The sequence below is a fragment of the Sabethes cyaneus genome, chromosome 3 (assembly GCF_943734655.1).
Source record: "Sabethes cyaneus chromosome 3, idSabCyanKW18_F2, whole genome shotgun sequence".
NCBI lineage: Eukaryota > Metazoa > Arthropoda > Insecta > Diptera > Culicidae > Sabethes > Sabethes cyaneus.
Window position 1 is genome coordinate 236,733,348 of NC_071355.1, and position 60,780 is coordinate 236,794,127.

Genomic DNA, 60,780 nt, shown 5'->3' on the forward strand with positions numbered 1-60,780 from the left:
ATGACTCGTAAAAAGCTGGATATGTTGTTGACAACGATGACAACCCAATTTTCCCAACATTCCAGTTGCAAAAATTTATATCTCAGGAATGAACCATCACATCTCCGTTTTCATGAAAAAGTAAGTAAATTTTCTTATTGTCAATTGTAAGGAAAATTGTACCATCCAAAGTGCGATATCGCTCATAAAAGTGCTATTTTGCATTAAATCGTTTCGGTCTCTTCGGCGTACTTATTGCTTGGAATATAACGAAAAAGTGCGCCGAAGATACCGATACAATTTAATGCAAAATAACACTTTTATGAGCGATATCGCACTTTGGATGGTACAATTTTCCTTGCAATCAGCAATAGTAATCCTGAAATAAGTAATTTTCGTTCCGAGGAACAAATATATTCGTGCAAATATTTTTTAATTTCGATTAAGCATTATATTGGCGATGTTTCGACCAACCAGTCCAAGCCCGATTGACAACTCAACCGCGAACGATCATCGTTGCACAGAATTTGACAGCTCCAAACGTCAAACTCTTCAGTGGTGGTGCGCAATGATTACGCATTCACCTTCGGAACGGGAAAAAGTAGTCGTCATATTAACACGTACGGGCGAAGATTGGATATTACGATAAAGAAGTGAAAATTTTCTTTTTATTCTAGACAATTTTAGACAAAAATTGTACTACTTACATGTTACTTAGTGTATTTGTCGAGGTGTTGTTTGTGTAGAGGCCTACTTCTAGTTGTAATATAGGATGAAAGCCCGCGTTCCGGACGTTGTGTAATATTTTCGCGAATTTTCATTTTTCCAATTGTGGTCAAACAAAAGTCACCACAATAGCTGTGAACAGCAACAAAAGATTCTATTGTAGGTAGTAACATTTGCTACATTGCTTGTGTCGATCGGTGACCCCGAGGAAAAATCAAAGAAAAATCGATTTTCGATTGGTATATAGCACTTAACACCAATCAGCCAGCGCCAGCGGTGAAGCAAGCGAGCAAGCAAGAAAAGCTATAGAAGTTGACGGTAAACTACCTTTCCATTTTTGTGTTTAAGTGAAACTTGTAATGGTGCCGCCGCGCCGTCGTGTTCGATAGAGTGCAAGCAAGGTCTTTCGAAATATAGCTGCTTGTTTCGGTAGAAAAGCTGCGGCGGCAAGTTTGCGTGTGAGAATGTCACGGCGATCGTAAAAATCAGGCCCAAAATGTTTGGCCAATAAAAATGAAGCTGGTGTTGTCCCTGGGCATGCTGCCCTAGTTATCGTACCGTGCGAGGCTGTTAAATTTTCCACTGCTTTTGTGAACTGCGCGTGCATTTTGGGCCGTTATTTAGAAGAATAAAAAACGGTAGAAAGAGGGAAAGAGTGTGAAAATACGGTTAAAAACAAACATCGGTTGTCGTCGGTTGTGGTGTATGTTTGGGAATCGTGCTAAGAAAAAGAAGAAGAAAAAAAGATCCACTAACCTACCGACCCCTGTGACCTCCTAAGGAAATGGCCCTTTCTTCGGATCCACACGAGCAGCGTTTGTTTCAGATGTTTCAAGCACATGACGTCAACTCTCGTGGTAGTCTGGATCGGGAGGCCCTAGGGAAACTTTGCCGTACTTTGGAGCTGAAGGAGCGAGGTCAGCAGCTGGTGAAGTGCCTGCTTAGAGACGAGAAGTCTCGTGTAACGTTCCAGGAGTTCCGTGAAGGTTTGCTGCACATTCTCGGTGTAGAGGAACCGGAGGATCAAGCGGAGCCAAAATCGCTAACTTTAGGAGATCGTCTAGGTGAGTGTGATAGTGATAAGATATCAAAGCTATTATCTAAACGGTGCATAAATCAACAATATGACAGCACCAGATAACGTTATTCCAAATACAGCCAATACAGTCGGAAAATATTTCTCAGAATTGACAAATTGTCTTAATCAGAATCTAAGATAGCATTAAATAACGAAACTGCCGAGACTGCATGTTGCAATTCGAGGCTGGGTGTACTGCGACAGGCGTTGCACCGGCACGGTGTATCTAAAACTAAAATAGCCTGTCGTCAGCAACCAACGGTGGCACGGCGGCGGCACACCGAAGAGATCCACTTTTCTTTATTGACTCACGCGCGAAAAGCATCACTGAACTGAACTCTATAATTAACATTTTGCCACATGTAAAAACCTGACAGCGAACAAAAGTCGGTCGACGGAGCAGTCGGAGCAAATGGAGTCATTGAACTTGGGGGATTTCTTTTGGGAGTCACCGAGGCGGCTCTGTTCCTGTTTTGTTCACTCTGGAACTCTGGAACGTGTCTGGTTTGGAAAGCGCTGGACCCGAATCGGTGTGAAGTTCCTTGTTGCCCCAATGGCAATCAAAGAATGGATGTATTCCTATGTTGATAGGCTATGGAATGTAAATTATGCTGACCCGTTTTCAGAGAAACCATCAGTATCCAGTAACACAATGGGTAATTGACATAATTTTATCCCACATTTGATGCATCTTGGTTTTGAACACCTGGTTTTTTAGGTAGGTTTATAAACTCAATACCCAAGCAATGCGAAAGGTTGGAATTTTATCATAGGAGCGACTGTGAAATCGTCTGTGATCTAAACATACCTAACAGGCTTTATGCGAAATGAAATTGAAAATGCCATTAAACAGTCATTATCATTAGCGTCTCTGGGGCTATATGCTATACTCTAGCAACAGAGCGATTCTGGTTTTGTGTCAGTAAAACAAAATACGACAGCCATGAAACGTGCTCACGGATATCAACGAGTTATAGCTTTATCTGAGGCTTATATACTAGTTCCATTCAAATGGTAAATCGTTTACTTTTATAATTTTTAAGCTTTGTAAATGAAACACAGCTTGAGAAAAAAATAAAAAAACAAGTAAAAACATCAGAATGGTTGTGTTCCAGACATGAGAAGAACTTGGCGTTCGAACTAAGGATTTTGTCATGCCTACTTCCCGGTTAGACTATCCATTGGACTCCCCAGAGAGGGGGCCATAGTTAGCCTACTACTGTACCAACAACAATCTACTGTTGGGTTGGGTAATCTATAGATAGGTCCGTATACGGACCATGTTCAGTTGCAAAACAACCGATGACTGTGAAAGAGAAAGCGTATACATAGCTTAGCTATCGAATCTGGGAGTGTGATGTCCTCTGGTTGGTTGTCAAGAATTATTTCTCTCTTGGATAGTCATGGAATTAAACTCTAATTGAAAAGACGTTGAAATCGAAAGAAGATTAACGTGCTATAAACCTGCTGCAGTCCAATCAACGGAATGTTGAGGGACAAGAAATACGAAACATGCCTTCTATGGCGATACGACAATGGTAGGTTGCCGGCGAGTGAGGCAATGGCTTTGTAACGTCATAATTGTCTAGACAAACGCATGAAACGTGAACCGGAATTAGCAAGACCGTTTCAAGAGAAAATCCTTGACTACAAATCTAAGGAATATATCAGTGAACTTTCAGCACATGGGAAGGAAATGGAGATCCCAACAAACCCGCAGAAAAGGTAGGCGCAGTATCGCTGAATGTTTTTCTATTGAAAAGGCCAGATCCAGTTACACCGCTTCCGAATATACTTCATAGGTTTCGTAAGCATCAGCATTGCCGAAAGTTTCTCCGGTAGGTCTCCTATGATGATGATGATGATGATGTTTGGTGCAAGCTGGTCGTCATGTAGTTAAAAATCTAAATACAGAAAGTTTCGGAAACCACTTTTTGGAAAAATGGGAATGAAGGTTTATTTTACAAGCTAGTTTTTGTTATTGATTATGTTACTAAGACTACTTATTTTACGTCGCCTCCTTGATTATATCGCCATCACTCCTCCTCGACGGAAGAATTCGTGCAGCTTCTCGGAATCTTGTCTGCTTTACCCGTTGAAGTGGTTTTGTCAGCATATCAGCGATCATTTCATTAGTGCATAGATACCGTGATTCGAAGATACCATCTTTCTTCAAATGACGTATAAAATGAAACCTTGTGTCAGCGTGTTTTGTGCGACGTCCACTTGAATTGGCTTCGAGTAACTTGATAGCACTTTGGTTGTCTTCATTAATAATGATTGGTATGTTGATTTTAATCCCCAAATCTTCAAACAGTCGTAGTATCTAAATCAGTTCCTTGCAGATCAATTTTTGAAACCATTATGAAATCCAAGATGGCGGACTATTGATTAGCATTTTGCATGAAAACCCTTGCAATATATGCTTTTTTGGAATGCGGTTGACGGCTAGGAGTCGAAAATCGATGTTTGACGCCATTTTGAAATCCAAGATGGCGGACTATTGATTAGCATTTTGCATGAAAACCCTTGCAATATATACTTTTTTGGAATGCGGTTGACGACTAGAAGTCGAAAATCGATGTTTTAGGCCATTTTGAAATCCAAGATGGCGGACTATTGATTAGCATTTTGCATGAAAATCTTGGCAATATCTACTTTTTTAGAATCCGCGTCACGGGTAGAAATCGAAAATCGATGTTTGACGCCATTTTGAAATGTAAGATAGCGGCCTATTATTTAGCATTTTGCATGAAACCCTTGCAATGTATACTTTGTTGAAAAACGAGTGACGGTTAGAAGTGAAAAACTATGTTTGACTCGACTTGAATGCTCGATTGGAATTTTCGATTGGACTGCTCGATGACTACTCGACTAGACTGTGACTCGACTGCTCGACTTGACTACTCGAGTTGACTGCTCGAGTCGAGTGTTCGACTGGACTGCTCGACTTCATTACTGGACTTTACTGCTTATCTGGACTGCTCGAGCTCGGCAGTTTAAATTTTGCTTACCTCGAACAATATCAAGTTTTTATCTTGAAAATATGTATCTATACATATACAGTCGGATTTAGAATTTAGCAATAAATGCGTGTCACCCATGTTGCCAAAATCGAATATAGGGCAACAACGTCATCAAAAATATTGTTCGAAATGTACCATACCCACACATTTTTTGACGTAGGACTACGTCTTTCAGAAAGGTAGCTGTGATAAGGGTCGTTCCAAAAAATCTATTTCTTAAAGTCGTCAGGTTTCGAACGTTTATAACTTGGTGATTTTCTAATTAAATCGTATGGTCAAGCCGAGTAGTTAAATAGAGCAGTTTAGTCTAGCAGTCGTGTCGAGTAGTTGAATCGAACAGTCCAGTCGAGTCGAATAATCGAGTCGAGCAGCCCAGTCGAGCAGTCGAGTCGAGTCAAACATCGATTTTCCACTTCTAGCTATCACTCGGATTCTAAAAAAGTATATACAGTGGGATTTCGAATTTGGCATGATTCGATTTTGGCAACAAAAGTATCCGTTGTTGGCAATATAAAATATTTTACTTCCAAAAATACCCAGGTAACCAATAAGCATTAAAATAAGCAGTAGATCAGTCGTTTATTAGCATCCCTGGCGTTTTATACTGCAGGTTGTTGTTTTTCAGCTTTTTGACTGCATAACTGTTGTAAATTGGCATGCTGCAAAAAAGCATTGTCAGCACTATAAGAGGGCTAGCAGTAAAGTAGCCGCATATTTTGCCAAAATAGCATTTAAGTAGCATTTAAAGCAACTTAAATGCTTATCGGCTTGCTTTCAAATTGCATTGGAAATGCTGATTGGTTACCTGGGTATGCTTAAATATCAGTAAATTTCCGCATACATACTTTAAATGACGAAAAAGTTTTCGTATAAAGTTCGAAAACAGACACTGAGGAAGCCTGAAAGTCGTAGGCGAAATACATATCTGTCGTGAATAAAATATACATAGTAGAATTAAATTGGATGTTTTCTTCTTTTTTAATTTTAGAAAAAGTATTGCTCAAAGTGTGTTCATGAACAAAAGTTTGCGGTTATAGAATGTTTCAAACAATGATATTTTTATTGCCGTAAGATTACGTCTTACCGCAGGTCGCCAAAAACTTACTTGCGCCGCATGGATAAAAAGTTGCAATCGTTGATTAATAACATATAGTCAATTTCTAACTTTTTTCTTTTTTATTTTCATTTTTCAAAATGCTAAACAATAGTTCGTCATCTTTCGACACATCGATTTTTGACTTCTAGCCGTCAACCGCATTCCAAAAAACTGTATATTGCAAGGGTTTTCATGCAAAACGCTAATCAATAGTCCACCATCTTGGATTTCAAAATGGCGTCAAACATCGATTTTCGACTCCTAGCCGTCAACCGCATTCCAAAAAAGTATATATTGCAAGGGTTTTCATGCAAAATGCTAATCAATAGTCCGCCATCTTGGATTTCAAAATGGCGTCAAACATCGATTTTCGACTTCTAGTCGTCACCCGCATTCTAAAAAAGTATATATTGCAAGGGTTTTCATGCAAAATGCTAATCAATAGTCCGCCATCTTGGATTTCAAAATGGCGTCAAACATCGATTTTCGACTCCTAGCCGTCAACCGCATTCCAAAAAAGTATATATTGCAAGGGTTTTCATGCAAAATGCTCATCAATAGTCCGCCATCTTGGATTTCAAAATGGCGTCAAACATAGATTTTCGACTCCTAGCCGTCAACCGCATTCCAAAAAAGTATATATTGCAAGGGTTTTCATGCAAAATGCTAATCAATAGTCCGCCATCTTGGATTTCAAAATGGCGTCAAACATCGATTTTCGACTTCTAGTCGTCACCCGCATTCTAAAGAAGTATATATTGCAAGGGTTTTCATGCAAAACGCTAATAAATAGTCCGCCATCTTGGATTTCAAAATGGCGTCAAACATCGATTTTCGACTCCTAGCCGTCAACCGCATTCCAAAAAAGTATATATTGCAAGGGTTATCACCCCATTCTAAAAATATACATATTTACTAAATTTAATCGCAGGTAAAAAATTGTCCGACTATAAATAATTTTTCTTAGTCATTAACCATATTACGCGCGACGTTGACTAAATTATGCAGGTTTTGATCATTGACGGCCGACTAACCGACTTATCAAGAGAAAGTACGGTCAAAATATTTTTCGTCACTGCTTTGATAGAAGGTGACTATTTTTCTCCAGAAATAGTCAGTCGGTTTTTTGTCGTTGATGGAGACGGCAGTACTTTGGTTTTCGTCGCTGACTATGGTGTTTTGACGGTGATGCTAGACAGCCCTGTTTATGACCGACTTTAGATGAATTATATTTTATAATCAGGTCTTTTTTTTCAAGTTTAGGCCTCAACATTTTAATTGTACGATTCAAAAAATGCGTTTAAATTTTCAATTAATTTGTTGATTTAATTGTTGATATATAAAAAGGGCCACCGTGCTAAATCTTCGATAAATTCCAATTTCGAGAATTCAACTTGCAGACTCACCATTTATTTGACTTCAAGGCGGCGTACGATTTAGTTGAACGAAATGAGATTTAGTTGAACGAAATACGTGCTACCCTTGATGGTTCAAAATCAAGCATCAGAATAGCGGGTGCGAATCCAACTCGTTTTTGACGTCATTTTTCACGTATCAAATGTTTAAATGTTCATTGCGAATCATTGAAACGAAAATTGTTTCAAATTTGTCTTTGGTAGGTACCTACAATTGAGACGCATCACATAAACCAAATTGGTTTTAATCTCGAAAGGGGTTCATATTTTCCCACCCGTCCAGTGCTGTGGGTTGAATTGTCCGGTTTGATACAATGCAATAGTTTTCACGTTTCATTGGCTGTGTACTATACAAATTACCATGTCACGTGCTCATCTACCTTTGTTGGGTCAAGTATATGCAACGGTTTGGTCGTCCATTATGATATACATCGCACTCGAAGTATTATTGCGTGTTTTCTAGTTGTGTTCTGTTGATTGTCGTTGTGTTAGGAACAAACGAGAACCGAAGGGAAAAATCGATTGCCCGCCCAACTGGCGGCCCAAAAGGTAACGTCAGTTTCTACCTACCTATTGAATGCGAATGATGACCTTCCTCAAAGGAGCTTTATTCGCCGTTACCTGCCAGGGGAGCGTATAGCTCTAAATTCAGTGATGACGTAATTTATCGTTATAAAATTTCCAATTTTATCGCGGTTCGAATGACAGTCTTAAGCTCGAAAGAGTCACCATTATGCGAGTTGTTTGATAGGCGACCGTGAATTCCAACTGCACGTACCATAGCTGCAATGTGCACACCCATTAAATCATAATGGATTATGGGTTGAGTGTTGTTGTTGACTCACCTGTGTGTCAGATCATAGAATGACATAAACCGTTATACGTAGGGTTTTATTTAGCACAAGCCGAGAATCCTTTAGTGATGCCGCATTTGTGTGGCAATTTGCTGCATCCTGTACCTACGTGTAAAAAAACTAGGTGAAGCGATAGTAAACCTAGGAATGTAAATAGCCATCATTCATTAGTAGGTAGTCATCTTCGACAAAATATTGTTATGGGCAGTGAACTGTAGTTTTGACATCATTACCTATACAGTTATCCCCGAGCAAAAACTACAAGTTACTTGGTTTCTTTGATTCGTATAAAAATTGCGATGGACTCAAACGAACAGAACAGCTTCAGAGACGTTCATTTTGTGTCAGAGCCTTATATACAGCGGCAAATATTAAAATTTCATTTCAGTTCTGTGTTTGGAATTCATCAAAGAGCACTAGGTAAGGTGGGCATAAATTGCGGTCTTCTCCTCTTCTAACCTTATCCACAATTCTCCATCCTGTTTCTTGCAAACAGCGCTGGTATTCTCGAGCTTCGTCGTCATCGTCATCGGTAATCAAATTCCACCTCCTTCCTTTCTGCAGGCTGCCTCCTCAAGAGGTATTCGCCTTTGATTTGTCGATATTGTCTCACCCGGGTGGTTCTTGCCTGGTTTTGATAGCTCTCCGTGTTGTGCGGTGGCCTAAAACAAGCGCAAAAATAAACTCAAACCGCGTAATAAAACCGTGGAGTTGTTACCTAACCTCAACAAATGAACGGCGAGACAGTGACGTAACAACAATAGCGCCCATGAAAAGGACGGCTGAAGGCCGTCTTGGATCGTATCAGGTACTGCTGATACTATAAAAAATTACATATTTTTCTTATCAAATTAAATGTTGTACCAATTAGAGCGCTACATAATCGTTATATGTAAAACGAAGGAAAATTACTACTGCACTACTCATAATTAGGTACTCAACAAAGACATGCAATGATCCAATGATTTTTTAATTACAACATTAACAGGATGGCTCAACCCTCTAATGGGTATTGCAGAATGACGATCTTAACGATAAACAAACGTTGTTACATTTTTTTTCGTTGCAAAATGTAAAAGAAGTCAACCACACCTATTAAAGAACCGCCATAATATATCCAATTAAAAAACCAACTGTTCACAAAAGTGCAACATTTTGATCAACTTTTATAACTCTAGAAATTTTCGCAGGTAAAACAAGCAGGTTGAATAATTGCTAAAAAGGACCTTCGTTTAATGGTTGTTAGTTGCCAAGAGCAACCTAGCAAATAGTTTCGGATGACGTCTGCTAGGAGCTTGCTATGATTCAATTTGTCGCTGTCTGCTCGAGCTCGTTATACTGCTGCAGCTGCACTCCGGCAAATCATGCGGACCGCAATTGGTGGTGCGCGTGCTGCACGACGAAAGGCTTTGTTGTTAACGACCAACCGATCAATCCGACCAACGAGCATGATGGCGGCGGCTTCATTGATGCGGAAATTTCGCGCTATTGAATTACCGATATGCGCGCCACGCCGCGCCGGCCATCCGATCGAACTCGAACGGATGTTACGATCGAGCGAACAGCCGCTGGCTGTGCTGATGTCTCACGAGCCGAGCAGGAGGAACACGTAACCCTTCGTTCTTGTGGCACTGCCAAGTGCCAGTTACAAGCTGATATCGCCGTTATAATTAGAACTGCAACAGCAGCACGGGGCTATGAACGTGTTGATTGTAGGTATTTGCTTTAAGCATGAATCATAATAGAATTGACAGTAATATTGCGTACTTTTGCTGTACAAATAATACGACAGTGATATATATTTTAATTAAATCTTGCACCGGTTTACTACACGTCTATTTATGTAACACTTTTTAATGACTCAATCAACAGATCATCTTAAAAGGTTTCCCCCGTTTACGACCTTTAATTGTAAAGAAAATCGGTTGAGCTAGAAAAGCTCGCGGTGCTTTTTTCAGTGTTGATTTTGATTATCATCATCAACTACAATAGCAGACAGAAGAAGCAACGCAGCATCCTTCTCTCTTCGCGTTGTCAGCGTCAGCTCAGCTCATCGCTTGATTATGCCGAAACTCTTTTTTGGCCAACGAATTTGGTTTTAGGCAATCAGCTAGCTGCTTTTGGCAGAGCGCATAGATTATCACCATTATATCACCAGGCAATGGCGGAGGTGCCGGCAGTTGGTTCGCTTGATTGATAATTGGCACCTTCTTACTTCATGTGCATGTTTCGAACTGGATGGAATATGAAATGCAGGCTGCCAATTTAGCAGTAGTAGAAGCTCTCGTCGTCGAAAACGTCCACTAGCTGCTCTGGGTTGGTGGCGTGGCAAACTTCTGACGCCTACACCAAGACGTCCCAGCTCTCGGTTGGTTGGTTAGTTGGTTGGTGCAAAATCAACAGCTCGGTACCCGCATCTCCATCGTTGGACCGAAGTGTATAATCGCGAGCGGTGAAGTGAGCAAAGCACAATCCAATGTGGGCTTGAAAATTATCACTTTTTAGGTTGGGAAAATATCACTACCTACTATTTTGAAATTGGAATTATAGTTTCGAATCGAAAGTTTCCTTAATTTCATCCTCTGATTATAATTAACCTTCTGTGATTAGTTTTGGATCCCTTACAAAGGATATCCAATTGCTATTTATTACGCTTTCACTGTTTCTGTTTTACTTTTACTTTTAGTGCAGTTTTCGGAGCGCTTGATAATTCTTATGGGCCCATAAAACTTGTAGACAATCCTTATACCAAGTTAAAAGGTCGGTTTTTCCATTATCTTTCAGCCTGCACCGACCCGGATCTCAATACGTGTAAATTGACCTGATTTCTGATACTACCTGTTTGGGATTTGTTTTATTATTGTACGGGGAGTTTTTCTGAAAACTGTTTTAGTTGAAGTTTTTTAACAAAATTAACGTTTCACAGTTGAAAAACAAATCATAAAGTTCTGAAATCTATCGATATTTAAAATTTGCGAAAATCTTCGGGAACGGCTGTCTACATCCCTTTCGTGTTTAATAAACTATTCTGAGCCGCTAATTACCCTACCTGATGAAGTGGTAAAGGATGCAAAATGGCATTTAGGGCTTGCAACGCAGGATTATTGTTGAAGTAATTGACCTACATACCAACTATGCTTGAAAGAACTTGTTTTGTGTTTATCTTTCTTTTTCATTGAACCACAATACTTACGAGACAAGTTGTTTTTGGTATGGATGTGGACAGGTACGATTTATGGTATTTAGCCTTTATCTTACACCACATCTTTTGCTACACACGTCAATATTTGTGACTTTATGGATGATGATTTGTTGAGTTATACATTAATGGTCATACATTTATGTCGCAGCTTTCATTTATTATGACACGAGGATAGTACTTGTTGCTATGTTGATTAACTGCTATGTGCGAAAATAACTTTTGTGGTGCAATATCTATATCTCCACCAGGCAGTCCTGATTTAAAACCCTAATTTCTGAGTTCAGAAGATAAGAATTGACTAACATTACCATTGGATCTAAAGAGTCTTATAGGGTCTAAACATAAAGACTACATTTCTCTCTATGGTCTACTTTATTGCTTAACGGACTAACAAGATTTTTGCATCAATGGATCAGAAATTCTTCTACCGGTTGAATTGCATGGGGGAAACTGCTCGTTGGCTAAGCTGCGTCGCCATGAGGCTCAAGGTCTGCCTTTTCTACGTTGTCCTTGCGGATTCCAGTCGAGTGCTTCTCGGCAGATCTCTGCGGCTTTCCTCAAGGTGTGTCCGATCCACCCACCCACACGGTTGATGACATTGACGATGAAGTTCCTCGTTGGATATCCATTTGTCAGGCCAGCAGGCACGCCGCTGAGTTAGACCCATAAAATGCTTTTGTAAGGTTTCCAAGTATGCGGTACTTGTTTAGGCTTCACGGCACGCGTATGTTACTAGCGGTTTTTGCAAAACAAAAGGCATTTTATCCTAGTTTTCTTGATATGAAGAGATAGAAAAGTCCATATCTCCGGATTCTGTTCACCAGAAATAAGCTATTTTCACGTGAGATCCGATGGCAAGGTTTCTATTTACGGTACATGATTGCTTTTAGATGTTTTGGTCAAATTAAAATCATTTTACTCTACTCTTATTAATGTAATAGTAAATATTTCTAGATTCCCGGGCTGAGCTAGAAACAGATGCATGCCGTAATGAAGGATGACACAGTTGGAAGCGCTATGAAACTACTTTATTTTGACACTCTTGAATGTAGCCCAGCGGCTGCAGTTAATTTGCAGTATCCAACAGACGGAAACAGTCAATCAACTACGCTCGATGCTTTGTTCGTACAGCCAACAATACACCGGAGCGATGAAGTTGGACATGGTCGGGTACTTCGTGTCTGCTAGACATTTACAGTACTCTTCTGGAGAATGGCTATAGTGTCGAACCGGAAGGCTGGTTCAGCAACCTAGGGCTGGGAGGTCGGATCAATCGAATCAAAGTACCTGGCCAGGAGGGACACTTTTATATGGAAGCGTTAGTCGAGGCAGCCGACAATCACTTAAGAAGAGCGAATGAAGGCTGGTGAAAAACATTTTTCCACCAAAGTGCGACGTTCTGGTAATAATGGATGACGAGATCAGCTACGTCTATGGACTAGGTATCACTATTGCCATTGGTGCAGTGTATATAGCCCCTGAGCTTGCAACTGAGACTGGTTCCTTTGAAAAATATATAGCTAAAGAACTCCAATTATACGATTTGGAAGTTCAAGGCGGAGATGTTGCTGACCAAGAAGAGAAGGACCTGTGACAGTACCAGCAGCATTTGCAAATTCGGAACACGAAGAACGCCAAAGATGCTTGGAAAAATCTCAAAAATCATCATGAAAAAACGTGTCTTTGCTGCAAGGTTGCGCTGCTGAAACGGATTTGCAACAAATCGTTTAACGATGGGAACGACATGCAGAATCATCTTTTCAACAATAAACAAAATGGATTGGACTTGGGTGAACAGTTGATGGTTGCCCGCGTTCTTAGCAGCCTACCCGATTCATTCGATACGTTGACGATGGCGTTGAAGTTCCGTCCCGATGATGAGCTGAAACTGGAGCTGGTGAAGAGTAAGCTGTTTGATGAAATGGCAAACAGACGAAATTCAGAATTCAGTCAGAGTGCCAGCAGTATGTTAAGGAATCTGACGACGGTAAGCAAAAAGCAAAGCAAAGCCTAGGTGCTACATTCCGTTATCGAAACTTGACCTTCTGTTTTTACGACAAACTTCGCAGCCAGCTGTTAGAGTGCAGGACAATTGCAGGGCCAGTTGCTTGGGTCCTATTGACTCTAACCGTCTCTCGACGGTATGCAAAGATCTCCAAAAGCAAAAACCGTGAAGAGCGAAAACCAAACTGTTATGTTTGCTTTGATGGCGAGTGGACTTAGAAGCCATGCTGAATAGATCGTTCATCCGCTCACATGTGTCGTGATCGCGAATTCTTCGAAAAAGTCCAGAAACCGTCCCTTTGTCCAAAGAAAAATCGCGAAGGTGGAAGGTGCTGGCCCTGGAAAAAATCGTGTTACCATGGAGACGAGAAAACAACTGAAATGTCGCTAAGCAACGTGTTGTTTGTTTCAAGTCTGAAAATGAACCTCTGTTGTCAGTCCCAAAACTCATGAAAAGGAGAGCTGCTGTGACGTTCGACGACGAAGGATTATCGGCGATAAGGTGACGGCTGTTGCATTAAAAACTAGTGGCCTTTACAAGCAAACCAAGCACCATGACGTCGATTGCCAGCAATTAGGGCATAGAAGCAGGGTTGCCACATGCACAGATTATTCTGTGTTTAACAGATATTTGAAAGAAATCGTCTGTACAGAATCTGTATGAACAGAATACAGATTTTCGCCAATTACACAGATTAAACAGATTTTTGAGCTTTTACATGAGAACGAAAGAGACGGAAATAGTCAGCAAAATGACTCCATTTCTTTCACTCTAATTGCTTTGCATTGGACAGATTTTTGCACAGATATTTTTCCTCGCTGTACAGATGGCCAGATTTTTCCAACAAAAAACACAGAATTTTATGTGGCATCCCTGCATAGAAGATTTGAACATCGTGTCGTGATCCTGAAGCTCTAGGTGTAATGCTGAATAAAAATCTTGTCACCGGATTAAAAGTGTACGATTGCGGCGTTTGTTAAGGGGACATGAACGACTAAAATTTTTGAAGAAATCATTATTTTTTTTATTTCAGATTTGGATTTTGCAGCCTTTTCCGCTTATTTTGATACTAAATTTGTAATAATCCGACCACGGGAAGTGGCCGAAAAACGATCATACACATAAGCATTCCAGTGCGGCGTGGAACAACCTCGGCGGAATAAAACGCCGCTCCTGGAAAACCACGATTTGCAAATTTTATGTACCTTTTTCTCAGAAACTACACAACGTATTGGAACAAACTTTTTTTTATTTTGTTGGTAGTAGCTTGGCAAAGACTTTTATAACTTTTGAGGTTTATAAACGAAACACAGCCGGAGAAATAAGAAAAAGAAGACAAAATTTTATTTTTTCAGGTATCTATTTTTCTTCATTTTCGTTTTTCTCAAGCTGTGTTTTGTTAACGAAACAGAAAAGTTATAAAATCTTTGCCAAGCTACTACCAACAAAACAAAAAAAAGTTTGTTCCAATACGTTGTGTAGTTTCTGAGAAATAGGTACATAAAATTTGCAAATCGTGGTTTTCCAGGAGGCGTTTTATTCCGCCGAGGTTATTCCACGCCGCACTGGAATGCTTATGTGTATGATCGTTTTTCGGCCACTTCCCGTGGTCGGATCATTACAAATTTAGTATCAAAATAAGCGGAAAAGACTGCAAAATCAAAATCTGAAATTAAAAAATAATGTTTTCAAAAATTTTAGTGGTTCATGCCCCCTTAAGCAATGCTGCGAATGCTGTCAAACTGTGCAGAAACCCGTTTCCAAAATCAGTTAAATGAAAATCATGTGACATCCTGGACTTGGTACACATACGGACGTATGTAAACCGAAAGCCATCCGATCGGATCAGGGTGATGACTGTCACCAGAAACGAGTAAAGCCGTTTCAGGCAGTATGGCGTACGTCCAAACAAGCGACTTTTACCAAAGCCTGGTAGGAGGTTTGCTGCATATCGGGGTAGAATTCACGTCCAGACATTTCCATTAGTTCTTCAAACTTGGGGCGTTTATTTATTTATTTATCAAATAATGTAACGTAAGACATGTTGTCTTTTTTAATGTTACAATCTGGTGGACCTTAGGCAATGCAAAAATGTCTACTTCTATTTCTAATCAAAACTATATATTGTCAATTGCAAGGAAAATTGTACCATCCAAAGTGCGATATCGCTCATAAAAGTGTTATTTTGCATTACATCGTGTCGGTATCTTCGGCGCAGTTATTGCTATTAAAAGTGCGCCGAAGATACCGAAACGATTTAATGCAAAATAGCACTTTTATGAGCGATATCGCACTTTGGATGGTACAATTTTCCTTGCAATTGACAATACTATGCTGTAGGGTAACCAACGTATTTTGGACCCCCTCAACAGCTGTTCATAATTTGGACACTTACAGCAAAATCAAATGGAAGTGTCCAAATTATGTACAGCTGCTGATAGGGTCCAAACTAGGTTGGTTACCCTATATCTCATTTTCAATTTTCAATTGCTATGTGCTAATCCGTGCGACTGAGCCTTGACAAAAGATTCTTTCTAAAAATAGACGTAGATAAACTGGATTTCAAAGCCTGTGGGAGAGAGTTCCAATAGGAAATACCTCTAATAAGCAAGGATTGGCCATAATAGGCAGAACTATGGTGAGGAATGCGGAAGTTTATAGTACGAGTGGTGCGTAGTGGTTGATTTTCGAATATATAATCCGGTTTTCCAGTACGTACAATTTTGATGATAGTGACACTTGACCGAAACTCATAGAATTTTGTAAATGGACACCCTATTAAGTTGTTTAAGTAGTGGGATACTCTGTCAAATCTCGAAATGTTGAAAACATATCTCGCACATGCATTTGCCGCGACCCGTAATTTGTTCAAAGAACTAGCTGAAGCGTTGGTATAAAGAAAATCCGCATATATTAAGTGTGGGAAGAATAGGCTTTTAAATATTTTAATTTTCGTATTAACATCTCTAAGTATCTAGCTTCAACGTTGAGCTGTTTTAATGTACCGTAGCGTAAGCAAACCATCGGCTAAGGATTTGATCGAGGCCAAAAGGGTACTACGGTACCTTGTACCTTGGATCATCCAACCCTGCATTGGAGGTCTACTGTGTCACAGACTGGGCTGGGGACACCCGGGACAGAAAATCCCGACTTTCTCATTTTCCTCGGTGGCGGTGTCGTGAGTTGGGTCTTAATCGTGCGTGGCTTTATCATGCACAGAAGCGGAATAAAATTGGAAACTCCAATTTTGGAATTTTGTCAACTCCAAACGAAAATCCTCTTCGATTCCTTTGAACTTTTGCTACGATGGTGTTGTGTTGAGTCCAACTCAACTACTTCTGACTCTTGTGAGCTGCTTGCGAGATTCTTCGCTTCCGTCTTTGCTGAAGAAACCACTTCTAACTGTGATGCTGAAATTGCGGCTGCGCATGTTCCAGCTAATTTGGTGGATTTGGATCTTTTCAGCATAACTACCGATATCGTTATAACCGCCACTAAAAAACTAAAGCGTTCGTTCTCTGCGGGCCCTGATGGGATTGCAACCGTAGTTTTAAGTCGTTACATAGGCTAATCCTTTATGCTCTATATTCAAAAAGCCGTTCGCACAAGGGAAATTTCCCGAAATTTGGAAGTAATCGTTTATGTTTCCAGTATTTAAATCCGGTGACCGGCTTAACGTAAGGAATAATCGAGAAATCACTAGCCTTTCCGCAGCTTTTAAACTGTTCGAGATAATTGTGAGTGGTGTAATACTGTCCCGCACTAAGAACTATATTTCAACGGTGCAGCATGGTTTCATGCCCGGTAGATCTGGTTACACTAATTTGCTGGAGTTTACACCGATGTGTATCTCGCGTATGGAGGACAAGAAGCAAGTTGATGTTATCCATACTGACTTGAAAGCAGCTTTCGATCGAATTGACCATGAGGAAACTTTCTTGACTTGGTGCCTCCCAACAACAAATGGTTGAATGGCTGAACTCTTACCTCAGTCGTAGGATGTGCCTTGTGTGAAACTGGGTAGCAGTGTTTCATCGGTGTTTACCAATAAGTCTGGAGTCCCTCAAGGAAGCAACATGGGACCACTGCTTTTCTTACTATTCTTTAACGATGCTGCGTTGCTGCTGGCGGTTGGCTGCAAGTTAGTATATGGCGATGACCTGGAGGAGAACTACTTCACAATCAGAAACAACTATTACAAACAGTTGAAAGGTGCACCGATGGGCAATCCACTATCACCGTTCCTGTGTGAGCAGTTCATGGTTAACATTGAAAGTAAGCTGGAACAAAACAAAGTGCTCCCAAAAAGATGGTGGCGATACGTCGATGACGTTTTCAGCATTTTCAAAAAGGGAGAATTGGTAATCATTCTAGTAGCCATGAATGACACACACACAGAAACATACACTTCACACACGAAATAGAAAAAAGACGGAAAACTTCCTTTTTTGGATATCGTTGTAATCAGACAAATCAAAAGCACAGAAACAGAAATTGAAATTGAATCTAACCACTCCCACCAACACAAAATGGCAGCTTTCCATCACATGTTACATAGAATGGAAACATTACCGTTAAGTGAGCTAGAGAAACAAAAAGAATTGACACACATTTTGGAAATTGCAAAACTAAACGGATACAAAGAAAAGACAATCCAGAACATTATTGCCAAAAAAAGAAGAGAAGCATACAAAAAATCACTCACAACTCTTACACCAATAACGCCAGAACTTAAGATAGTGGGAGTAGAATATGACGAAAATATAACACACCCTCTCCGTAGACAAATGAGAAAATTTGGAATTGACCTAGTCTACTCCAGCCGAAATAACCAGCTCAAAAATAAGTTAGGATCAGCTAAAGACCCGATTGAAGAACACAGAATATCCGGGATTTATGAAATCAGTTATCCACATTGCAAAAAGGTTTACATCGACCAGACTAGAAGGAATCTGGAAACACGTACTAAAGAACACTTGGCAGATGTAACAGAGAATGTCGAAAGAGATGTCGAGAAGGGTCAAACACACCATTTTAGATCAAAAGTGGCTGAGCACGCCTTCAACGACAACCATCCGCTGACCATTGACAACGCAAAAGTAATTAACAACTGCTCTGCGTGGATGATGGATGTAACGGAAAGCTTAGAGATTTACAAGAGGTGCTCCTCCACTTTACTAAGCAAAGACCCTGGAAACGTTTACTCCTGGGTTTTTAAATATGAGCCAAAACACAGACATACAGAGACGCACACAGACGAAACAACTGCTGGTTAAAAAAAACTTCGCTCTCTCTCCTTTATCGGATTCTGGATTCACATTATTCGCATAATCCCATTAGGGTTTTTCGAGTTTTCCTTAATTTAATTAATTTTTAGATTTTAGACTCTTGCAATAGAATTAGTTCACCAATAGAATGTAGTTTACAATAGTATTAGTCTCTGTGGTATTAGTTTACCTACACCAACTGTGTATACCTACATAGGTAGTCTTAAGTAAACATTGTATCCGTTCACTTATGCTAATTTTGTATACCCACACATAAATCACGTAACCTTAAGCTCCTATAAAAACTGTAATTTTTTTGTTAGATTATAGTCACTTTAACAGCTTGGGTCATTCGTGACTTCTGCGGGGTTGGGATTTGAGCCCAGGTCATCGGCGTGAGAGGAGTGAATGCTAACCACTACGCCGGGACTGACCCCGAGAACTGTAAAATTGCTTTGGCTAATTCAGTTCGCAAACAGACACTGAGGAAGCATGCAAGTCGTAGACGAAATACGTATCTGTCTGAAGACAGAGGGGCCCTGTAGCCGCAAGGTTACCGAGTCTGCCTTGACAAGCGAGTGGTCGTGGGTTCGAATCTTAGTAGAGTAAGGCCATTCGATGTTAAGTGACTTTAGCATGGGTTTTTCCCAGGGCCCTCCTCATACTTCCTTCTGCATTCTGCATTTACTAACAATCAAAGCCTCTTGCCAGGGCAAGTTGTAAGAGTGGTACTTGCTTGAGGTGCGAATGAAGCCTCTTGTTCAAGGGCAAATTATAGCTTGTTCCGCTTCCTGGTTCTAGGAACGAGATTGGTGATGCATAAGTAGTAAGGAACACATACATACACACATACACACCCTCACTCTGTGCTGAACTCTGCTTTACCGACCATGAAGCCTTTAGCCGGGGCTGGTTATAAGAATGATACTTGCTCGAGGTGCGAATGAAGCCTCTTGTCCAAGGACAAATTATAACTAGTCTCCGCACTTCCTGGCTTTAGAGCTAGATTGGTTGAAAAGTAGTAAGAAAGCGTAGAGGGAAAAAGGGGGTGAAAACACACCGACACTTTAAGCACGGATAATAAGCAGTTCGCTCACTCTATAACGATACTGCAATAACAACGAAGTGCGGAATAACATCTGGATAAGATCACAATAGATCAAAATGCTGGTCGTAGTGATAATATCCACATAAGCAAAAAAAATCTGTCTGGATTAAAATATACATAGTAGAATTAAATTGGACAAGTTTTCTTTTTATTTATTTCCAGGTTTCGAATTCTACTAAGACGCTCCCAAAAACTTCAGTTAAGGGGGCATAGTACCTTTTACACCATATTTTTTTGGCTTATTTCAAATATTTTTTTCTCGAAAGGCAAATCGAATCGGTTTTTTGTGTTCAAAACATTGCATTTCATACTAATATTTACAATTTTGTTTTCATATGAGAACTTCTTCCCCTTTCAACTTCGGCTCCTTGAAGATAGTCGTTCAAAAAAAACATGAATTGCGGTACCAAGGATTGGTGCTAGGGAGCTTATCCGAATTGAAAAATTCCAAAACGACATGACACGACATATTAAATTATCTCGTATTTGACCCATCCTTTTTTGAAATTCGAACCCATAACAAAAAAAAGTAAAGCAAAGCCTGGGTGCTAATTCCGTTATCGAAATTTGACCTTCTGTTTTTATACAACAGACTTCGCAACCAGCTGTTAGAATACAGGACAGTGCGCGGTCAGCGCTACGATCCTATTGACTAACAGCCTCTCCCAGCCGAGATTCGAACATACGACGACTGGATTATTAGACCAGCGTCTTACCTCGAGGCCAACTGGGAGGCGACTCATAACCAAATGGCGGACATTTGAACATAAAAGTAAGGGTTTTAGTTGAAAAAAATGACCTTAAACATTTCTAAATATACAAAAATTGCAATATCGAAAAATGTATGTGTCAAACACTAGAAAATTTTGCTGGCTTCGAAACAAAAAAAAAACATGAGAGTAGCCTGGGTTGATTTTAATAGAAATTGTGTATTTGAATGAAAATGAAATGCAAAATTGAAAATCAAAATTTGTAAGTAACTATTTTCACAATCCTTTTTTTTTTGACCAAAAAGAGGTTGCAATGTAGTCTCTATCGTGAAAGCAAATAATAATATCTCTAGATTTTCAAAAGTGCTGTAAAGTCAGCTTTGTGAGCGGCCTCAAAATGTAATCTAATGAAGACGTCTATTTTTAGGTATACATTAGAAATTCAAACCATTATGTTCTCCCATTAAACTGAAAGCAAAGGGTATCATATTTTTAACTAATTTAATCTGTCCTTAGTCAATATAGTTAATGGTGTCAGTGGTGTTTGCTAGCGTAATTTATTACCAAGCCAACTGAACAACGTTTGCCGCTGAGATGATTCTTTTAAAAATGTCATGATTTAAGATTCCGTCTTCAGTGACAAATTTTTGAATCATCAGGGTATAAGTAAACAAAGAAAATGTTATCTACATTACAGCCGAAAGGTTCTAAAAATTTTGACTCAAGATTGTGATAGATAAGCAAAAAATTTTCCCAGCCTATAACTCCACATACGCGTCACGCGTTCGGTTGCGAACTATTTCGCTGCGGTGTACCCCTGGCCCGTATGCCGCCGCGCCTTGCACGTTGCCGTTCGCCAGGAAGGTGCGAAAAAGGCTTCCGCGAGCACCACCGAGCGCGCCAGTACTGTGGCTTTGGGTTCGGGCTAGTTAAATTATGTGTGCCTGCGCGCACCGTTCGATTGCTTGTCGATTTTGTTTGCTGTTTAAGTTTAGCTTGGTTTTCGCTGCATCGCTCGATTTGCTGCTACGATTTGCTCATTGCCACCAACATCGCCTCGCGGTAGACTGGCGGGTGTTTGTCGGTTAGTCGGTCGGTCGGGCGGTCGGTTGAACGTCGGTTTTTCGTATACCTGCTTTTTCCCCATCAATCCTCTGCAGCGCCACAGTCACGAACAGTGTTTAGCACTTGACAGTAGCCGTGCAGGGTACCACCCGCCATCGATCGTTGCCAACCTAGTCATGATAATCATATTTTGTAAGCTTCTTCGCCGTGCCGTGGTTGCTTCATTCCGCCACCCCCGCACAGCACTAGATCGATATCTTCCTCATTAGAGACTTTTAACATCTTTTTTTTTGCCGTTTCTTGTTTTGCTTACAGATTCAGCGGACAGTCATAATGTGTCAACAGGTTCTCCCACGGCTGTATCCTCGAGCCCCGCCTCTTCCTGCAGTAGTAGCGGCAACAACAGTAACAACAACAGAAGCAATCTAAATGCGACGGCGGGCAGCATAATTTCCAACACATCCAAACAACAGCACCATCAACGTTCCCATCCACATTCCTACCAGCAGCGGCAGACAGTAGACAGAGATGCTCAGCATAGGGCAGAGTATAGCGAATCAGTCGCAAAAGTTGTCCCCAAGAGTGCAGTGCCATTGTGTGTCGAGGAAGATCGTCTACTAACGTCCGCCACAGATAATCCCTCCAATCCGATAACGACCACCTCCGATAACGAGAATGAGTCATCCGACCGGGAAGTGTCGCCCAAGTTCGTAGTCGGTACGAAAAAATACGGCCGCAGATCGCGGCCTCGAGACGAATCCGCCGGACTGGACACGTCGTCAGATTTCAGCAACTCGGACAACGAATCCGTTCCTCCCAACCAGCAGAAGCAGGAAGCTGGCAGCAAAAACTCCTCCTCCTCGAAGGTGCAACGATCAGCGTCGCAGAGTGACATTCACGGCACGAAACGTCGCCGGCCCATGAGCGGTGCTAGACTCAAACGGTGCGTGTCGTTACCAACACACCGTCAGCGACCGGATCTGGCGCAGAGCAAGCTAAACGCCAAAGCCGTTCGCGATCAGCTGAACATGGACGAACAAATGGATAGGAAAATCTATCTTCTTAAGTTGTACGAAAAGCTACGGGATATCTGGGATTCGCTGCTCGTCGATGGCCACGGGACGTTGCTGAACCAATCGCAACTGGAGGTGGTCTGCGAGCGGGCCGGTTTGCAGGAACTTCCGGCCAAGCTGGCCGCCCGGGAAGTGTTTGCAAAGCTGCGGCTCGAACCGATCGAGGGGATCGGCTTCGATGAATTCATGTCGCTGCTGCAAAGTGATTCGGACATCCTTCCAATCGGCGGTGGCGGTGGCGGCGGCGGCGGCTGCGAGAAGAAAACGGTAGCCGACGGTGATTGTGTCGTCACGGCACGAATGTTCGGCGAGAGCGACACTTTCAAGGCTCAGGAACTGGACCGCGATAGTGTGGAAGAGACGGTCGGCTTTAGCGTACAGATGCCAGGTATGTGATAGTGTGTGAGTGCGTGCGTGATAGTGTGTGGGGGGAGAAGAAACCGATGGTACACCGTGATGAATTTCGTTTTGTTGCCGTTTTAGATTGGACGGCCGAAATTGGATCACTTTCGTCGTCTATTATTATCGACATGTGGGAGTCGGCTGGAATCGTCGACGCGAGAAACCTGCTGCACGATCTCGGATTCTACGACGATGAAATTCAGGTGACAAACTTGGCTAGCGCCCTAGAGGACGAACAGCAGCGACTGGGCGATTGCAGCGAAACGTATGCCTTTGTGAAGGTAAGTGAGCTGCGGTGTGTTGTACGGCTACGTACTCCTACGCGGTGGTGCGACCGCGAACGGCATTTGCATTGCTAATCGAGTTTCAACTGTGAGGGGGAAAATGGAATTGAAGATTTAATTGGCAGAGTTTAAATTTTGTGCTCATTGAAATCGAACGAAAAAAACCTGAGATGAATGTCCAAACGTGGGTTTACTGCGTTCGAATAGATCGAATCCAATTTTCCGTGAAATGCGTCTGCATTTTAAAGCGTTATTCTTCGAAATAGATATCTACCCGAACGGCGCACTGTACAAGAAATCGGTCATCCAACTGCTCTGTTGCGCTTGTTTGCGTTGGAATGATTCCGCCTGCTAATTGATGATAGCTTACCCAAGTTTCGCCGTCTCATGGTCAAACAAACCAGCAGCCGTACGATGTTGATTCTACGGGGACGCTCAAGAGGTCTAATGTTTATTATTGCGATGTTATTAATTTCCTCCTTTAATGGGATGCGACAATTTTTACCCATATGCAACTAAAGATCAGTGTGATTCACGGAATTGTGACTGGCATTTCTCAAGTTCAGTTATCTCATGGGTATTTTGTACCTCACAAAGAACTTATCAGAAGAAGTAATCGATTCTTGGAATCCAGTTAATGAGCGAAAGAAAGGATGAGGAAAAAAATAACACACACAAATAGTAATGCTTTGTTTAAACATCAGAGTTTAATATTGATAAAGAAAATTTTTCCTGACAGTGACATTTTTGCACCTGTTCGGACGCTAAAAGTTAGTCTAAAACATAATTATAGATAATTGAATTATTTGTACAAGTGATTGACGAGTAGTGAAGAAAATTCAAGAAGGAATGCGGTGGAAATATTGCTCGCTGAATGCTGTTGCAAAATGTTTATCATAGTCTAGGCTATTTGTGTCGCCTCAACTTTTTTTTTAATATTCGTGGTACGCTGATTTGAAACGGCTTTTCTTTTCAAGCCCGCATGTTATTCTGATATTTGAAGGACGCCACAATGTGAATATTTTGCATTTGGGTCGAGTAAGGTGCATAAATAAGGCCGACGAATGCAACGAAAATGTATGTGTCGTATAAGCGGTTTTTCCTATAAAATTGTTGACTATTATTTATCGTCAATTTAATAAAACCCAAAAGTTTTGCAATGTTTCAAGAATTTATTCTTAAGCGTAAATTCTTGAAACGTCCATTGCATTGTGCTGAGTTGGATTTAATAATATTGATTCCTCGATTCGTGTTCTTCGATCATTGTTAATCAAATATCACCGTTGATTAATCCATACCGGCCCAGATTTTTCTGGCACATTCACTTCAGTTTTTAATTTTGAGATGCTTTTTGATGCTTAAATCTTGTTGTTTTAAGCGAAAGAGGCTAATCTGGTCTGTAACAAGAGGACTCATTTCGCTCCTCTAGCCTGTACCATTCCTATAACTAGCCCTAGAAAGAGGCTTGATCGACGCTAGAGAGCAATTTTATGCAGGAAGTTGTAATGGTTCTGCTACGATTTCAGTTCATCCGATACACCTTGCCTTGCCTTTGATTGTTTGCGTTTTTCTGACAAATCATGTCCATGTGTCAATATCAATATCTCAATATGCCGATTTCCAGCGATCTGCATTGCCATGGGATAATGCTTTTCGAAGCGTCGTCGGATCGTCCGAAAGTCACCGTTGAAAAGTGGCACTTAAAGCAAGTGGATTCTGAAAATTCAAAAATGTTACTCAAATATTCGTTTTGACACAGGCACATTATACCGCAGAGCATCAACTCTCGTTGCATTTTGTCGTCAGGGGTTTTACGACGTCAAGCAGTTTTTTTGGTACTAGCTGATGGTGCATATTAAAAGTATAAATACCTTCGATCATTCGAAAATTTCAAAGACGACAATGCTTTCTGAATGAATTTATTTGTATGCATTATAAAAATGGTATAATTTCGGTTGGCTACGAAAAAACTACAAAAAATAATTCAAGGGAACAAATGGATGTCGGCATATGTTCTTCAGTTTTTTCATAAACTTGGCGATCAGCTGCTTCTCCGTTTTGCCAGCGAAATTTTTCGAGTTTGTGGTTCCCCCAAAGAATTTATTTCTGCAGGTCACAGCTAGGGGATGATGAGATGGCAGTCTTTGGTACAACGTTTATCTTCAGCCGGTTCATTTCCTCCAATGATCAATCACGTGAAACTTCTTGATAAAAGCGGCAACTTCTGTCAAGTAATTCGTACTGATAGTTATTCGTACTATATATCTCTCCTCTCACCGCAAGCCTCGAAGAAAAGAACTGCGGCCCGGATCGTCAGCCACAGAAGGACCCTTTCCAGACAATGCACATAAACACGATTTTTTGTACTGATCTAGCGTGTTTAATCAGTTTCACATTTCGTTTCCCAACGATTACGATAGAAATCCGACCGGAGAATAAAATATTCGCTGCTTGCAACTGCCAACAAAATCAAACTATTAAAATAATAACAAAGAGCATGGCGCACTATGGGCTAGAAATTAAAATTTCGGGACAAAAATATTTGCGGTTAAACGGCATGTCTCAGCTCAATATGGTCTTCGGCAACTTTCTGAATAAAAAATTGATGCATATTTTGAAGGGGTCGTCCAATATTTAAGCGTTACTTAAACAACAATTTAAGTAATAACTTTTTGAGTAAACTTTTTTTCTCCAGTTTGGTTTCAAAATATTAAAGATAAACCAATTACAAGTAATTTTTCTGAAGATATGAAACTTCTATCTTTTACCCATTTTCAGCAATAGACCTTTGTTTATAAACGAGCCCTCAAGTCACATTTCTTCTTGTAACATATTTATTTCAACAGACAGCTCAGTGTGATATTCAGAAAATATTTTGCACATAAAAGAGGAATATTTTTGCTTAAGACTGTTTTGCTTTATATGCATTAATTAATAAGATATAACTGATTTTAGGTTGAAACCCGTCTGATGAAAAATCCGAATATCTTAGCCATCTTAGCAAGTATCTGCAATTAGTTTGCATACCAATTTGTAGGGAATTATTAAAGCTATCTGCCCAAATGTGTATTTCAGAGAATACCTGGGAATACTATGGCTTGGAATACCTGGGAATAGCGCGGATTTTTTTTCATATATTCAATAACTTAATAAATATGCGTCCTAGCGTCAAACAGTCCTAACAGAAAATATGTATTTCAACATACTGAATAACTTTGTAGAACATTTGAAAGCAATAAAAAAATTGTGTGCAAAGTTATTGAGTGTAATTGATTTGTAAGTGCTCTTTTTTAACATATCATTATATTTCGCAACTGGTAAGAGATAGATAGTTACCTTATTCAGCAAAGTTGCTTATTTTAGTATATTCTGCAACTTTTGGAGAAAAAAAAACTTTTTTTTAAAATTTATTTAAGAAAACAAAAGTTTGTATCACCTGAATAGGTGAATTCATGGTCACCCTAATAGTGCAGGAAGATGCACTATATTTTATTATTTTACTTCTCCGAAGACAGCATCCTTGAAAAAATACACATTTTTATCAGACGGTTTTTAACCTAAAAACAGTTATATCTTATTAATGCAGAAAAAGCAAAACGGTCTTCATCAAAAACTTTCCTCTTTTATGTGCAAAATGTCTAGAACAACACATTGAACTGTCGGTTGAAATAAATATGTTACAAAAAGAAATGTGACTTGAGGGGTCGTTTATAAACAAAGGTGGGTAAAAGGTAGAAGTTTGATATCTTCAGAAAAAATACTTGAAATTGGTTTATCTTTAATATTTTAAAACCAAACAGGTGAAAAAAAAATTTACTCAAAAAGTTATTACTTAAATTGTTGTTAAAGTAACACCTAAATATTGGACGACCCCTTCAAAAGATGCATCATTTTTTCATTCAAAAAGTTGCCGAAGACCACATTGAGCTGAGACATGCCGTTTAACCGCAAATATTTTTGTCCCGAAATTTTAATTTCTGGCCCATAGTGGGGTGGCCAGTTCATGCAAGTTTCAGAGACGTAATCCATCCGATCCTCTGCCAATCGTTGCCGCCCAGCGTCAAGCAGGCCTCATCATTCATTATGACCACGACTTCGCGCTTTGCCAGAAGAATGTTTTTTCCCAACCGCTCTTTCTGGGTGGTTGGCTGTTGCTCAGACACGATCGGCCTTGACTAATGCTTTCGTATAAAAAAGTCCATTTTGGGTAATGTACTTTTTTGCCGTTTGGCTGGTTGTTCCGACCTTCCGGTTCAAGGCACAGACGGTCTTCCGTCTGACGGTCTTCCCTCTCAGCTTTTGCTGCACTTTACGGTCGCGCTGCATCGCTGGGCGGGTTCCGTTCAACGCTCTCGACTTTTGTGACTTTTCTCCGAAAGGAGGGGATGCTATAAACGCCGGGTTGGTTATGTATTTCCGGTGGACACCAACTACCTCACGATGTCTAGCTTCTTCGCTCTATGTGGAGTTGGCAGTATGGGCAAAGCATCGAGCGTAGTTGCTTAACTGTTTTCGTCGTAGCTGATGCAAATCAACTTATAATGCTGCCAATTTTTTTCTGTATACAATAGAGTTGCTATGCTTCTTTTGTTTTGTTGGTTTGGTTAACGATTCATCGATAATATTATAGTGTGCTGCTGCCGCGGTTTCTGATCCATCACTGTTCCACTATCACCGGTTGGCGCGGCACTCGGATTCTGTATTCTGCTGAGATCTGCTGTCGAACTTTCAAGGGCTTAAAAAATGTTCAAAGTTTCCTGTTTTTAGCCCCTCTAACAGGCAACATCGTAAAAGCGATGCACTCAAGAGAAGCTCAAGTTTTGATTTTTATGCAAAAATTATTATCTGGAGGAGCGCCAGGTAAGAAATAGTCCAATTTTCCTTTTTCATGACTAATGCTCTGCCCAGATATTTTTTAATTCAGATATATTACAGGATTAAAATAAAGCATGTAAAATACTGACAGCAAAAATTTTTTTGAAGTTTTCCTCGAGTCTTGATTTTGAAAGATGATAAGTTTTGAATGCATGGCCAGAATGTGATATTAACATCAAAATGTCAAGAAATCTGTGTTGAACACATTTTTCTTATATTCAATTAAAAACAAATTTCTTAGACTTCAGAAGTGAAGGCCGTCTACGGACGGTCTGACCCGTTAGAGGGTAAAATCCCAACTATTGTCTGGTAAACCGCCCAGTAGGCCTCGAAATACGACGTTGGTCTAGCTAGCCATTCGTCGCATGTTCGAAATCACAACAGGGAGAGACTGTAAGAGTCGCTAGGATCGTAGCACTACTTCATACGCTGTTCAGACTCAATTTGTCGCTGAACACCTGGCTTCTTACTCGACCAGATAATACGACTTTTTTCTAAATGCCTTCCGATTGATTTGATAGGTGTACTGCGTTCTCCAGGCCAGGCGGTACTCGCAAGGTCTAGTTTGAATCGAACTAAGCCAGTAAATATAGTGGGCAGATTGTTAAGTTCGTGGCCGAATCGACGCACTAGTGCAAACATTTCTTGACTAAATTATTGATGTGGCAGTTGAACGAGAGTTTTTCATCGTACACAACTCCTAAGTCCCGTATCAGTGTCACTCGCGGGTTATCTATTTATTCGTCGTTATATTTGAATACAATTGGTGCTGATCTTCTAGTTAACGTCAAGATAAAACATTTCCCTGGATTTACTGACAACCCATAGTCAATACAGAATACCCCGAAGTTCAGTAAATCTTGTTGCAGGACAAAACAATGTTTGACGGTCTTTACTGGTAACTGGTAAGAACAGTTTGACATTTATTTTCTCTGTGGATGAAGGTGGGAAGATTGTTCATCAACAGTACGAAAAGTAAAGGGCCTAGATGACTTCCTTGCGGCACACCTGAGTTTACGATCAATGGCTGTGAAACTTCGCCGTTAACTTTCACATACTGCGTTCTGCATGGTTAATATCCCGCTTTCCACGAGCGATCCATGGCTGATGTGTACAACTTTCTGAAGGGCACAGTTCGGTTTTGACATTCAATGCAGGAGCGGTTACTATGGAAGCCACTACGGTTGTTTGCTGGTTGAGTGGAAAAATGACAACATTCCCAGCAAACCACAAATCGTATAATAATGTATGAAAATTATCTTAAATATCGCTAAACAAACTCGAATTCGTACATAAAGCTTAATAAAGCGCACCCTAGTTTACATTTATTCGTACGAAATGATGGTAACTGATTCACATGCGATTTTTATCACAGAATTGTATAGCATTACGGAACTAATCATGTTGAGTCGGATTTCATCGTATACAAATACTTATGAATGTGAATTATTTTCGTATAATCTGCAGTACGTATATCGCCTCCAAAATAGTACGCATATGCCGGTTTCGTGCATGTAATGCAATTTTTCTAGATATATATCGGAACATATTTCATATTTGTTACTTTGATATACGTACGAAAATGTTTGCTGGGTTGTTTAGTATCAGCCGAAGAGGAATTTAGTTGAAGGGAAGCGAATTTTTGTGCTTTCTAAGCTATCGTTTTATGGAATAATCTTTGCATTGGATCAATGTAACAATATTTCAGCAAAAAATAGCCACAAACCTGCGCTTCTGTATAGCTAAATTCCTTTTCGGTTGGTCTGCGAAAACTAAACAATGTTTACGTTTTTCCACTCAACCGACAAACAACCGTATTGGCTTCCATAGTAACCGCAGAAACGCTCCTGCATTGAATGTCAAAACCGAACTGTGCCCTTAAGAAAGTTGTACCCGTCAGCCGCCATTATCGCTGGTGGAAAGCTGGATAGGCTTTCGTATAGCAGACTGAATAGCCACCCCGCGATAATTTCCTACGTCAGAACGATTGCCTTTCTTATATATCGGGGTTAAATGCGAAACCTTCCATAGGGATGGAAAATAGCTAGTACGTCTCAGGCTAGTACGAAGGAAAGAGTTGAATAGAATGTCCAAAGGTTCCACAATTTCTTGGACTAGGTCAACAACCATAAAATCATTATTGCCAAAATATTCTAACAGTTGGCGTCGAAGTCTGTCGAATGAAAACAGAAATTTAAGTTTTCGACAGCGGAATGTAGCATTAAGGCATTGCTTTGCTCTTTGGCAATGTCCGTCCTGAGGATGTAAATGATATATAGAGTTATCCCAAATGACCGAGTGGACAGGACAAGCACTAGTTTTTCATTAGCTCGTGAGTAATGGTCGGATGTAGTCCATAGTATGTGCCCTCGTAGTTACGTTACATTAAGTTACAGCTTTGCTGGACCCACGAGCACACAACTCACATCCACTTATTCTAAACATAAGTTTGTAGCCATGATCGTCGGTAACGACGATTGCATATTGACGGATGATTTACAGACAGCTTCAGACTCCTTTGGTTCTTGAGTTTGTATTGGCGTGGTCGGGGTGGCTCGTGCTGTATCCAGAACTTCTTTCCATTGCTATGATAACTATTATTTGCTGTTATTCGCTGCCGTGTTACTGTGGTAACCATTTTCATTTTTCATGGAATCAACAATCATGGCTGAGATAATTTATAATGGTGACTATTAAATATTTGATTAGCTTTCCGTCCCAAGACATAGCCTGATGAACAAATTTTTTTCTAATTAGCTTGGTTGTGGGCTGTGGGCAATTTCCTAAACACCGTGTAGGTACTTGTCGCCAGGTTTCTGATCCCTTCGCCTGCTCTACCTTACACGAGGCGCTCCTGGTGGTCTTGTTCCTACCGGATTTGAAGCCCAGGATAACTGTCCGGCATCCATACTCTGTCCATTGTATCCGTCCAGCTTTAGCAAAAAAGGGAAGCTTGTGGCCTTAACGTCTTTCAAAGACTTGACCCTACAGGATAGTTACGAGGCTAGTGCAAAAATCCTAGAGATTCGAACATACGATGACTGGCTTGTTAGACCAGTATCGTACCTCGAAGTTAACTGGGCGGTTAAACGGGCGGGGTCCATAACATAAGGTCTGATTTATGTATTTATAGTTATAGTCAATTAACAGTCAAATTACATGTGAAGGAATTTATTGGTCATGCATGAAATTTGCAGCGTTATGGGTTGCCTTATTAATTCTCTCAGTTATGAAGTACATTTTGTTATCAATCATTGAAAGTCGAATGAGCAAACTCCCTCTTCATCTGCATTTACCGTGTCAGCCAGCACCATATACAAGGCAGTGCCTGATTCTGGACAGTTAGAGCTCTTCCTTAAACATTGACAACATTCTAACGTTGACATTCTAGCTATTTTCTGGCTGTCTTTGGAAGACAAACTTCTCGTTGATTGAAGGTCGCTCTTATCAATCCTCAATGCAACTGTTATTTGTACACACATTGAAAGTACACATCGAGGCTCACCATCTGATATAAGCAACGAAAAATATTTTGTTTGTTTCTCTAACAATATCATTTTAAAATATTATGTAGTTAGTAGGTAGGTAATGACAACGTTTGGCAACAATTTTAATGGTTTTAGATTGCTGAAATTGTAAAAATGGTGATTTGGGAGCCACTTTTTTGGAAACAATTCTTGACTTTTGAGCGTCAGCGCTAAATTTGGTTTAAATTCGTAGAAAAACTTTTAAATTGGTAACTGTTTTGGTAATATTCTACTTACCAATTTTTTCAAGTTTTCCAACTATTTAACAAATTAAATGTTCACAAATGCTTCGTCTAATTGTAGAATTAAAAGAAAAATCTCTTTTGTACTCATAAACCTGATCAGTTTTTTCAAAGTGATCCTGTGAGGAAGTGGCAAAAACTTTGCCACCAACGTTTTGCTCCAGACGGGCTGTGGCAACTATATTGCCACCAATCTTTTCAAGTTTTTCAGCTATTTTTTTTCAAAGAAAAAAATAGTAGGCTCTCCCGTATGTGAACATTATGTTTGATTGTAGTTTGTGCTTATTCTACGCAGGGAAAAATAGGTAGCTGTCCGTAATCGCAGTTTGCTGCGACTTGATTAGACTTGTTTTTGCTTTGTTTCGAACCGTTTCATGAAGCTGAGTAAATTTTTCAGAAAACAGCAACCGCAGGTTTAAAAACAAAAATATTTGATGAACTTTGTTCGGTTTTGATTGTTTTGAGACCTCCCCTTGTTCTCAAATAACTGTAGGTATGTAATTAGTGGTTCATCCTTTTTGGCAAGAGTGTTGGAGACATAATCTATGGGGTGTTAAAAACTTACACTACGTTGGTTACTACCTAAGAGAATACAATAAATACGCCTCCAAAGTACAAAATAGAACCTCTTCCTTTATTCAAACTACCTGCTCTGCCCGGCACTACACCCTACTAAGCGATCACTCACATTTTCTCTGCATTCTGTTTTCAGGCCTCTCAAGCGCTGCATAAAGCGGAAAACAGTGCTCTCCGGCAGGCTTTCGTTCAGTTGGTAGAGGAGAACAAAAAGCTGTACGCTGACAACAAGGAAGTTAACCAGCGAGCTCTGCTGATTGCCCAGGAGGTAGACGAACGCCACAACTCGTTGGAAGCGGCCACCCGAAACAAGATTCGCCTACTGGAGCAGCGTCATCACGAAACCGTTAAGGAACTGACTTCGCAGTTGGCCTTCGAGCGGGAGCAGCTAACCGGTGCGAACGCAGCTCTGGAGAAACGAATTCACGCCTTCGAGCTGGAGGAGAGCAGACAAAAGGCGGAAATGAGCCGGCTAGCGGACGAGAACGACAGTCTACGCGTCGAGCAGGAGAACCTCACCAAAGAGATGGCCGATTTGCTGGAGAAGAACATTCGGTTGAATAAGGATATTACTGAGCTGGAGGAGAATAACCGGAACGATGTGGATGATGGATTCGGTCGGAAGGATGACGTCGAAGTGCTCGAGTTGATTGAAAAGATTTCGTTGCTACAGTGTGAGAATTCTGAGTTGAGGGATAAGAATGATGAGTTGAGCGCGGAAATCGAGATGTTGGGTGTGGAGCTAGCCAGGTTTAAACCGAAGAGGAGTGGCGTTAGCCGAACCAGTACGCTGGAAGTGTCACCGGTGGTGGTAGAATCGGCTGGTGTTGGCGGTGAGGAAAATGCTAGTGCCGCTAGGAAGCGACAGGGTGATTCCCCCAGTAAGGCTCGCCTTTCGGACGAGAGTCCACGGTTGGGAAAACTGCGTAAGTGTAGTAAGGAACTGGAGAATGAGTCGGACTCTAGTGGGGATTGGGTGGCGCTGCAATCCGAGCTTGGAATGAAAGTTGATAGTACAATGGCTTCGTCGGGAATTTCACATGATTACTCGAGCAATAATGAGTCTAGTTTCAACGACGAGGAGGTTCGACAGTTGAAGGTTAAAATTGAGGAGTTGGAGAAGAAACTGGAAGAACATAAGACTGGCTCTTCCGGGGATAAGACTGAAGCGGAACGTCAAGAGACTGCATCGGCCGAGGGTGCGGAACGTTCGGAAAAGGACAAACTGAAGATTCGTTGCGAAGAGCTGGAAGCTAGTTTGGAACAAATGAGCAAGGAGTACGAAGCTTGCGAAGATTACTGGCAGAATAAGGTCAACGAAGAACGTCAATTGTTTGAGGAAGAACAACGAATTTCGGACGATAAGTTTAATGAGCTGCTGAAGAAGATGGCAGAATATGAGGAACAGTTTGCTGGTCAAGGTAGCAGCAAAGCTGATGACGGACGGCTTTCGCCGATTGAGGAGAAGGATATTCTTGAACAGCAATACTTGGACCTGGAGCTGGAGCTACAGGAGGCTCAACGAATGATCGAGGAGAAGAGCCACGAAGTTGACCGACTGCGAAACCGAATTGTCGAGTTTGAACAGTTGACCAAATATTCATCGGAAGCAATGCTGTAAGTACATGATTTGTTTGTTTGGTGAATCAATTTTTATTAGATTTTCTTTTTTTTAGAGCAACGCCACCTCGCGTAGAAACACCGGAAATTGATAGTCCAGCAAGCTCTCCCATCAGTTATCTGATGAAACAAGGTACAATCCAAGCACCGACTCGCGACTATCAGAATCCAAACTGGCCGCTGAAGTCGGTGAATCAGAATAACCCAGCGGACATCATCGGTGAAGTTCGTCGAAATCCGTCTCACTGTGAAGGTGATGATGACGATCAGCTGCTGGCAACAAGTAACGAAGATTCGGGCTTCAATCGAACAATTTCTCCAATTCAGAAGCCTACGGCTTCTGTGAGTGATGTGGCTTCATGCGGGGCGATTGATCATCAGGCTGATTTGGTCGATAGCTCGGACACAGGATCCGTGAAATCCGCACGGAGTATGCATAGTTTGGCTTCGACTCATAGCATGTGAGTATAACATTTTTATCGTAAGCTCTACTATCTTTACTTTATTTCTGACTTATTCTATAATGTAGTCACAAATCCGTGTCACAAACTGACATTGCATCGGCAACTCAAGATCAGCTGAAGCAGTTGCGCTTGATGCAGCTGCAGCTGCAGGATGAGATTAAGGAGTTAACCCATCAGCGGGATTGTTTGAAGGCGGAGTTCCAACAGCTGTGCGAAGCTAAACCAATTCTGGCCCGGGCCTACACCAAGACGGCTCATCCGAACCAAACCCAGAAGATACAACATCTTGAGCAGAAAATACGGCATCAGCAGCAGGTGATGAAGCAGCAGCAAATGTATTCGGAAAATATCCTACATCGTACGTGGTCTACCGGTCGAAAAGCTGTACCATCCATTAATAACAAACATGTTTTTTCATTTCCCCCAAAACAGAAATTTGGCAGCAGCAGCGCAGTGAAATAACGGAACTACGAAACCGGCTGGAGGCGCAAAGTATGGTCATTTCCGACCAGGCAACCCGGCTGGCCAGTAACGATTTGCTCGTTAAGGATCTGTACGTGGAAAATTCACACCTGATGACACAGGTCCAGCGGCTGGAGCAGCAGAAAGCGCGCGCCACTCTGTTGCAGCAGCTTTCGCAGGCCACAGCCAACGCGCACCATCAGGCGACGGCACACCATCCGAGCCAGCTGAGCGGTATCATGCCCGGGTTGCCGTAATATCGCGACCGAGCGGCTCGGAGGAGTATACTAACGTGTCATGATTGTAAGGTTGTTTCGTTTTAATGTCTAGAACTTAGAAGTATGAACCCATATTTACTGTGACGTCTTTGGAGAGCACTTCCGTGCTCGATGGGTGAGTGTAATGATACAAAACTTTTGAGAAGTAGTAGTCATGTTCCAAATGTTGGACTATTTCTAAACAACGCACCAAAATACTAGAGCTAGCATGAAGCAGTTTTCATAGCGACGATACACAAAATTTATTTATGTACTAAAATTGTTTAAAGTTAGGTATGTAAATTCTACTGAATTGTTTGGCAATTCTACGTTTCATGGAACAAAATACACATAATTTATTTTATACCTGATTAGATAGAAGCGATTCTCCCTGTGAAAGAGAGTAATTATTAAGAAAACGGAAACCGGTAGGTGAGCAACTAAATCACCCGCAACCAGTCGCTACCTGCATTCGAATTGTTTCCTCACTCATTCGAATGGAGTAGCAATTCAAACTTTCATTGTTTCATTTTCAACCGAAGCAGGAAACACCTCACAATGACTGAGTAAAAACAATTGGTATTAATTAGTCAAACTACATACTATAAAAACACAAACTACGCGAAAGCCTTTCTAGCGCCAGTTCTGTGATGATAACGGGGCCGTATCATGGAAAACTAAAACATCACACCAAGCAGCACCAGAGCTGGGCATCACCAATAAACTACCAACCATCAAATTGGCCTTAAATTTTGAGAAAGTTAACTAATTGTTCCGTTTTGTTTGAATGTTTTGTTGTTGTGTATAAATGTTTTCGCATTTTTATCCAACCGTATTATGTGGAACGTTTCTTTTTTACACTGCATGAACTTTATCGTGTGGTTTTACTATTTGCATACAACAGGCCTATTCGCTTCAAGAAGTAACTATAATCTATACAAGAACAGAACTAAACTACGACTATGCAAACGTAATTACTTGAAAACAAACTACATATAATAATAGAACAGCGATTTCTATTTTGTCGGTTAGAGAAAATTAGAGCAAATTAGCCAGAAAAGACATATTTGATAGTTTATCGTAAGAGCAATGAATTGTGAATAAAATACCTACACCTTTGTCCTGAATAGTGATTCAATTATTTCATTTCTTGATAGATGTTGAAAAAGAACTAAACGACGAGGTAGGCTGTGATTTGAACTGTCAACTTTTTTTCACTTTAGCTCGTGCGAAATGTCAAACAAAATTGGAAATTGTGTCTAGTTTGTGATTGAAAGGACAAAAATCTGCTAAAATGAGTAAAAAAATCCGTGCTAGTGAATTTCCCGAAGTGTGATCAGTTTACTAACCAGTAGACAATGGAGATATTTAGATACCAGTGAATACTATAGGGTGGTTCTTCCCAATGAGACATCCAAGTTGATAGTATTTACACGGATCGGAAATTAGCGTTGGGTACACCGACTAGTTTTGTAAAGTCCGTAGCATTATAGCATTATATCTCACAAATTGTAAATTTTAGATCTTAAAATTTTCTTTAGGATAAAGTCTACTGTGATTTCCAGCTTCCAGGCAGCTATGACACATGATAAACTGGATTGTAGATTGGTATTCTGCAAATCGCATGAAAATCAGTGTGAGAAAATGTGGCATAATTTCTTACTTCCATTCCTGTCAGCTACGCGGTTGTTTCCTAGCTTAGGGGCGGCGTCACCAGCGACTGATCCGGTGCGGGCGGCTGACTTATGAAACACTCGCCAACTATAGCCAGCACGCGCGGGTATTCTGGCAAAGCATCTACTGTTGGCGTGACATTTAAGAATACGATCTACTACAGTGGCATCAATAAAGCAGAATATGGAGTCCGATTCGTATTGCATGTAAAATACAAGAGGCGCATCAGGTGCAGGCCTATTAATAACCGTCTACGCGAGTTGAGGAGTAAGGGTAAATGTGTTGCACCAACGAACGACAAATCCGATGACGTGAAGGTGAAGTTCTATGCGACTTCACATATGGGGACTGTCCAGGACATGACATAAAGATGGTTATCGAGGACACAAATGCACAGGTCGGACGTAAAAGTTTCTTTCGCCTTGTTTTCTCTACAGCCACCACTCTACTCCAAACGACCATTGTTGCAGCCAGAGAAATGACTATCTGTAGTATTTATTTTGCACGATGGAATATTCGGAAACATAACTGCTCTCAGATCGACCATATTCTGATTGATTCGGATCCTTTCGGATGTCGAAGACGTACCACATGGCAAATAGTCTCTTACCTCCAGTGCGCGAGAGAAGATTAGCTCTGCTTACTATAGTTATGATCCTTCTGCGCAAGATGAGTGATTATAAGAATAAAATGTGAAAACGATGGTCCCGTGGCCTGCAGCTCCGTACGAAACTCGCGCTCTACAAGATGCTAATTATCTAGGTGATACTCTACGGCCCCGAATGTGGACGTTTTTTTGTTGGACTCGGCCCCGTAGATGGGCAACTACTTACCCGAAACCGGTCGGCACGAACGTAATTTTATACTTATTATAAGAATAAAAAATAGTGTAATAGTAGTGTCCAACGTTATTTAAGATTGATACTAGTTCTTACATTAGCACGACTACGTAATTGAAGGGGGCCTATGTGCAAATGAGAAATTCTCTTTGCGTCTCCTCTCTTACGTTTATCACGGCGACATAAATGCATTGTAATGCAATTTTTCTTAACCAATAGCTAACTAATAACGCCAGCAACCGTTTCATGTAAAATTAATCCGTTCAAGTGCATTTGCATCGCCGTGATAGATAGGAAGATAGGGGATGCGAAGAGAATCTCTCTTTTGCACATAGGCCCTTTGCACATGTTGCTTCGTAAAGGAAAATCAAAATTCCTGCTTCCTAGAGCACCCATATTCTAAATTCAGTTCCATTTGCTTAATTAGTTCTTAATTAATTCTTCGTGTACAAACGAAACTAATGTAGAACCTAGCATAGAACTTCAGAATACAAAAGAAATCAAAATTCGGAAATGATAACTCATTGTCGTATTCCCAGTAATGAGTTTCAGCAACACTGAAAGCGACACCGCGTTATATTTTCCAGTCAACGGTTGCTCGTAGCTTTCAGCCAATCAGAAATTGGGTCAATTTTGAATCAAGCCCGCGGTTGACACTTGACACGTCCTGTCCTAGATTGAAACGTTCGTTTTTTCATAAAGACCACAGAGTTCCGCTTTCCGCATTTTTTAATATTTTTTTGGAGAGCTGGGAACTTTTTACATATCAAATATTCAGAAAATTATGATTTTTAGTTTTTGAGATATAAAGTTTTAGCGAAATAAATGCTGTAATGAATCGCCGATGTTTTTATACACCAAACAAATTAAAACTTTATTAACCATAGTAAAATTACAGAGATTCCCAGATAACACAACATCGTAATAGAAAGTTAACATTGATTCGTTTCCATGTCAATTTTATATTGGAATTGTATAATGATCAGAATATGTCAAAACAAACCAAACAATACATTATTTTCCAGTCGTGCCTGTCCTCATATACAACTATGAATTATAAAGCAGTATAGATGATTGCAATATTGAGTTATATCTTAATCATATATCCAGGAGTATTAAGTTGTGTGTTATAAAAACCGCTGTATAAAATGCAAGATAGAATTATAAATTGTCAAAATTTTCGCACGTATATTGCCTCCAGTTTGGCACTTATATGTTCTTATCTGGCGTGAAATATAATTTTTTCGTTCAGATATTATGTCGTATTTCTCAGTTGCAATCGATATATTTTTTTTTATTTTCCATGTTGGGTATTTTTATCACTGCGACCATTTGTTTGATCTATTGTGATATATTCCCCGTTTTATTATAGCTATGTTGTCAAGATGACGCACCACTAGCAGAAGTGATTGTCATTGTTTGACTAATAGCATTTGTCCCGCCCGGTGATGCACTTCGGATGAAGTGCACTACGGCGCTGGGAGTTGTTCTCCAAATATCAGAGGGTTCTAACAGCCCTCTTTCGAAGAACCTTAATCTTTTATTGAGAATTGCCGGACATCGGCATAACAGGTGTTCCGAGTCTTCTTTTTCTATGCCGCAGAAGCGACATATATCATCATGAAGTTTTCCCATTAGCTTCAGATGATAGCGGCTCGGACAATGTCCTGTTATAAGACCAGTATAAATGCTTAGATCTTTCTTCGAAAGCTCCAGTATTTTGCGAGTAATTGAAACGTTTGGAGAGATGAAACGTTTCGACTGCCTAGCATTGAAAGTGTTATTCCAATTTGATTCCACTTTCGTACATTCCCATGCTTTTAGCTCCATTTTTAAAGCAGAAGCAGATAAGCAACAGAAGGGCTCAGGTCCTACAAATTGATGAGATGATTCGAGTCTTGCTAGTGCATCAGCTCTCTCATTTCCATCAATTCCACAGTGACCTGGGACCCAGTACAAGTTGACTTGGTTACGACGAGACAATTTTTGGAGTGATTGAATACATTCCCAGACAAGTTTTGATGTGCATGTCGCCGACTTTAGAGCGTTTAGAGCTGCTTGGCTGTCGGACATGATGCATATATTTGAATGTTTATAGTTCCTGCGCAAGCACACAGTCGTACATTCTAGAATTGCTTGTATTTCAGCTTGGAATACAGTTGGCCATCTGCCCATAGAAATTGACATGTCTATTCCTGGGCCAGTGACTCCTGCTCCCACTTGATTGTCCATTTTTGAACCATCTGTATAGAAAACTGTCGAGCCTGGACGAATATCGGGACCACCATCAATCGATATATACAAACCAGATGGTTTATTGGGTTGAATGCGGTGTGGTTTTCACTAAATGCGAGTCGTGTACGTTCTGGTATGCAATTCTAATGTTGCTATCGGCTGACAGCGGTAGACGTCAATCGCTTTGACAGGGTGTGCCAGACGATGAGTTGACCAGCATCCAGGTGGTCTGCAGTTGGTTCGTAAGGTGGTCCTCTCAACACCTCCCCCTCTTAGAAGAGATGGTACGGCTCATACCTCACGGGTAGTCTTCTTGCTCTCGAAGACTGGCGAAGCTGGCTCTGTTGCTGCTGAGTAGTAGCTCTTTGAGTTTGCACAGGTGCTTGGTGAGGAACCGTTGACTGTGGTTCATTATGCAAATCTAAAGGCCCCCATACACGTACTTACATTTTGGCCGAAAATGTTGGTGAATTCATGTTCGTCCAACACGCTCGCCGGTGTGTGAGTGCCACGAACCAAACTGACAGAAGAAAATGTTCGGCTCGCCGCTCGACTGGAATGACCCTCCAACATTTTGTTTATTTCCAACCCAATATATGCGTACGTGTATGGCGGCCTTAACTGCGATGGTTCGGCTGACTCTGGTTCTGCTGGTTCGGTTGTTGTAGATTCACGTAGACCACAGGATTCCAGACGTACGGTTAGCGGAATTTGCGTAGACTGCTGTTGTACTCGTGTTGCCGGCTGTTCTGACTCATACCGCTTTTTCAGTTGATTCGCATGAGACCTCACAAGATCCCGCTTACCAGGTAGCCACACATTGTAGATAACTCGTCCAATCCGTTCTAGAATTTGATCGGGTTCCCATGACCAGGTATTGTTTCGGTGAACCTTATTCCAAACCAGATCTTTGGCATCGTAGTTTCGTGCTTTCGAGCCATGTTTCCGGTTGAATTGATCTTCCTGCTTGGATTCAGCTTGCTTGTGGTACGAAGTTGGCGATTTCGGTAGATCCATTCCCGTTCGTAGTTTCCTGTCCAGCAGTAGTTCCGCAGGCGACTTCCCTTCAGGTGCGCTACGACATGGAGTGGAACGGTAACACAGTAGAAAAGTATCGATTGCTTCGTCGAGGGCCTCTCCCCCCGCCGTGATTTTCCGAAGTCCTTGCTTGAATGTGTCGACGAATCTCTCGGCGAGTTCGTTCGACTGTGGATGGAATGGTGGCGTCTTCAGATGCAGGATGCCACGGTTGTTGCAGAAAACTTCGAATTGTTCACTGGTAAACTGCGTACCGTTGTCTGTCAGTAATGTCTCCGGAAATCCGTTTCTGGCGAAGATCTTCCGAAACATGGCCACAGTTGCAGATGTTGTGATACGCTTGGTAGAGATGACTTATAGCCATTTGCTGAGAGCATCAACAACAATCAAATAGTAATTGCCGTCAACAGGTCCAGCATAATCTGCATGTATCCGCTGCCAAGGTTTTTCTGGTACTGGCCAAGATTCCAGGTTGGTCTTGGCTGCTCTCGAACATTCCACGCACGAACGAACACGTTGACTGATCTGCTCGTCGATTTCAGGCCAATAGACGTAGTTACGTGCTACGGACCGCATCCTTTCTACTCCTGGATGTCCCTTGTGTAGAAGGCGTAGAACTCGATCTTGGAATTTCGTTAGAATCACTCGTCGTTCCCCGTAGGTGAGACAATCGGAAACAACTGAGAGACTGTCGCGCCGCTGATAGAACTGCTGTAACTGTGGATCGTTGAATTTGGACTGATCGGACGGCCACGCTGTTTAGACGAACTGCTTCGCCTGTTTCAGAACTGCATCCGACTTTGTTTCAGTTTGAATCATCTTGAACGTAACTGGGAGAACTTTCACTGACTGCTTGACGATGTGTTCCATGGTTTCTTCCAGCTCGATCGATGGGATGCCCTTTTTCGAACCAAAGATAGCTAGCAGTGGCTTGTGGTCTGTTTCCAAAACGAAATATCGTCCGAAGAACATCCGATGGAACCGTGTTACTGCAAAGATCAACGCCAACCCTTCCTTCTCGATTTGACTATAGTTGGACTCAGTTGGTGTAAGGCTTCTTGGCGCATACGATATCGGCTTCACTGATCCGTCTGGCAGCTTATGGGCAATTCGCGTTCCGATTCCGTAGTTTGACGCATCCGCTGACACTATGAGTTCCATGGTTAGATTGTAGTGCGTGAGTGCTAACGGTGGCTGCAGAATGTCACGGAATCGGTTGAATGATCGCTGACATGTATCCGGCCAAATCCACTTTGCGCCAGATTTCATGAGTTGATCCATCGGGAACCGAAACTTTCGCATTTCCGGAATGTACTTTGCGTAATAATTCAAGGCACCAAGATGTGAACGGAGTGACGGAACATCTTGAGGCGGCGGCATGGTAGCGATAGTTGAAGTTTTTCCCGGATCGGGTCTGAAGCCATCGCCATCCAAGATTTGCCCTAAATATTCCACTGCTTCCGTGTTGAACCTGCACTTTTCAATTCGAACTGTAAGTCCGTATTCTTCCAGACGTTGAAGCATATGTTTCAGATTCAGATCATGTTCTTGTTTCGTACGTCCTCCCACTAGCACATCATCCAAATAACCACAGGTTCTTCCGATGCCACTCACCACTGCATCCATGATCTGCTGGAAAGCACCCGGAGCTGACTTGATTCCAGGCGTGAGACGAGTATAGCGGAATAGACCCTTGTGGGTGTTAACTGTCAGGAGAGGTTGATCCCGGGGGTCCACTTCCACTTGGAGATCGGCATCGGATAGGCCAATATGACTGAAGACCTTACATCCGGCCATCTTGGCAAAGATGTATTCTGGTAGTGGAAGCGGACACTGGTTCGACTCCAACACATCGTTGAGACCCGTCGAAAAATCGGCACATATGCGGACTCTACCGTTCGGTTTCCGCACAACGACGATCGGTGCTGCCCAATCAGAGTGATCGACTGGTTGGAGGATTCCTAATGCTTGCAATCGTTGAAGTTCGTCTTCTACCGCACCTTGAACACTGTATGCAACTGGACGCTTTGCACGGTAGACTGGTTTGGGATCTGCCTTCAGCGTCAGTCGAACTTTTGTCTTCGTGCAGAGTCCCATTTCACTTGAGAAAGCTTTCGGAAACCGGGCTCGCAGAAAATTATCCGTACAGGGCTGTTGGTTGGTGACTTTGTTACAGAACGAACTGATAGGAACGTCCCATAATTCGAAAAGCTCAAGCCAGTCGGATCCCAGAATGTTCAGATCGAGGTTCGGTGAAGCTACACGACACAAGCATCTCTTCGATTTGCCGCCGATGTTTACGAATTGCCGCCAACATTCGTTGGAAATGATCGTAATACCCGACGCTGAGTCGATCTGCAACCGAACTGTAATCTTGTTGATTTCGATTTTGGAAAACTTCCTCTGCTGACTGATGTTCTTCACTGACACTATCTTCACATCTTTGTTCTTTCCATCGTACTTCTTCTTGCTACTGCCACTGTTGTTGCCGGACGAAAAACAGACACAATACCCTTCTTTATGACCTTTTTTCTTGCACTCGCGACACTGATGTTCCCCAAATGGGCAATCTGCAGAAAAATGCATTCCCCCACACGACCAACATGGGGTTTTTTTTCTCTTTTTTATCGAGATTTTCAGTCGTGGGCTGGTTCATCTCGTGACATGGGGTTTTGTGATGATTGTTATTTACTGTCCCCCGCCACCTTGTTTATTGTTCGATTTTGGAGGCCGCTCTTTATGAACGGCATTCATAGCACTGCGCGATTGCTGCTTTTCCACAAGACTGTTGTCCTGCTTCAGGTTCAGTAACGTTTTACAATTTTCCACTACTTTTTCCAGAGAAATGTCACGGGGTGATTTCAAACCGCACACAAAAATGAGGCATTTGAACTGTTCCTCTGATAGGTCTCGCAACTTAAAATCCACACACGCTTTATTTACTTTGCACGAATACGACACAAGATCATCGGCATCGTCCTTTGCCGTCTGAAGGCACTGCGAACAAGGGCTCTAACAACATTCAATTGCAAATTGTTACAAATCAATGAAGAAATGAAGCTTTGGTTTCATTTGATTTTTTTTCATTTAATTTCATTCGATAGCTTTTAGAGTTCATTGTACTTTTCTCTCCAATATTTAGTAAAAAGCTAGAAACTTTGATTGCAAATGAACTGAAATTGATTTACATAAATCCTTCAATGTAACGCGTGGTCTACCTAGTTAACATTGACAAATTGTGCCTGACTTTTAAGCACCGTCACCTGGAACAATAAGTTCGAAAATCGAAATAAATCGATGAGTGATGAATGACTGAGAAACATATTTTTGCTGCCTTTTGATGAAAATGCAATTTTTTTTACGGATGTCACATTTGCCTAGACCCCCTCCCCCCCCCCCCTTTGTCACAATCTGTCACCAAATTGACACCCCCTCACCCCATAAGCAATGGACATCATTATTGAATGATCCCAAATGGATATTAATTTCTGCTGCGCCCTTATGAAATGGTGTAGGCAGCATGTTATTCCGGAAAACGTTAAACTTACTTACTTACTTAGGTGGCTTGCCGTCCTAAGACAAAGCCTGTTGAACAAAATTTCTCCATGTAACTCGGTTGAGGGCTACCGCTCTCCAATTCCTCGGACACCGAGTACTCTCCGTCAGATCTCGCTCCACCTGGTCTAACCATCTTGCTCGCTGCGCTCCTGGTCGTCTTGATCCTACCGGATTTGAGGCGAACACCATCTTTGCAGGGTAGTTGTCCGGCATTCTTGCAACATGCCCTGCCCATCGTATGGGTTCGCCATAGAGCTGTGCGAGTTCATGGTTCATCCTACGCCTCCATACTCCGTTCTCCTGTACGCCACCGAAGATCATTCTTAGCACTCGTCGTTCGAAAACTCCGAGCACTCGCAGGTCCTCCTCGAGCATTGTCCATGTTTCATGCCCGTAGAGAACAACCGGTCTAATAAGCGTCCTGTACAGGGTGCACTTTGTACGGGGACTTAGTCTGCTCGACCGCAATTGCTTGTGGAGCCCATAGTAAGCACGACTTCCGCTGATAATACGCCTCCGAATCTCACGGCTGGTATCATTGTCCGCCGTTACCAGTGAGCCAAGGTAGACAAATTCATCGACTACCTCAAACTCATCGCCGTCGATCAATATACTACTGCCCAAGCGGTGTCGTTCGGCCTCGGTTCCGCTGGCCAGCATGTACTTTGTTTTAGACGTATTTACCTTTAACCCAATCTTTTCTGCTTCGCGCTTTAGTCTGGTGTACTGTTCAGCCACCGCCACAGATGTTCTGCCGATAATATCCATGTCATCGGCAAAGCAGACGAATTGACTAGATTTGTTGAATATCATGCCCCGCGTGTTGATATCCGCTCGGTTCATAACACCTTGTAGCGCTATGTTGAACAGCAGGCATGAAAGACCATCACCTTGACGAAGCCCTCTGTGTGATTCGAATGAACTTGACAATCCACCCGAAATCCGAACAGCTTCGTTGGCCCTCCGGCGAAACAGGGGGTTGGTGTAGCAGGCTTTGCAAGCCGTCACCACGAAAAATATTAAAGCATGGAACGAAGAACAAATATATTCTTACTGGAGCAATCGGAATAGACCCACGCGACGAAAAAGGACTATGGATTGGAAACTCGGGACGTGGAACTGCCGATCTCTCAACTTCCAAGGGAGCACTCGAGTGCCCTCCGACGTATTGAAGAGCCGCAAGTTCGACGTCGTAGCGCTGCAGGAGGTGTGCTGGAAGAGCTCAACGGTACGTACGTTCAGAGATGCACATACCATCTACCAGAGCTGCGGCAACACACACGAGCTGGGTACAGCTTTCATAGTGATGGGCGAGATGCGGAAACGGGTGATTGGGTGGTGGCCAATCAATCCTCGAATGTGCAGGTTGAGAATCAAGGGCCGATTCTTCAACATAAGCATCATCAACGTGCACAGCCCTCACCTCAGAAGTACCGATGACGACAAGGATGAATTCTACGCGCAGTTGGAGAGTGAATACGACCGCTGCCCAAAACATGATATCAAGATCGTCATCGGGGATTTCAATGCTCAGGTCGGCCAGGAGGAGGAATACAAACCGGTGATTGGAAGGTTCAGTGCACACCAACGGACCAATGAAATGGGCCTAAGACTTATCGACTTTGCCGCCTCCAAGAATATGGCCGTACGTAGTACCTTTTTCCAGCACAGAATCCACCATAAGTACACCTGGAGGTCACCAAATCAGACAGAATCACAGATCGACCACGTTTTGATCGACAGTCGGCACTTCTCAGACATTATCGACGTCAGATCCTATCGAAGCGCTAACGTTGACTCGGACCGCTACCTAGTGATGGTTAAGATGCGCCCAAGACTCTCCGTTGTGAACAACATTCGGTACCGACGCCAGCCACGGTTAGATCTCGCGCGGCTGAAGCAGCCAGACGTCGCCGCAAACTACGCGCATTCACTCGAAGCTGCACTGCCGGAAGAGGACGAGCTGGACGAAGCCCCTCTCGAGGACTGTTGGAACACTATCAAAACAGCCATCAGCAGTGTAGCGGAGAGCTCCATCGGGCATGTGGCCCGGAATCAGCGGAACGATTGGTTTGACGATGAATGTAGGAGGGTGATGGATGAGGAGAACGCTGCGCGGGCGGCCAAGATGCACAGTGCCACACGTCAGAACGTGGAAAGACACAAACAGAAGAAGATGCAGCGAAACCAAATCTTTCGGGAAAAAAAGCGCAACCTGGAAGAGCAGGAATATGCGGAGTTGGAGCGGCTGCATCGTTCTCAGGAAACGCGGAAGTTCTACCAGAAACTGAACGGATCCCGCAAAGGCTTTGTGCCGCGAGCCGAAATGTGTCGGGATAAGACTGGCAGTATTCTGACGGAGGATCGTGAGGTGACGGATAGGTGGAAGCAGCACTTCGACGAACACCTGAATGGCGCCCAGGCGGAAAACCATGGCGGCGGGGAAAGCGATTTCGACGGTGCAGCAAACGGGGAAGAGGTGCCAGCCCCAACGATAGGCGAAGTTAAGGAGGCCATCATGCAGCTAAAGAACAACAAGTCAGCTGGAAAAGATGGCATCGGAGCGGAGCTTATTAAAATGGGACCAGAAAAGCTGGCCGTTTGTCTACACCGACTAATTGTTAGAATTTGGGATACGGAACAGCTACCGGAGGAGTGGAAAGATGGGGTTATCTGCCCGATCTACAAAAAGGGCGACAAGTTGGACTGTGAGAACTATCGAGCGATCACCGTTCTCAATGCCGCTTATAAAGTGCTGTCCCAAATCATTTTCCGCCGTCTATCACCAATTGCGAATAGATTTGTGGGAACTTATCAAGCCGGCTTCGTCGAAGGTCGGTCTACAACGGATCAAATATTTACACTGCGGCAAATCCTCCAAAAGGGCCGTGAATACAGAGTTCCCACGCATCATTTATTTGTTGACTTCAAAGCCGCATATGATACCATCGACCGGAAAGAGCTATGGAAAATCATGGACGAAAACAGCTTCCCCAGGAAGCTCATCAAACTGATTAAATCTACGATGGATGGTACGCAGTGCTGTGTTCGGAAAACGTTAAAGAAAATTTCAAATAATTTGTGTAGTTTTCACCACGTCTGCTTTGAAGAAAAGTTTTATGTTCAGAAAAGGCATTCGCATTTTTCAGGGTTAAATCAAACGCAACCGAACAGGTTGGGTTCCCAATTTCTACGTTTTTATTTTCACTAATTCAAGCTGCGGCTGGACTTAAATAAGGCATAAGATCTTACAATCTAATGAAATGTGTGATGTGAAGCGGTAGAATGCACCTTATCGATTATAATCTTCTATAGACATAAAACAAATTAAAAACGTCAAAAAAACAATCAAAAACTAAACCACGTCATCACTTTTCCAACTTTCTTAGCGGACGTCGGACGTGCTGCTCCTCTTCTTACAGATACATTCCATTAACGAGAAAGTCGGCATCGTGCGCATACGATGACTTGCCCTGCCGTCGGATCCTTCGCCGGGCTACCTTCATGCGGCAACCAATCATGATGGCCAGTGCAGCGGTGAGAATGGCACCTAGGAAAACAAAACCAACAAAACGATTAGTCGTAATTTTGATAAACACACGAAAAGTTATTAATACCTAAAGTTAAGGACAGCACCGCTCCACCCGGTCGTTCCGCCAGCCTATCGTGATCGGTGAATTCGATTTCCAGATCGTTTCGCAACATTTTGAGATGTTCGTGAACCGGAGCTGGTGGGTGCTCATCAGCGATGGCTTTGTCCTTCTTGGACGATTTGCCGGATTTGTTCTTCTTTTTGTGTTCTTCACCGTGCTGTTTGTTGTGATGTTTGTGTTGTTTTTTCTTCTGCTGCTGCTGCTGCGGTGGTGGTTCCTGTTTTTCGTCGTTTTCCGCCTGTTCGCTGGAGGATTTACTCTCCTGATACTGTTCGTCGTAGGATTCGTATTCCTCCGATGATTTGGTCGACTTGCCGTGAGGTTCGGATGGTTTCTTTGGGGATGGTGGTGCCGTATCCAGTTTCGGTTGTTTGGTGAGGTCTGCTCCGGTTAAATTTGGGTCAACTTCCGGTGCAGTCTGGATTTGCTGCTGCTGCTGTTGTTGCTGAGAGGGAATGATTTGTGCCGGGGCTTGCATAGGAGGAGGCTGAACCGCGTCCGGTTGATGCTGAGGTGGAGGTTGAACGTATTGCTCCTGAGGAAGTTGCGGTTGGTTGGGCCATAGCGTTCTTTGGGGAGCGGATAGGCGTGGATCTGTCCATTGCTGCGCACTGGATTGGTAATTATTTTGCAAAGGTAGATAGGGTCCGTTACGGGGGATGTTCGGGACGTAGCTCGTGTCCGGCAGAGAATCTTGATACTGGGAAGAGGTCATCTGGTTTGAAGCTAGCTGCAGGCCACTCTTGTGATTGAAAATGCGACTGTCGGGAGCGTCTGAAACGGGAAGGAAAATTTAATTTGAACTCTGCTGTTCATCTCAGCAATCCATGCCATTTGTTGAATTTGTTTCGAAACTACTGTCAAAAAGTCGGAATGTTTTTCTTCTGCTAAAAAAACTCAGTCAAATATTGTGCTTGATTTTGAGTGAAAAATTCATGTGAATTCAGTGACAGTTAAAATATTATTAAAATGAAAAATCTGCATTTGGATTTTCTTACATCGATCAGGTAAAAGACACATACCTAAGTAGCCATTTTGCGGATCCGCCAGTGGTCTAGGCCATGGTTTCGGTGCCGTCATCGGATCTTCTCGATTGTGCGGCATTTGATGCGCCATTTTCTGCTGCTCCTGTTGAGCTCTCCGATCCGGTTGCTGTTGAAAGTCGGATGGAAACATCGGAGCGTTTGGCAGTAGCATTGAATTCAATGCAGGCTGTAGCTGTTGTTGCTGCTGTTGCTGCTGCTGAGGTTGCTGTTGTTGAACCGATATCGGCTGGAAGGATTTTATCGGTGGAGGACGCCGGCATTCTGGACCTTCGTCACTGCCATCGGCACACTGCGGAATCCCATCGCAAGCATTGTACACGGCAATGCATTCTCCCGAGTGACATGGGAATTCGTAATGACCGCACTGTGAGGGTGTGGTCGTCGTCGTTGTTGTCGTGGTTGGCTGCTGTCCCAGTTGAATACCAAGCGGTGGGATCAAAGTTGTACCATCACTGTTCAGGGAATGAATAATTCATGTTAAACTTTATAGTTGTACCCGTTTCCTCATTTTTTGTTAGAACTAACCTCTTTACTTGCGGTTTTGGTGCTTTCAAATTAACTAATTCCAGCTCATGCTGGGAAAGTTTAGCCACCGGAGCAGGTTGGGCCGTCAAAGAGTGAATTTGATTGACTAACGGAGGAGGCGGTTGCTCGACCGAAGGAATCTTAAGCACGGCACTCGTATAATTAGAATGGCGAGTGAATTTACAATGGAAATCAGTTGGTGGTCCGCACTGGAACAGGAAACAGGTGCCCTGATTCTGGTAGCCATCAATAGAAATGCAAAAAAAAAAAAATTTAAGCTAGTACTGTAGTTTCAAATGGCATTTTCGCATAACAACAAATTGTAAACTTAGCATAATTTCATTTGTTCACGCCCCATTAGCTCACCTTTTCCTCGAACACAAATACGTCGCAATTTTGCGTCTCACAGCACAGTCTCAGGCACTGTTCCCGCGAGTTTACGTCGGCATCGTCCAGGAACTTTGCACCCATGGAGCGTGATTCCTCGGTGCGAATGATCGTGTTCAGGTGGACATCGAAATGCACTGTAAGTAATCATTATTGTTTGATCAATAACAACAACGCCATTCCAACGCTGAAGTGCACTCTCCATCCATCCATACTCGGCTATATACGATTGGATACGATCAATTACCTAGACAAGTCTCGAGATCCATTCGCTTGGTAATCGAGTGCTGCACCGGAAAACCTTCCCAACCTTGCGTGACGGCGACCTTGCCCAAGCCAAGTGCCAATGAGAAAATTAGGCAAAGTGTGCCTCTACCGAACCAGTTAAAGTCGGCCATCATTTCCTCCTTTCGATGAGGTTGTTTTTTTGCGTAGTTTTATGAATAACTTTTTGTTGCTTCTGCCACTGACTGTTAATCAATGATGAATTTCACGCTTAAATTATTGTTATAAGGTTGTGACACACTTGAAAGCACTACAAAATTGTTATACTTTTCACTAACAACAAAAATTATCGGTATTAAACAGCTGCTTTTTTCAGCAAAAACACGCTGCGTAACGTTGTTACAAACAATCAAACAACAAACAACTATATTAGTTAAACTGCGAGTAACGAAAAACTCTTCACAATATTGCCCTTATTAAGGATTGTTACAGGTTGAAAAAATTTGCTGATTTTCCAAGTCAGAGGAAAACGGCTCGCTGCCGAAGCAATTGGAAATGGCTGCTGCTTCTGGCTGTGAATGTCATAGAATTTTTCCCCTTCGTTATCGGCGGGCAGCAGGCAAGCCCACAGGCAGGCAGGCAGGCTGTTCATTCTGTGACGGTCGGAAAAATCGATACCGAATGAACTCGGTTTGTTTTGAGAAGCAGCAGCAACAACAACAACAACAACGGTGGAGGTGTGAAGCTTTTGGATAGAGCTGGAAAATGGGTACAGGTTCCGGGCGACGGGGACGAGGTGGATTGTTGAAATGGCTATTATCAAACTAGGGTTGCTTGTATTGCACATTGTTTATTTTTATTTCATATAGGGTAATTCAATTAATGTATTTTTAAGGAATTTTTTAATGAAACAAATACTTTTATACGATAGGAGTTTCTGGGGGTCTTAATAATTAATTTACAGTCTATAAAATTGGAGCTTTAAATAGAAATTTTCTAGCACAGATAACATAATTTTACCGTTTCGGCAATATACACCATCCTTGTGCTATCGAATTGAGAGCTTGAAATGATGGGTCAATTAATCGATGACTAGATATTGTATAAAGATACGTCTTCAAAAGCCTATAATATGGTATAATTTCATAATTATATACATTGTTCTTAATGAATACTAGCACCATTTTAAATTCAGCTGGTGACGCCTGTTTCTATAGTTGCACTACTATAATAAAACAAATAATATTTTTCAACATTTGCGATACATTGTGAGAACATCAGGTAACATTTAATTTAAATTTGTCTATTTTTAAAAAAGTTTCTAAATTATTTCAATAAAATATCGTATAGAATGGCACGTACAAAGAGTGCCATAAAATCCTGCGTTGAAGCCGATGTGTAAAGCTGTATCGAAAACATAAAACATTACTCGGATCCCAGCAAAAGATATGAGCTTCCGTCTTCAACTCTAAGCCAAAAGTGGAACAAAAAAGTTCAAAAGAAACCTCTTACTGTACTTATAACAATGGAGGAAAAATTAAAAATAGTGAATTGGCTCAAAGAAATGGAACGAAAAGGATTTCCAGTGGTAAAAATGACATTGTTACAAAGTTAATGCTTTCTTGGATTCCATTCCGACTTCCGAGGCACAATCTTTTCAGATAACAGAATGCTTTACTGCCTCTAGATGGGTTAATGAAATGAAACGTCTTTTTTGGCCAAAAACGAAAGCTATTTTGGGAACTCCAAACAAAGGTTTACAAAGAATGTTTACAAAGTGGAACGTACCGTACCAATAATCCCAGAAGCAGGTTATAAAATTTGTATAACGTTCTTCTTTACCTAAGCTCTAAGCTGGGTGATCCGCGGATCGAACCAAGCTGTAATGGGAGCCCATTATTATAGGACTCGAACCCAATTGTCGACCCAGACGCTGTGGTTCGTAGATAAACGGACGAACAAATAGCAAGTGCCTTTACAGTTTCGTCGTCCCGTTAGTAAAACCAGTTAGATTAACTTCTTATTCGGTGGTTGACTACAATAGATGCAGGAAGAGGCACGTCGCACGCTTAACAAAGACTTCTTTTTATCCAGTTCACTGTGGTTTTAAGGTTTCCCAATATCTGCTTCTGATCAATTGATACAAAAATCAATTGAAAAATGGCCGAGCTACTTCTCGTACCTCTAAAATGCACTTCAACGTAGTAAACAAAAACGAAGTTCTACGTTAAAATGGCTTTCGGGTATGCGGCCTTTATCCTTTCGATCTTGACTTCGTGAACTACATCAAATGTATAGGACGAGGCTAGTGTAGAGATTAGAGAATCGGCTTATAACATAAGTAACAATAACAATAAGGTTCTTCAACATAAGCAGCACCAACGTGCACAGCCCTCACTTCAGAAGTACCGATGATGTAAGGATGAATTCAACGCGCAGTACGAAAGTAAATACGACCGCTGCCCAAAACATGATATTCAGATCGTCAACTGTGAGAACTATCGAGCAATGACCGTTCTCAATGCCGCCTATAAAGTGCTGTCCCAAATCATTTTCCGCCGACCTTCACCAATTGCGAACAGATTTATGGAAACTTATCATGCCGGCTTCGTCGAAGTTCGGTCTACAACGGATCAAATAGTTACACTGCGGCAGATCCTCCAAAAAGGTCGTGAATACAGAGTTCCCATGCAGCATTTGTTCGTTGACTTCAAAGCCGCATATGATACCATCAACCGGGAAGAGTTACGGAAAATCATGGATGACACAGTGCTGTGATCGGGCTTCGGGTTGACTGTCAAGTTAGTTCGAATCACACAGAGGGCTTCGTCAACGTGATGGCCTCTCATGCCTGCTGCTCAACATAGCGCTACAAGGTGTTAAGAAACAAGCGGATATCAACACGCGAGGCACGATATTCAACAAATCTAGTCAATTTGTTTGCTTCGCCGATGACATGGATATTATCGGCAGAACATCCGTAGCGGTGGCTGAACAGTACACCGGTTTAGACCGGTTGTTCTCTACGGGCATGAAACATAGTCAATGATCGAGGAGGACCTGCGAGTGCTCGAAGTTTTCGAACGACGAGTGCCAAGAACAATCTTTGGGGGCGTACAGGAGAATGGAGTATGGAGGCGGAGGATGAACCAAGAACTGGCACAGCTGTATGCGAACCCAGTATCTGAAAGGTGGCTAAAGCTGAACGGAAACGATAGGCAGGGTATGTTGCAAGAACGCAGGATAACTACTCTGCAAAGGTGGTGTTTGCCTCAAATCCGGTAGGAACAAGACGACCAGAAGTGCAGCGAGCAAGATGGTGGAGACTAGGTGGCGCGTGATCTGCCTGAGAATACTGGAGAAACCACGTGCAACAAGCTTTGTCTTGGATCTTAGGCAAGCCACTTAAGTAAGTAAGCAAGTAAGTAGTTGCATGAATTCGACTTTTCAGGCCGTAGCAATATTCCCACAATCGAATTTAATTTTCCAGAATTTCAAAGCGTCCCAAGAAACATTTATGCGCTGATTAAACATTTTAGCAGCCATTATTATTCAGCCATAGCTAAATATGCATCGAATAAAATTTAGGAAACAATTCTACAATACTTATTCAGTCGAAATTGGAGAACTTATACAACCTATTTCATTTGAGGCAGAAAAAAACACTTGTTAAGCAATTATATCGCCCTTTATATAACCTCTGTGCGCTTTGTTTCCAGCTTTGCGCAAATTGGTTATTTAAAAACGCGCAAAAGCCTCTATTAAGCTACATAACAGCTTCATAGCAGCTATTAGCAAGCACGAAGCTTAACTTAGATGTTTAAGAACTGAAAAAAGATTTTTATTTCTAAAACTAAACCATAGTTCAGCCACAGGTTGAATAAATTCAGTTAAAAAACGTTTGATCAGCTTGAAATTGTCACTTGGGTAGCTGCTTTCAAAGCTGCAATGGAGCTTAATAGAGGTTTTTGCGTGTTTTAAATAACCAATTTGCGCAATGCTGTCAGTTCTATAATAGCAATATATTCAATTCAATAGCATATTCAATATATTATGTTATATTCAATAGCAATGCTTTTCCGAATAACTTGTATTCGTATATGATAGCTTCAATTAAAATAAAAATGCATGTCGTCATCTTTCGGGAATTGAACCGCCATCTTCTGATTCATAAGCACTCATTGTATGATCCGCCCCATCTGCATCTACAGAACAGACAGTAAAAATATCTACAATTGAAGCAATCGATAATGTCGATAACTGACATATATTTTTGCTGCCAGCCGAATTGTGAAATTCTATGATTGTTTATTGTTTATATATAAAATTCATCTGACATTTGTGTCTTAATGAATAAACTATGATCTGACAGTATGTGTGCTGTGAACCGAATGAAAGCTTGGTATTAGTTTGTAAAGCCACTTTAACACCCTTAAGCAGCAGTTTTAAGGCTGTGAGCCTAATGAAAGCCTCTACTGGTTTATAAAGTCACTTTGACACCTTTAAGCAACCGTAAAACAGTTTGATGTTTAAGGCTGTTTAGAAGCGGATTGTTTAGCAGAAAAATCCGCTATTAAGCTTGTTTATCAGCTTTGGAGGAAAGCGGGTTTGGAAAATTTAAAATAGCTTAAACATCGCTTGGTCAAACACCATTTGAGTGCTTAGTTTATGCAGCTTGGATCGCCTTGAACCAACTCGTGAACAGCAATTGCTCTTGCTGTTTACGGGTTGGTTTGAGGTGATCCAGTGTACAAAATTTTTCGAAAACAGACACTGACGAAGCCTGCATGTCGTAGGCGAAATACGTATCTGTCACGAAAAAAAATATAAATAGCAGATTATTTAATTGATTTATTTAAGATTATTTAATTGGAAAGTTTTTAATTTCAGAAGATGGTTCAATTCCCAAAAGATGACGACTTGCATTTTTAATTAGCTTGCATATACGAATTCAAGTTATTCGAAATTTAAAATATAGCTCATGACGCCAAAGCGAAATAAATTTGACGCGTTCCATTTCTGAAATTTAAAAATAGATTATTTTTTGGCTGCATAAAGGTTGATGAGACGTTGATTAAGCGACTGAAAAAGAATTGCAAAACTATTTCTCGTTCTAAAAATAGAATTGACAGCATTGCGCAAATTGGTTATTTCAAAACACGCAAAAGTCTCTATTAAACTCCATTGCAGCTTTGAAAGCAGCTACCCAAGTAATAATTTCAGGCTGATCAAACGCTTTTATAGCTGAATTTATTCAACCTGTGGCTGAATTATGGTTTAGTTTTAGAAATAAAAACCTTTTTTCAGCTCTTAAACATGTATATTTAGTGATTTTATCAAGCTTTGGGCTTGCTAGTAGCTGCTTTCCAAGCTGCAATGAATCGTAATAGAGGCTTTTGCGCGTTTTTAAATAACCAATTTGCGCAAAGCTGGAAACAAGGCGCACAGAAGTTATATAAAGGGCGATATAATTGCTTAACAAGTGTTTTTTCTGCCTCAAACGAAATAGGTTGTATAAGTTCTCCAATTTCGGCTGAATAATTATTGTAGAATTGTTTACATAAATTTTAATCGATGCATATTTAGCTATGACTGAATAATAATGGCTGCTAAAATGTTTAATCAGCGCATAAACGTTTCGTGGAAGGGCTGTTTATTAAGATGACAAATCGTTTATTCAGCTAGTATAGCACAATTATTGAGAATATTGACGGGTTGTGGAGAGATCTGCTTGTGACACTATTATGTGAAGCAGCTGATTTACAGCGCATTCCTTGGCTGCTTAATCACTTATAGAATACAGAGGCCTTTACTTCAATTTATTCAGCGTCTACCACCTGTATTCAGAGTTAAATCAGCTGTGACCAAATCAGTAGCATTTTAATTCAGCTTCGGTGTTTGTTTGGAGTGTTCTGGTCGGATTCGACTACCTTACTATCGTGGATTAATTCCCATGAACGCCGTTACAAGCAGTTCGTGGCCGTGCGTATCGGAGAAATTTTGACCGAAACTAACCCAGATGAATGGAGATACGTACCAACGAAGAAGAATATAGCAGATACCGCAACCAAATGGGGAAAAAAAAGGACCAGAGCTCAAGCCCGATAGTGAATGGTTCAGGGGTCCCAAGTTTATATGGTGCAACGAAGACCAATGGCCTGCCAAATTTGAGCCACGAGCTCAAGATGCTGGAGGGGAGCTCCGTTCTATATTCGTCCATCAAGAAGTAGCTAAAACCCAGTTAGTGGTCGATTTGGATTTGGATTTGGACATTCGGTAGCCTTACACAAGCGGAGCTAACTCGTTCCTTAGAGTACTTGATCCGGTCAGTACAATGGGAAGTCTTTTCGGCTGAGATAGATGTGATAAAACAGAATCAGCAACTTCCGGTTGAATCACAAGAGCCCCTAGGCAGATGCAGCAGCATTTATCAGTTGTCGCCCATGCTTGACGAGCGTGGAATCCTACGAGTGGATAGCAGAACACAGGCAGCGAATGTTGCAAGGAATACCAAATTTCCTGCCATTCTACCCCAGAAACATCGCTTAACCTCGCTCGTCGTCGACTCTTTCCACAGAAAGTACCATCACGGAAATTCGGAAACCGAGGTTAGACAGCGGTATTACGTTCCGACGCTTCGCACGGTCGTGAGAATGATTCCAGGATGGTGCCAGATCAAGAACTCAAAGCCGAGGATTCCGCGGATAGATCCACTCCCGCTTGCTCGTCTAGCGTCGTTTACGAGACCATTCAGCTACGTAAGGCTGGATCTGTTCGGGCCACTCAATGTTACGCTTGGACGAAGCAACGCCAAAAAATGGGTCGCCCTATTTACAAGCCTGACCATCCGTGCTGTACACGTAGAAGTCGTGTATACACTCTCAACCGAATAATGTATTATGAGCATACGCCGATTTGTAAGCCGTCGAGGAGCACCCCTGGAAATCCACTCTGACAACGTCACGAACTTCCAGGAAGCCGACAGGGTACTACGGGAGCAGATGCGGAAAATCCACGGAACGATGGCAGTAACATTCACCAACACATTTACGAAATGGGTATTCATTCTACCGAACGCCCCACATATGGGAGGATCATGGGAACGGATGGTTCGTTCCGTGAAGTTGGCGTTGGAAGCAGCTATTGGGGGACGGAGATTGGATGATGAAGGCTTACTCACTTTGGCGATAGAGGCAGAAGGAAGCAGAGCTTACGGAAGAAGAAGTAGCACTAAGCAGTATCTGGGGCCAAGTTCAACAGCAGAGGAACAGGTTTTGGACACGCTGGACTCGTGAGTACCTGCCAACTCTAACGCGGTGAACAAAATGGGAGACAAAACCTGCGGAGCTCGGCGATCTCGTCTTCATCGTTGAGGAAGCGAGAAGAAATGGTTGGGTACGAGGTCGAATTGTCAAAGTCTATACGGGGTATGACGGTCGAATTCGTCAGGCATTGGTTCAAACAGAGGTCTCTTTAGAAGACCAGTCTCAAGGTTAGCAATTTTGGATGTGTCGCAGGTCGGTAAAACTGGGCACGAGGGTTCCGGTGCCCAGCGTTACGTGGGGGAGTACTCTCGTGATGCTTCTCGATAGCTTGGTTTCATCGTTTATGTTGTTCGTAATTTCTTAAGGCGCTCTTAACATGTCCACTGATTAAAATTTGTGCGTGGTTTGGTTCTATTATCAGGTGGCGTTTAGTCTGCACATCTAACGATTGAAGAAACGAATTGTTGGCCCTACGATGCGACCCTTACCTTAACTAGCCATCGTATTCAGGGTTCTCAAACTAGCTCACTAGTTCTCAGAATTTACTCTGCATCTGACGTACGTTTGTGTTTTCTTACGAAATGTACTCGATATGACTCGATATGTGGTGAATTTTGCAATACCTTGGTTTTGAATAATCACAACCCAGGACACAAACCCCGGAGTTTTCTCTGATGCTCGCTTTTTTTTATTGTTTTCTAATGGCACATCACCTTTCTGCAGAGGTGGGCACCGCTAACCGAAATTTTAGCTTCGCTAACAGCTAGTCCGCTAATTCAAAACGTTAGCTTCGATAACCGCTAACCGCTAAAGCAACCAAAAATTTAGCGGAAGCTAAAGCTAACCGCTAACCGCTAAATTGTGTGGTAGCGCAAATTTGGCAATACTGTGATAAGCGCCAATTTTGGCAAAAACGGAAATGTTCGTTGCGAAAGTCTAAGATAAAGTATATATCTGGAAAAATCATGAAAAAAATCACAGGCGCTCATAAAAAATGTTTTGAAGAACATTCTCACATTGAAAATAGAACAGATAGAAAATATTTTCAAGAGACAGGCTATGGTTTTTTGATTATTCTTTGCAGTTTTCTATCACTGTGGAACATTTTGTAAAAGATTTTTCCAAATAATATTTTATCCGGATTGTCAATGATGAAATTTGCCAATGAGTCAATGGCCACATTTGTAAATGAATGACACAAGTACAGCAACAAGAAACAATAAAAAACATTTTAGAAATTTTCCATAAGTTAGAGTTTTTCAAAGTTTGCTTTGGAGCTCCGCAGCCATAGCAAATTTTGTGAAAAACTGTTTTCCAGGCGTACAAAACTTTACGAAGTCTTGAGATTCGACTCAAATCTGTGCGATAATATTGATAGATAATAGTTCAATAGCAGAATTAAAAGAAAATTTTCATATTCCTCAGCAATTTTCCTCCTGCTAAAAAAAGTTAGCGGTTTTTTTAGCGGTACATAAATTTAGCGGAAGCTAACGCTAACGCTAACGGTTTTAAAAATTAGCGAAACCGCTAACCGCTAACCAAAATGTTAGCTGAGCTAATTAGCTGTTAGCGGATTAGCGGAAATGTGCCCACCTCTGCCTTTCTGTAAGAAGTGGCCCTACGTCAAAATTGCTAAGAAAATTTTCCGAGTTTCTTGGACATCGCTTATTTAAAAAAATTATAATTTTTAAAAGCAAATTTTATTATTTAATAATAAGGAACATTAAGGGTTAACATCGGCAAAGCTCAATGTTTTCAACGGAAATGCAGCTCCCATCTGTTGTATAGGGAAAAACTCCAATGGAGACGCATGCGCTTTCACTCTCTTTTACCATTGTTATTGACTGCCTGCTTTTTGACGCTTTTCCTGTGCAATTTGTTTATTTGAGTAAGGAGAGCGTGTAAAAAGTGAGCATCAAATCGCAGCAAGCCAGCCAGCCTGCCACCGAACAACCGACCGACCGGCAATGACAGGTTGTCATAGTTGCGGTATAGTTTCCCTTGCTTCGTAGCGACGCGACGACCGACGACACGACGGACGGGAGCAATTTGCGAACTTTGAGCTCGGTTGTCCTGTGATGCTGGTGAGTGACAGCCACAGTGTGCTCGCTTGTGGGGAAAGACAGTTCCACACACAGTAAGGGTTTACGACCGTGCAAGTGCACCCGCAGACGGTCACACGTTGTGTAATAGGTATCTATGGTGGTAGTTTCCGTTTAACCTTTCTCGACCGATAAGGTGAGTAAACAATCAGCTTTTCTTTAATTGGATGATACCGGACATGTTCGAATTAGTTTGTTGTGTTTTGGGTGACCGGTAAAAGAAGCAACAAAATGTTAAAAACTGACGCACAATCCTAGGGAATTATAAACTAAATTGAAACAAAAGAAGTCCTTTTCCAGCAAAACCTTGCCAGCGCCATCCGGAGCTTGCCACACGGATACGATAGCGGAATGTGCACACGGCATGGCAGAAAATGCGATTGGAATGTGTGTGGAATCCGCTGCGGGTCTTCGGGGGTGGGAAAATCGATTCTTTCTGTCGGGCTCCTGCTCTCAAGTGCGCAGCGGACGGATGCTGTGCGGTCTGTTCTGGTCTGGCAGCCCGTTGGTATGTGTTGGATTGCAGCGTGAACACACAAAGACGGGTTTTCACGGTAAATCCACCCCAGGCCTACCTATCTGTACGGCGTTCGATGTTTCGGTAGGTCGGAATGGGTAGGAAGATTTTCACTTTTTTTTTGTTGCTCACATCATCTCCTACGACGATCCGAGCATCAGACAGGTGTGTCCTTCGTGTGGACGTTTCATTCGAGTAGGCCCCGAACTGCTGTCGGCATTTCACTTCTCTACGGTAGACAATAGTAGGAAAAAAAGGCGAACACGACAAAACAAGATATAGATGCTAAATCCTCCCACACTATGGCATAACGCGTGACTAGCAATAATACGAGCTGTGGGCAATTGATAAAGAAGCGTGGATTGTGTCGTGGGGGTCGATTTAATCTTGTGAATTATCGGGT

The 60,780-nt window shown here is 41.9% G+C and overlaps 4 protein-coding genes across 4 annotated transcripts; 1 reads left to right on the forward strand and 3 right to left on the reverse strand.

The window, feature by feature from the left end:
- Window positions 1–606: 606 nt before the first annotated feature.
- Window positions 607–36,420, forward strand: LOC128742333 (blastoderm-specific protein 25D). Its single transcript, XM_053838664.1, has 7 exons — window positions 607–1,769; window positions 21,847–22,992; window positions 23,088–23,287; window positions 32,647–34,127; window positions 34,187–34,591; window positions 34,660–34,952; window positions 35,027–36,420. The coding sequence occupies exons 1-7, from the start codon at window positions 1,490–1,492 to the stop codon at window positions 35,311–35,313; spliced, it is 4,092 nt and encodes a 1,363-aa protein (XP_053694639.1). The 5' UTR covers window positions 607–1,489; the 3' UTR covers window positions 35,314–36,420.
- Window positions 36,421–40,359: 3,939 nt separating this feature from the next.
- On the reverse strand, window positions 40,360–41,411 carry LOC128740927 (uncharacterized protein K02A2.6-like). The gene is made up of 2 exons (XM_053836506.1): window positions 40,666–41,411; window positions 40,360–40,462 (listed from the first exon to the last, which is right to left on the reverse strand). Exons 1-2 carry the CDS (start codon window positions 41,409–41,411, stop codon window positions 40,360–40,362), a joined length of 849 nt encoding a protein of 282 aa, XP_053692481.1.
- Window positions 41,412–41,858: 447 nt separating this feature from the next.
- On the reverse strand, window positions 41,859–43,685 carry LOC128740928 (uncharacterized protein K02A2.6-like). The gene has a single exon (XM_053836507.1). The coding sequence runs from the start codon at window positions 43,683–43,685 to the stop codon at window positions 41,859–41,861; it is 1,827 nt and encodes a 608-aa protein (XP_053692482.1).
- A 4,388-nt stretch (window positions 43,686–48,073) lies between these two features.
- On the reverse strand, window positions 48,074–50,666 carry LOC128740929 (uncharacterized). The gene is made up of 6 exons (XM_053836508.1): window positions 50,516–50,666; window positions 50,248–50,405; window positions 49,882–50,117; window positions 49,333–49,808; window positions 48,275–49,084; window positions 48,074–48,207 (listed from the first exon to the last, which is right to left on the reverse strand). Exons 1-6 carry the CDS (start codon window positions 50,664–50,666, stop codon window positions 48,074–48,076), a joined length of 1,965 nt encoding a protein of 654 aa, XP_053692483.1.
- Window positions 50,667–60,780: the final 10,114 nt, after the last annotated feature.

What these genes read in the sequence shown, in the direction of transcription:
- LOC128740927 (XM_053836506.1), bottom strand. Translation starts at nt 41,411, where the DNA reads ATGTTTCGGAAGATCTTCGCCAGAAACGGATTTCCGGAGACATTACTG. An exon ending in CAGTTAAGGCCGCCATACAC is followed by an intron (nt 40,463 to 40,665) that starts GTACGCATATAT and finishes AATGAACCACAG; the next exon opens with TCAACGGTTCCTCACCAAGC.
- LOC128740928 (XM_053836507.1), bottom strand. Translation starts at nt 43,685, where the DNA reads ATGCATTTTTCTGCAGATTGCCCATTTGGGGAACATCAGTGTCGCGAG.
- LOC128740929 (XM_053836508.1), bottom strand. Translation starts at nt 50,666, where the DNA reads ATGGCCGACTTTAACTGGTTCGGTAGAGGCACACTTTGCCTAATTTTC. An exon ending in TCCGCAAAATGGCTACTTAG is followed by an intron (nt 49,085 to 49,332) that starts GTATGTGTCTTT and finishes TTCCCGTTTCAG; the next exon opens with ACGCTCCCGACAGTCGCATT. An exon ending in GGTGCTGTCCTTAACTTTAG is followed by an intron (nt 48,208 to 48,274) that starts GTATTAATAACT and finishes TTGTTTTCCTAG; the next exon opens with GTGCCATTCTCACCGCTGCA.
- LOC128742333 (XM_053838664.1), top strand. Translation starts at nt 1,490, where the DNA reads ATGGCCCTTTCTTCGGATCCACACGAGCAGCGTTTGTTTCAGATGTTT. An exon ending in AAACGTATGCCTTTGTGAAG is followed by an intron (nt 23,288 to 32,646) that starts GTAAGTGAGCTG and finishes TTCTGTTTTCAG; the next exon opens with GCCTCTCAAGCGCTGCATAA. An exon ending in TATTCATCGGAAGCAATGCT is followed by an intron (nt 34,128 to 34,186) that starts GTAAGTACATGA and finishes TCTTTTTTTTAG; the next exon opens with AGCAACGCCACCTCGCGTAG.